Source organism: Salvia hispanica, chromosome 4 (assembly GCF_029641045.1).
Source record: "Salvia hispanica isolate PSC_SH4W2 chromosome 4, Shi_PSC_v1, whole genome shotgun sequence".
NCBI classification, from domain to species: domain Eukaryota; kingdom Viridiplantae; phylum Streptophyta; class Magnoliopsida; order Lamiales; family Lamiaceae; genus Salvia; species Salvia hispanica.
The window spans coordinates 39,300,864-39,357,406 of NC_142695.1; the positions used below are offsets into that span (position 1 = coordinate 39,300,864).

At 39.1% G+C, this 56,543-nt stretch overlaps 4 protein-coding genes and 1 non-coding gene across 5 annotated transcripts; 3 read left to right on the forward strand and 2 right to left on the reverse strand.

Annotated features, from left to right (window-relative positions):
• Positions 1–19: 19 nt before the first annotated feature.
• SNRK2.3 (sucrose nonfermenting 1(SNF1)-related protein kinase 2.3) lies at positions 20–5,249 on the reverse strand. Its single transcript, XM_048094222.2, has 8 exons — positions 4,873–5,249; positions 2,196–2,270; positions 2,012–2,113; positions 1,865–1,918; positions 1,685–1,777; positions 1,392–1,484; positions 980–1,183; positions 20–589 (listed from the first exon to the last, which is right to left on the reverse strand). The coding sequence occupies exons 1-8, from the start codon at positions 5,032–5,034 to the stop codon at positions 326–328; spliced, it is 1,047 nt and encodes a 348-aa protein (XP_047950179.1). The 5' UTR covers positions 5,035–5,249; the 3' UTR covers positions 20–325.
• Positions 5,250–5,360: 111 nt separating this feature from the next.
• TRNAW-CCA (transfer RNA tryptophan (anticodon CCA)) lies at positions 5,361–5,432 on the forward strand. Its single transcript has one exon. It is a non-coding gene; the product is annotated as a tRNA-Trp (tRNA).
• A 5,643-nt stretch (positions 5,433–11,075) lies between these two features.
• On the forward strand, positions 11,076–15,362 carry LOC125197117 (BEL1-like homeodomain protein 4). The gene is made up of 5 exons (XM_089057695.1): positions 11,076–11,204; positions 11,457–12,217; positions 12,515–12,884; positions 13,309–13,369; positions 14,870–15,362. The coding sequence occupies exons 2-5, from the start codon at positions 11,476–11,478 to the stop codon at positions 15,113–15,115; spliced, it is 1,419 nt and encodes a 472-aa protein (XP_088913821.1). The 5' UTR covers positions 11,076–11,204; positions 11,457–11,475; the 3' UTR covers positions 15,116–15,362.
• A 1,612-nt stretch (positions 15,363–16,974) lies between these two features.
• Positions 16,975–20,299, reverse strand: LOC125196247 (BTB/POZ domain-containing protein At3g50780-like). Its single transcript, XM_048094686.2, has 2 exons — positions 18,825–20,299; positions 16,975–18,158 (listed from the first exon to the last, which is right to left on the reverse strand). The coding sequence occupies exons 1-2, from the start codon at positions 19,458–19,460 to the stop codon at positions 17,199–17,201; spliced, it is 1,596 nt and encodes a 531-aa protein (XP_047950643.1). The 5' UTR covers positions 19,461–20,299; the 3' UTR covers positions 16,975–17,198.
• Positions 20,300–21,190: 891 nt separating this feature from the next.
• On the forward strand, positions 21,191–22,033 carry LOC125191791 (transmembrane family 220 helix protein). Its single transcript, XM_048089206.2, has 3 exons — positions 21,191–21,348; positions 21,436–21,705; positions 21,777–22,033. The coding sequence occupies exons 1-3, from the start codon at positions 21,228–21,230 to the stop codon at positions 21,854–21,856; spliced, it is 471 nt and encodes a 156-aa protein (XP_047945163.1). The 5' UTR covers positions 21,191–21,227; the 3' UTR covers positions 21,857–22,033.
• The last annotated feature ends 34,510 nt before the right edge of the window (positions 22,034–56,543 follow it).

Here is a 56,543-nt window from a genome sequence, read left to right on the forward strand (position 1 = left end):
AATAAAACGCAAACCCAAGTTGACACAAACCACACTCACTTCATATATTCAGTTCGGTCCCCACTTTTTCGCAAATCCTAATATACAATGATACAGGAACAACACAATGTACAAACACAACTACATATACAAAATAAGAAATAAGAATAATTAAACCGATCCAACAGTAATTATGTAACCGATATGATAGGAGAGCGACCTGATGCAACAAAGGAAGTACATGACCAGTGAATATCTTACCAACCACAAATAGCAAACCATTGCTTGCATTCACCCTATGAACTGAAGATCAGGATCTTTGAAATAGCGATCTTTGAAGTAGCAATCACATGGCGTAAATCACTTCCCCACTGCTGTCAATATCAAGATCAGGATCAGAATCCAGGTCATCCATGTCATCGTCATCCATCATGTCTAGGTTGTATGAACCAACTGGATGTATAGTGGCCTCGGAGATTATCTGCATTATGGTTTCCAAGCTCTGCATGGGCTGGTCCAGCTCTTGGAATTGGGTTGTTTCGTCCATCAGATCTGCTGGGAGGTTCTTGAGAAACCACGGATGGTTCCTGATTTCAAGCATACTGATGCGCTGACCAAGTAGAAATCACAAAATCCCATTTATAATCAATAGTAGTAACTAGAAAATGAACATAGAATATCTACAGCACAGAAAGTTTTGCAATCATCCACTGTTTTTTATTAACATAACCATGCAAGCAAAAAATATGGAATATGTATCAAGTTATTGCCAAGATTCTGTCAAGTCAGACAACAGAAGATCCATGCAAATGTACTGGGTATATAAATTGAGACCTCGTGCACATGAATTGGTCTATTTAGCTCTATCCATTTGTATGCAATAAAATTGGTCTAGTGGTATTTCTATGCTAGATCTCTACTTCCCAAAGATTCATTTTAATTTTCTCAACAAGGCCTTAGTGATGACCTATAAACATGTTTTGCATATCATATCACTCACTTGTGCAGGATCAGCCACAAAGATTCTCGAAATTAGATGGCGGCATTCCTCAGAAATCATGACAGTTTCAGGAATGGAGTATTGAACATTTATGACTCTCTGTATTGTCTTACGAAAATCCTTAGGGTTCTCAGGATCTTCAAATGGATAAGCACCAACCAGCATTACGTATAATGTAACTCCACACGACCAAACATCTGCAAGCTGTAGGAAAGCCATCTTTAATATTAACAGATAAAGAACATTACTTGTGTAAATGCTGAAACATGGGTAGGATCTTCCTGAAAGCTTTACGAAAGTTCATGCAAGTTAGAGAGGGAGAGAAGAGGAAGACAGGTTAACCACCTGCTAAAAATGTAGCAAATTCAATCATAGTACAACTCTCTATGAACAAGGCAATGCATTGTTTTACCTTCCCATCATATTCTTTTCTATGCAACACCTCCGGAGCAATATATGCAGGAGTTCCCACTGTAGATTTTGGTTGTGAATGCAGCAAAGAAGACTGCAAAAGCAGAGTTACAATTTGATCATGAGTAGAAGATGACATTAAATAAGCAGACACTGGCGCACATATAAAATGAGAATAAAATACCAAGAAGCTGATCAAAATAGCAAAAACTTATTTGAAAATCTCAGATACTGGGGAGTTTTGACATGAGTTATAAATAGATGCAGAAGAGAATAACTTAGCAATATAACTACCTTGGAATACCCAAAATCACATATCTTCAACCTAGGAGCTGGGCTTCCATCCAACAGTGTGTTTTCTAGCTTCAAGTCCCGATGACATATTTGCTTTATCAAGAAAAATAGGAGAGAGATATTAGATTCAAGTTCTACTAACGTCATTGAAAAATACTTCCGATTGTAACATTCTGATACCATTGAATGACAGTAGCTCACTCCAGATATAAGTTGTTGAAAAAAGAAACGAGCCTGCATGACAAAATTTCGGAAACAACACACTAAGCAGTGCACATGGAAAAGCCAGAGTCAAGGGAAAACAAACATTTAGAGCAAATAAAGGACCTCATCCTCGCTGAATCGTCCTGCATTAGATATGCGTTCAAATAACTCTCCTCCAGATGCGTACTCCATCACAATAGCGAGATGGGTGGGTGTTAAAATCACCTGAAGTGCAGCATTCAGAAGTGCTGCTCACAATAAATATCTCTAAATTCATGTAATTGCCAATAGAGTATCCATAACAAACCTCTCTAAATCTGACAATGTTTGGATGCCTCAAAGACCTGTGATTGATAATTTCTCTCTGAATATTTTCATCTATCTGCATTCCACACATTACTTTGTTGTGATTCATGACATTTTATTGGAACAAGTCTCTATTGCAATATAAGTATAACACTAGACAAGAAAAAGATGTAAAGACAAGCATCAATTTCGGAACTGAGATAATCCCATATCATGACATCAAAACCAGCTTAGTAGGCACCATAGTAATTGGTAGAACCTCAAGCAGAAAAATCTGAACACAGAAATCAGAGAATGATCTCTTCGGAACTTTTGTAGACATTATGGGATGCAAAGCAGATTAAACAAAACAGACATTATGGACTTTTTGAATTATCATGATAATCTTCAATATAAATTTTAGAAGATATTTGTTGGGAGAAATAATTAGAAATTTAAGAGTTGTATGACTGAAAAACAAATAGTTTCTAGCTTAACACCCCAATAGCCAGTTCTACATGCAGAAAGAGGATATCTTAAACAGGCATCATGTGCACTTAAGTAATAACTGACCGAGCAGCCTCTCGCGATGTATTTAATAGCAACTTGTTCATTTGACTGTTTGTATCTCATGAGCCGGGTCACTCCGAAATTCCCAGATCCAATATCCTTAATAAAATCATATTGATCGTTATTGTGCACAATTTGCACGCTACATGGAAATCTCTTTTGGGCAGAAAACTCCATTCAATAGCTAATTAACACAAGCGCGAACTCTACTAAAATGGGTATGAACTGCACTCGCTTTTACTTGAACTCTTTTGACCGGATCTGATGATAAACCAGCAGGTGAGGGGGGAAACGCAAAAAAGGTGGTGGTCAAATTGAGGAAGAAATAAAAGAGTGAGGCAGTAGAGGTCAGATGATTTTATGTACTATGTATGAAAGCATGTATGCGGTGGGGGGATGTGCGCGCACGAGAGATGCTTCCTATGCGCTCTTAAGTAGAAACTGAACCATAGAGCAATTAGTGATGATATAGGGCACTGAATTAAAAATCTTGATTCAGATGCATTGTATACTATCAGAATAAGGTTGTGGAGATGTAAGGGTTGACGAAAGTATAATGTCGTTTAGCAGTAGTTGGACAGTTAAATAAACAACGATTTTCTTTCCTACATAGCACCGCATTTCCTTTTTTTTTATGAATGTGAGAGTGAAATGTTAGGTTTCATTTGGTAATAAACGACAAACGCTTACCGCATAAAATTAATTGTGCGCTTAAGAGCCGTGATTGATGACATCAGTAAACATGCACCTTCACTCACAAACACTCATTAGAGGAATTTGGGGAGGTGGATGCGGGGAGAGATCATGCCTGTACTAAATTATATATCTTTGATTCAACTCCCTTCTTGCATGCGCGCTCCCCCCGAAGCGCACACTATAATAAGAGGTCGAAATTGATTGGTAGCGTACTCAATCAAACGGGTTATTTTCTCCCTGACTACGCATCCCATACTACCCCCCATAAACTGAAAATCCATAACCCCAATTGCCACGGGAATACCATTTAGTTGACCTATGCCTGTTTGAATAGCCTCAGTTAATCCTGTCTTTCTTTGATAAGAATCAATCCGATCTTTATAACGCGCCTCCTCCGAATGAAATCCAATGGGATCCACGGAGATCATGTCTTCATCCATAGGTTCCCAAGTCCCGGGATCAATCGAAACTTCGATTCTTTCTGAACTACTAATTTTCAAATTAGACTCTTTCAAATATATAGAATTCTATGCTTGGCACTTATTGCGATTTGTGATAGGCTGAATCAGTGAGTAGTTATTTCTCATACCTTTCCGAGCTAGAAGAAGGTTTTTTATTTTTCTACAATTCTTATATGATCTGTAAGCATGAATAGCTATATCTCAATGAAGTCAAACTTTAGAAATTTCTCCTACTTGAATCACAAGATGCAGCGAAGAAACGATTTGTTGTTTTTGCGTATTATAGGGAGGAGAAACCGCTTTCCTAAACATTTCAATCCAACAATAATTGGTGGAGTAATTCCTTACATTACTAAATTCTTGGTAAGTTCTTGCTAGACTTAGCAACAATGAGATTAACAATTGTAATGAGAGAAAGGGAATGCCTTTACAACTTTCAACATTATTACAAGCGCTATCACGTACGCAAAACAGCTCATGTCCTAATTCAGGTTTGAGTGATCCTGCCTGGCTAAAGTGGTTAATGACTTGCTATTATAGCCACTGCAATTGAATCTTAGATTCCATTCATAACTCTAGCATTTTGGACACTACAAATACAGATTGATTACATTCCAGCAGTTTCAGCTTGCTTATCCTTTGTTCAGTTAATAGCTCTGCAATAACAAATTGAGGCACACACTAGTGCAACCACCCTAATTAAATTGAAATTATGTTAAATAAACTCTAAATACAGATTAAAAACCCTAATTTTGGGTTAATAAAACCTAATTGGGAATGATGAAAGCTTTTGCCTAACAAATTAACCACCTTAATTGGCCTTTTTAAACCGAACTAAGGTCGCCAATCAAAATATAAGTTTGAAAACTGAAAAGAGGTTCCTATTACGATTCCCCAATCCGAATCCAACCAAAAATCAACCGAATTAATTAATCAAGTGAAAAACAAGGTTAGCAAAGGAAACAAACTGACCCTGTCGCCTCGCTCAATATACTTGACCGCAACAAGCTCTTTGGTCTGCTTATCCGTCATCAATCGGGCGATACCGAAATTACCGGAGCCGATATCTCGAACAAAGTCGTAGCGATCGCTGTCGTGCATGATCGGCATATCCATACCAGGAGGCAAGGCCATCGGTGCCCGATACGTTTCAGCTTGTATAACCTCGAAATCTCCGTCTCCGTTGACCGAGACACAGACTACTCGAAGTAGCGAACGGCGGTGGGTTTTTCGACGGGGAACACGAGATTGGCACAGTGGCTAACTGGGGAGCAGTAGAGCGATGGTTGTGATGACAGATACTGTGGATGCGATTATTATCTTCTCCTTGCGCTTGTGATTGTGAGGAAGACGAAACGCAATCGCAACGATGTCGTTTTAACTCTAGTTCTCCATACTCTCTTCTTCTCTACGATAAGTTATTACTATAATAATCAAAATGTAAGTGAAATGGACACCGGGGATCTGTGGCGCAATGGTAGCGCGTCTGACTCCAGATCAGAAGGTTGCGTGTTCGATTCACGTCGGGTTCAAATCTCCCGATTTAAACGGTCCCATATTTTTTGGTAGCGACTTTTATCCAAAATGTGTAATGTAATTCACGATTATATAATAGCCTTTTTACAAACTTTAGTAAGTTTTGTATCTGAACTAATAGCCTTTTTACAAAAGTTTGGTTACAATTTGGGAAAAGATCAAATCTGTGCAAAATATATGACCTAAATTTGGGAGTATAAGTTTGTGGTAAGTTTTAGCTAAAACTTGTGATATTAGAGATGAATAGTCTTTTTTAATATTTGACTTCATTTTTTGGAAGTTCTGTTCTTTTGCATTGTATGTATAATGTAAGCGGAGTAGTATATAGATATCTTAATTTTGGCTCTATTTCAAATACAATAAATATTAGGAGTTGAGGTTATGAATTATGATATTGGTGATAAATATTTGGACTTTTGTTCACGTAATCAATTAATTATCAATGACTCCAACCTCGATTGATAGTTCATTGTGATAAGGAAACCTGAAGCTTGATTGTGTTTAGTAAATTAATCTCAAAACCTGAATTGATTAATTAGAAGCTTCATTATATTTGGATTCTATTTACTTGAAGGGCTTGTTTGAATTTGTTAGATTGATGGGAAAAGCCTAGACAGTCTCCCTTATCTGTGCTATTCCTCATATGTTTGATCTGTATTTAGGGCATACTTAACCACCGCCTCATTTGCTTGTTTCAATGTGGTGCTTGAAAAAGTCAGCTAGTTGGACGAAGATGCACTGCCAATCTCAGAATCGTAGCACTTGGCAAATACCTTTAATTTGGATCCAAATTTGGGCATCTTAGTCGAATGCTAGTAAGGCTAGAGAAATGTTAGTATCACTTTGTTTCTTTAGTTTTTCAGAAATTGACATATACTGTAAGTACCTAGCTAAGGAGAAAAATCAGCTTTGAGCAGCAAGCGCAACCAAGCATGCAGCACTCAGTGGGATCTACTTACCATTTGACAGCCATCAAAAGCTACCTTTGGCTCTATAGTTCCACTCCACTAATAAGCCTGATTAATTAGACGAGGTCGGATGTTCTTTTTTTCCAAGGAAACAATATCTGAAAGTCTTTGTAATTGCTGAATTGGCACTTACAAAACTCTTGCATAGAGATCAGATTAGGTGAGGATTTCTAATACTAGTGAAGTTGTTTGGAGGAATTAGCACATAGCAGCAGTGGATTATACATTTATATCACACAAAACCTTGACTTTGATGACATAACTGAAATCATAATATACTCTTTTAATCAATGTCTCTACAAAATTCGGTGATTTTGGTTGGATCACTATTCCATTCAAGCCAATCTCTGATTAACATTTAAGCAGCTAACCACTCCACCATCAAATTAACAACACATTTTACCCATAAACCATGAAAAGTTGAAAACTTCTAAGTCGGTCAACTTCTTCGATATTTTTTATACAACCGACTCAAAATCAAGACAAACTATCATCACAGAGATAACAAAAAATACCATATTTTATTACACTGATTAATAAAGATGAAATAATACCGGAATTCTAAAGATGCAATTTTGTTTACCACTATTTTGTGAAGTGAGAATATGAAACAAACAAAATAAGATAAATCCCCAGATGTTTCAGTTTCAAGATTTTATGTAGTACATGTGTAATGCTGGATCCCTCCTCATCTATCAGTCCACTCTACCAACTACTATATGTAAACTATATGGGCGCAGATCCAGATGGGCCTTCTCAATTTAAATTCTAAAAAGTTTACCTGCTCACGGCTCAAATGGCCCAAATCGATTAAGAAAAAGCATTTTTGGAAATCATAAATGCATCACAATTATCAGTTATCACTATATATTTGGGAACTGATAAAATTTGGGAATGAAAAAATATAAATCGCTCAATCTTTAACACTTACACTCTCAGTTCTATAAAAATAGACGCCCTTTCAATTTTGATCCGTCCGATTATATTAGTTTCAGTTTTCTTTTCTTATAATTTTTTCTCTGTGAGTCTTATTATTTATTAATAATACTTTAACCATTTTTTATTTATATCTCTCCTACTTTACGAAATGTGAATTTAAACTTATTTTATCCATAAAATGTCAATTTTTATACGGAAGGAATGAGTGAAATGAGGCTTTGACATGTCTTATTCCTCTTCTTAGAAAATGGTATTCTGAAATACACGTGATTTTGAATTTGATAATATATTTTGGTGAGTTTGTATATAATTGTTAACTTTGACATACAAAGTTGTGTGGTCTTTTTTTAATAGTCTATGCAGAAATAACAATAACATGTGTAGAAAGAATGGAATAATCGACGTCAAGTGTGGGTTTGTCGATTTCGAAATAGTATTTGATAATTTAGATTTTTGGAGAAATGGTGTGTACCAATATTTATGTTAGGGTTATCCGTACTATTGTCTTTATGATGCAAAATCCCAAAAATTGAGGACCATTTAACAACCACAGACAAATTTATAAGTAAGGTCTAATCAATAAATATCCGAGATTGCTGCCGGAAGGCCCCCTACCTGGCTAACTCCCACTCAACCTAATTAATCAATCTCATATTTTATGTTATTTTATATATTAACCATTAAATAATCTCGAATTTGAATTTTTTTTATTGGATTCAAATATGAATTTATGCTCTTCTTGTGTAATTAAGTGAGAGTGGGAGAAGTTATTAGATTAATTAGGCTGAAAACAGGGTGTCACCACAAGTCGTGTACGTGTAGATAGCTGGACCACTGGTGGAGGACCAGTCGGCGATCGTTTCTCATTCGTGTCACTCTCCTAATCAATGGGGCCCCTTTCTTTTTGTTCCTTATTCATAGCCTTCTTAATATTTTATTACTAAGGCTTTTATATGGCTATTAATTTACATTTACACGATGTTTGGATACATGTAAAGTTCATACACTTCCGAGTTCCAAAATAAAACTTGGCTTGTTGGGCCGGGGCATTGATTTTCACACAATTTTTTTTAGCAAAATACATGTGAACCTCCTTGATATTTTTATTATGTCATATAACTAGTTTAAGGTTTAATGGATCCTTATATTTGAGCATTCATCTTTAAGATAGTTGAATTTGATACCTTTTTCGTCAATGAAATGACATATCCTACCTCAATTCCATGTCATATTTAAATTAATAAAAAAATATAAAATTTTTATTATTTTAAGTGCAGGCTCCTCTGATATGATTCACCACTCTCCTTGAGCCTTGAGATGTCAGGTCTTTAACTCCCTCTCTCTCTTTCTTTACAAATTATATATTAAAATAAAATCTGTGTCACACTAAATGTTCATGTTCATATTCTTTAAGCTACGGAGGGAATATATAATTGTAAAGTACAATCATAGACTTCCAAGTAAATAGAAAGTTGTAGTAAGAATGTATTGAAACATAGTACTGTATATAATTGTGAAGTACATAGACTTCAAGATGTATTTTGCCTAATTTCTTATAATTGTGATTACAATATAGTATTTTGTTTTACATTTTTTTGAATATACAACATTTTTAATAGGTGCCTCATTTTTCTGTGAAAGTCGGGTTTGGTGTAATTGAAAATAAAATGGAGTAACAATAAGAGTGATGTTGTTACTGCAGCGTTTTGAAGTGATGCTATATATATATTTACCAATTTTGGTAGTATTGTGTTATTTCGATTACCTAAAGGAGCTAAAAAGTACTGCATATTAGTAATAGATTCGTCATCATAATTATGCGTAATTGTTTAAAAAAGGTAAAGATGCGTAATTATGCGCAATTGTTTTAAAAAATAGGGAAAGACAGATTTGCCCTACTAATCAACCTTGTCACCGTATTACCGTGTCAGTTGTCACTGGCCCAATATATTTCATTATAATCAAATTGTTGATTTTGATATATGGAAAATAGTATAATGTGGAGATCGAGTATTTGAAAATACCTAATAGTAATAGAATTCATGCAATCAAATAAACTATGCACAACAACATACAACACACATACTGCACACTGTGCGCGCGCACAACACAACACAACTCAACTAGTGCACAACACACACACACACTCCCTGCACGCATGAAACCTACTCTAAGCTTTTCTTGAACTAGATTGATAATTAATTACAATCAACTGCGTGTTAAGTTAATTAGTGGATACAGAAATCTTAAATGTTAGAAAATAATTAATTTAAAGATAGTCAAGGATGTATTAAGGAGACAACTTTTCTTAAAGTGACAGCGTATCACCAACCTTGTGCTGCTATGTGGCATGTTATCCTGCAATATTTATTAGTAGGTGTTTTAGATAGATTTCTACGGATTGCATGATAGTAATAGGTAGATTGCAGTGTAGATTGTTGAGTATTGCATTATAGGCATAGAATATTTAATTTGCAGTATACATATAGACTGATTGCTTTTGTATACAATTATTTTGCGCTATAGACAATAATGCAATACTCAACAATTTACACTGCAGTCCATCTATTATTTTCATGCAATATGTAGAAATCCATCTAAAATGCGTACTAATAAACATTGCAGGATACGCCCTTAATATTGCATGATAACGTGTCATATGACAGCACGAGATTGGTGGAATGTTGTCACTTTAAAATTAGTGTCACCACAACACACCCCTAGTCAAGATTATTAATAATTTGACATTGGACTAGGAGTTCACTATTAATTTGTATAGTGATATATATTAATTTTTCATTAAATTATACTTAAATTTGAGGCTTAATTTAATAAATAGAGGGTCCATTGTATAAGTCCGAGCTCAAACATCTTGGTCCCTAATAAAGTCCAATAATTATCTACTAAACGAAAAGAGGAGAAAACTAATAAAGTGTGAATGCAAGGAAAATAAATGTCATCGCAAGAGGAGTATTTTAAGTAAGAATACAGGGAAAATAAATGAAAGTAAAAAAAATACAATTACGAAAGTAAAAAAAATACAATTTGTGAGGACCAAATATTCAACTAACTTTCTTTCACATATTTTCTCTAATATTTCTTAAAATTCGTATCGTCAAAAAATGAGGTTCCTATTATAGACAGAGGGAGTATATTGTTTCCAAAATATAAATCTTCTCTATCATATGAATCAAAATATATCGACCTTCTCTATCATATGAATCAAAATATATCAATCTTCTCTAGCATGGACATAGTTGATATATATAAATGAACACCATACGTGTGTAAATATATTTCATAAGAAGAAGTCTTCGTAAACTAATTTAATACCACTACGAACTTTATTTCTCAACTTTTCCAAAGTTCTTTTTCTTTCTTCTCCATTGTGACAAGCACAACACCACTCTCACTGGAAATAGCAAATACTCCCTCCGTCCACGAAAATTTATCCCAGTTTTCTATTTCCGTCCGTCACCCAAAATTTGTCCCATTTGACTTTTACCATTTTTCGTAGTGGACCCCATATTCCACTAACTCAGTCCTACTCACATCTTATTATAAAACTAATACTTTAAAAGTAGGACGCACAATCCACTAACTTTTTCAACTCACTTTCCGTTACATTTCTTAAAACCCGTGCCCGGTCAAACCGGGACGAATTTTCGTGGACGGAGGGAGTAGCAAATAGCAAGACAGGGGACAGCCTGAGAACTTTTATTTTTTTTGAAATAAAACAGCCTGAGAACTAATAGAGAGAGATGTTAAAAGAACAGTTTTTGTTTCTTTAGAGAAATCCCAGAGAAGTAGAAAACGATGTCTGAGGGGTATTCACCCTTTTGCAACCTGCAACCATAAGAGGTATGTACATGTATACTCCATTTGATAAAGCTGTATCTTTTTCTGTGTGTGACCACAATTTTTTTTTACTATGTTTTATTTTATTTTATTTTCTAAAAAAATAAAACATAAAGCACTAATATATGATGCTTTCTCTTTTACTCCTCACTTCCCTTTCCATTCTTCTCTTTCATCTCAATTTTCTCCCCTAGCTATCTTCAATTCCTCCATGATCGATCAATACATATATATATAATCCTTCAATTTTCACAGTGATGACGAAGATAGTGACATGGGAATAGCGCCAATTGTTGAAGAAGCAGACAATTCTTCTATGTCACAAGATTTTCATCAAAATATTTTCAGTTTCTCGAATGGATTGGAGGGATCGCAGATCCGAAGAGATAAACAAGGCGTAGGCGCGGCGGCTATGGAAGAAGATGGCCTTCCAAGCTACGAAGGCGGCGGTATCTTGTCGGAGATGTTCAATTTCTCCTCGGCGGAGTGGAATTCGAAGAGCCAGAGCGTAGTTAACGACGCCGGATCCTACAATCATCACGAGATTTCAAGCATTGATCCCGATCCAGCTGCAGCCATGCAGCTGTTCGCGATGAGATCGGAGGCTTCTCCATCCCTTCAAAACCCTTGTTCCTTGTTCCAGGCGGGAGGGGCTTTTGGTCATTTCACATGGTCTCCCAACCCTAACGGAGCTGCGGAAAGCCTCTCTCTCTCGCTGTCTTCTTCGGCGGAGGATATGCTGTTCGGGGCATCTGCTCCTCCGCCGCAGTATAGCCAGAGCCGCCAAATAGGTTTGGGGACACTGAGCAATTCCAAATACGCCAAGGCGGCGCAGGATTTGTTGGCAGAGTTGTGTAGTGTTGGTAGGGGCCAGGTGAAGAAAGACAGGAATAAGGACGCCAAAAAAACAAGTGAAGCTTCGTCTTCTTCTAGAGATCCACCTGCTCTATCAGCTTCGGAGAGGCTCGAGCATCAAAGAAGAAAGGTCAAACTATCAGCCATGCTTGATGAGGCAAGTCTTGTTAATCTATTGAAGCATCATCGGAAAATTGCCGGCCAATCAAACATCTTCCAATTATTTGAATTCCAATATTATATTCATTCCTACTCTATTACCTATACTAATAATTAAACCAGTGTAAATGTAATGGATTAATGTGTGATTTGGTGAGATGACACGAGTGGCTAACCACTCAGCGGGAAAAATGTTTCCATCTGATTACGATGTTTTAGCCAACTGTCAATTAAATAATCCTGCCGTCCTAATAGTATTCAAAATTTAATCATTAGGTGATGTGATTTTATTCAGGTAGACAAAAGGTACAACCACTACTGCGAGCGGATGCAGCTCGTGGTGAACTCATTCGACATGGTAATGGGGTTCGGCGCGGCGGCGCCGTACACCAGCCTTGCGCAGAAGGCCATGTCGCGGCACTTCCGGTGCCTGAGGGAGGCCGTGGCCGAGCAGCTGGCGCAAAGCTGCGAGCAGCTGGGGGAGAAAGACGGCACGAAATCGGGGCTCACCAAAGGCGAAACGCCGCGGCTCAAATACTTGGAGCAGAGCCTGCGGCAGCAGCAGCAGTACGCCGCCTTCGACCAAGACGCGTGGCGGCCGCAGCGAGGCTTGCCGCAACGCTCCGTCACCATTCTCAGGGCTTGGCTCTTCGACCATTTTCTGCACCCGTAAGTCTTACTCCCTTTCACGTAAAAAAAAAATGAAACGTTTTACTTTTTGTTTATCCCATTAAAAAAACATTTTCTAAAATAGAAATAATACTCTCTTTACTTTTTCATCTGTATTAACTCTCTTTTCATTAACTCACAAAATAATATTATATAAAATCCGAAAACACAAATGTTTCATATTTATTTTATTGGGACAGAGGGAGTGTTTTGTTAATAGTGTAAAGAAACACTATTCATTCAGTAAATATTTGAGGGTAAGAAAAAGAAGATAGCAGAGAGCGTGCAGCATCAGTTTACTTTATTTCTACAGACATTGCTGCTGCTGTTGTCGTAAACCTCATAGATTCGCACAACCATTCAATCAGATATTAATATCTTTATTTTTTTTTCGATTGAATTAAATTATTATGGTGTAATTTAGGTATCCAAGTGACGCAGATAAGCACCTGCTTGCGAGGCAGACAGGTCTATCAAGAAACCAGGTATTTTTTTTATTCTTGAAATGTGGATTTATAAATTAGTATAAGACTAGTTATGATTGCATTGCACATATAATAGTAGCATTATAGTATGAATTTTGTTTGTTGCTTGCGTGAGACGAAAATGGGTTTTCATGATTTGGGAAGGCTCTTAATTGTTTCTACTGATTCGGTGAAAGTGGGGAGAGTGAGGAAGAAAGGTGAGAGCTGAATTTGCATGTTGCGTCTTTGTTTGTTTGATTTGGAGAAAAAGACAGAGCATTTTTCGAAATCCTTTTTCATTGTTTCTTTGGATTCTTTTCCCACAAAGACATAAATTCTGAATCAGAGGGAAAATTATGATACCAGTGTCAACTGCACACGACGCAGACGTGATAGACTCTCTCTCTCTCTCATAAATTCAAATTAATTCTACTATTACTATAAGATAAGAATTGGAAAAGTAAATGAAATACTGCGTAGCTATTTTTGCACAGTAAATCATTAACTTTTGTGTCATTGCATGATTTAATAACTTAGTTACTGAGAAGCCTTTCTGCGCTTCAGAATTTGAGAGTCTCCTATATTAACTTAACTTAACTAGGTAAAGTAACGAAAAAGAGACAGTCACTTTAAAGACAAAAAAGTAGAAATAACTAACTTGGATGATCTGAAATATTTTGCTTTATACTACATCCGTCCATAATCAAGAGTATTAATTTTCTATCTCTAAAGAAATAGTCTCATTATCTGTTAGTCACTCTCTCCGTCCCACTCTAAAGAAAGAATAAAGTCGAGAGAGTGATAATCCTATTTTACAAATGTGTCATTTATAGTGAGACATTCCAAAAAAAAAATGTCCCACTTGGAGCGGGATGGATGGAGTATTAGGTTCATAACTAGGTTAGTGAGTATAATTTTCTAAGTTTTAATTTTCAGCAATAAATATTATACGTAATATGATTAGTAGTATATCATAGTAGTAGGAGTATAATTATTTTTACAAAAATAAAATTAATAAAGTAGTTGGACACTGAAAGTTGGTGCAGCAAGTGACAAGTATTGGAGCTGGGAAAATTGTAAGAGCACATCCCCATTCTAAACTTTGAAGCTGTTAATCATACTTTGATGTTTAATTTCGAATGTGATTTCAAGCAATGTAGAGTATATTAATTTATGTAACTTAGTCAAAGAGATAAAACGGGTAGCCCTAAATAAGTAGAAGTAGTAGTAATGAATACCACAACCCTAATCTTTGTGGAGATGGCCAAGTCTGATCACAATGGACAAATTATGAGACTCATCATCTGCTCACTCTCTCTATGAACAGTCTTACACAGTAGTACAATCAGTGTTCAATAAAATGAGCCAGGATATACATAGAGCTAGCTTAGCTAGATAATAGAGAGAGAGAGAGTAATGAATAATGATGGTCTGAAATCTGAGAAGGTCATTAAATAGAAGGGGCATTAAATTTGGGGAAGACAGAAATGTGAAATGGAGTGATATTTTGTTGTTTTGCAGGTAGCAAATTGGTTCATAAATGCAAGGGTCCGCCTGTGGAAACCCATGGTCGAAGAGATGTACCTGCAAGAAGCCAAAGATGGAGATGAAGATCAACAACCTCTCCCCACCACCACTTCTCCGCCTCCTTCGGATAATCAGCCGCAGTGCTTCCCAATCCCAGCGATTGAGTTTGGGACGACTTCGGGTGACGTGTCGCTTACGTTAGGGCTACGTCACTCCGGGGAAGACTTCTTTCCGGCTTAATCAAATCAATGCTATATACTCTTCTTTTAATGGAAGTAAACAAAACATGAAAACACATAGGAACTAGTGTTAGCGGTGCCAGGAGATTAATTAGTCTGAGTGCTATTGTTAATTGTATAGTTTGAGTTTATATTCTACTCCTACTCCCCTTTCATTTCCCATCATATGTACATCAGTACATGCAAATATGCAATGTATGTGTCTTCGCTTCCTAATTCCTATACTATAATACTACAATACTACAATACATCACTTTGCACTATCATTTTTAATCCTTTAATTTCACCTTATTTTTATGGTTAGGCTATATGAAAAAATTAATGTTTATACAACGTAGTTAATTAAATTTCAACTGCTTTTGCTGATTAGATTTTTAATTTTTTGTTGGGAGAATATAAAGTAATATCCTTTTATATATGATTGGGAGAATGAAACACCACATCTGATTTTGTACTTCGTTAATCTTATAAGTATCATCTCTTATGAATCCAGAAATAAAATAATGATCACACTTATATGGTATACTTCACAAGTGATGTACTCTTTTTGAGTAGTCACATTTAGAGGTTGAACGGCTTGACTTTTGCGCATCATCTCACAATGAGCTTTAACAGATCAAAATGATTTACTCCCTTCATCCTACAGTAGCAGAGACAATTCCTTTTGACATGAAGATTAAGAAAAATATGTGTAATATACTCCACCACTATGAAATATACTAAAATGACAATGACTCAACTATCATGGAACAGAGGGAGTATGAGTTATAATATACCCACTCTCTTTGTTCCATAGATATGTACACATCTTTTTGGGTTGTTCCACCAAAAGTGACACATATCCTAACTAAAAAAAATATCATTTCTCTTTATTTAGCTCACAAAATAACACTATATAAAATTTGGTAAAAAAAGCAAAATAATGCTGAAATTTAGTCAGACAGCGGAAGTATATTAAAAGCATGTTTCAAACGGATTGCATGTATATAACCTTATTTCCCAGTTTTAATAAGAAGAATTTTTTTATATTATTTTGTTCTATAATTTATATTGAATAAAATAAGTCAAATATTCTATAGGTATATTGTGATCGTGTCATAAACTTAAATCTCTCTATCCGAATTCATTTTACTTTTAATATTGCGGCGCATGCATGCAAAGCAGACCCATGAGTCGAGGGCAAGGCTCGAGTTGGCGGCCCCATCATAGCCTTCAAGTGTGGGCTTTTTGCGGGGCGCTGCCTAATCTCTAATGATTGATATTTGATAGTAGTATACTAGTACTCCCTCCGTCCCGGCTAAGATGACACATTGCTTAGCCGGCACGGGGTTTTAGGAGTTATTGGTTAAAGTGTTTAATTGGAGAGAGAAGGTGAGTGTAAGTATTAAAGTAGAGAGATAAAGAAAGATGAATATTTTAATAGGAGTGAGAAAAAGTGGTTGAGTGTATTAATTGGAGAGAGAAAGTTACCAAAAAAGGAAATGTGTCATCTTAGTTGGGACAAACTAAAAAGGAAAACGTGACATCTTAAACGGGACGGAGGGAGTATATTTCATCTTTTCTGATGGATCTACAACTACTCTCTTTCTATTTTAAGGAGATGTTATTATCTTCCAGTCAAAGTTTATCCATATTTTCTTAATTATTTCTTTTCTATATATTACGTGGTTTGCTATTTATAATTGTTTTGATTTTATATATATTGTTTTGTATTATTATTTTTTTTCATACAACTTGTGCATTAAATAAAATTCCTTGCTTTTTTAATTGTTTTGACTTTTGATGTTATTTTATCTTTATTATTTATCTATCACATAATTCATACCCTAAAGGACACTTAACATATTTTAGTAAAGCATATGAGGCAGACGCCAAGCCAAGCCAAGCCCAGCATAAATAGTTCATATTCCTTTGTATTGTTGCACAGATGTTACAACCACTGGATCTTGGGCTTCTTCACCTTCACACAAATGAAGCACACAATAATTACATTGATGGAAACTCAGCCATACAGCCAAGCTTGTTCTTAGACCTCACTCAATCTCACCATCAACACAGCAACTTATATGTAACTTCTCCTTCTCCTACAATGTCCGATTCTCCGTCTGCCCGAGAATCCCAGATTCTCCATATGGTCTTCTGAACGCCCGCCTCCACCACACCTCAAATGCCTGTTGAAGATTCGGGCAGCTATCGCCACCCTTGAGAAAACTTCTGAGCCACGAAAGCAAGATGCTCTGCTGATCCTCCAAAGGGAGCGTGAGGACTGTCCTGCCTATACCTTCCTCCACAGCTTTCCTGTCGAATGACCTGCACCCATGTTGCAACCAGCTGTAGTCGTTGATCAACGGCTGCAACCACGTTTTCAGCAGAAGATGGCGCGTATCCTTGGATGGGAGGACCTCCCCTCTCCCTATCCCGACAAAGAGCCTTGAGCTGATCATGCTAACGTAGTGGCGACATACCATTGGAAGACTAGTGTGAAGTGTGGCCAATTCTTGCTGATTCACCCACATTGTGGCAAACTCGTCTGCTGCCTGTCTGTCAGCTAAGATATCGAGCAGCCACAACATGTTGTCGGACTCCAGATAGATCGACCTCACTACTGGCTCCCGCTTGTCCACAGCCCTGTCAAGAAAACCAGGCTCTGCAGCTTGTTTGAATAGAGCCAGTAGGGAATCCAGGGAGCTTCTGCACGAGCTATAAAGAGTCTTGTTGCACAAGTCAGATGGTTCTGAGGAGGAGCTCGCAAGACTGTTGTTTTCCTTAAGGAGCTTCAGCACAACGGACTTCATTTCCCGCCTACCCTTTTCTTCTCTGCTTGTTAGCACCAACTCCAATATGTGAGAGAAGGTGTCGTTAGGTGGTGTTGGTGTTTCGGGAGACACACGTTTCAGTACTGGCTTCACCCCAATGCCCTCACCTTCAAGACGCGAGACTAACGAAACCACTTTCTCTTCCTCCTCTTGTCCCACCCAAGGGACAGCTTCCAAGTACTCCAAACAAAAATGGATGCACGTTGTGTAACCAAGCTGTTCGCTGACCTGTAAGCAAGTTAACAACAGAATTGTAACATCATTTTAAAGAATCTCAGTGTTGAGCAATAAGATAGTTAACATGGTACCATTTGTAGAGCCAACAAGGATTGACTTTTACGTATGACATGTTTAAACAGAAAGATGCTCGAAGAGCAAACTTACTTTCTGGTCGAAGTTGCACACTACTTCACATAGAACAACAAAATCAAGTAGTATCGTCACCTTCAACTTATAACCATATCACAGATGCATCACTATGGTTTGAGAATATTGAACAAGTAAACGGCATCTTAATGGAACTTCTAATCGATAAAAGTATGTTATGATCCCTGATATTTTAACAGCCCTGCAACTCATCAAGTAAAATTGCTATTTGTCTCTGACATATGGAACAACAAGACTATTGCATCTAGAGTTAGTAATATTGACAAATTATTCAGAATAGAACAGCAAACCAAGATAGGTTTGAGAAAATCTTGCACATTTATTTGCATAGAACAACAAACCAAGCAAAGATTACTTTAGTACACCATCCTACTATGAACACAGCTTCAGTTCCTGAGCAAGTTTCAATATTCATGAGTAGACTGCGGAAAAGGAATCAAACCTCACATAACTTGAGAATTAAAGTCTTATATCATCAAAAACACGAGGCATAGTTCTGCTAGTTACCTTGAGAATGCGTAGAACACGTGAAACACTCTGCTTGATTAAGCGTTGCTTGAGGTCTCTGCAGTACATGAGCCCAATAGTTTCGACATATATCTCAGCATCCTCACAGTTATCAATCTCAAGACAAGGGAAAACAAGCGGTTGTCCCGATATTCTGCTAGCGAAGAAACTGCTATGTTCCACTAGTACACTCCTGTGAACAATCAACTTCACTGCTACTCCCTGCCTCCCAAGCAAAATCACTTTGAGATCACTTGTTCCAGGCTCACCAAACTCGATTGCCACTTTCCTCGGGACATTTTCAGACCTCGAATGAGGCACCTTCTCATTTGCTAGTGAAGCATTTGCTGCAGGTGCATCAGAACCCTGAGTTTTTTGCACATCACTAACAACATTGGTCTTAGATGCCACACAACTCGCCTTCCTCTCATTCACCGAGGTTTGCTTCTTCTGAGACGAAGCTGTTTGGCTGGGAGGAGATGGTTTGGGCTTGTTTAAAGGATTTTGTGTCCTTACTGTCTTCTGAAACACAGTGGGTGAGGGGCAACACCAAAATCCTTCTGGGGTTACAGCAATTGGAACACTCTTGATTTTGGCTTGGCCCTGCTCTAACCTAGGAAGCCTAACTTCAGCCATACTAAACAAGATTTAACCACCAATTTCTCAGCAAAATCAATCTTAAACATCAAATTTAAAATGAAGGAGATGATTCACCATCAAGCTAACAGATCTCTTTTACTATTCCAGCAACAAATGAAGAGCCGTAAATTAAAAATCCAAACTTTATTGCTTCCCACAAGAAAATCTCCATTTCCAATAACAATAGCCAAGAAACAAGCAAAAGGGCCCACAGATTTCTAAATTTTTTTTAACCTGCACTCTTTAAACAACTACAAAAATTGTGATCTCTATCCCCTATTGTGAAGAATGAAACAAGCCACAAATTTCTCAAAAACTGTAGTTTACTTATAATGTAAAAACAGCTCACACAAAATAATCTGAGAAGGGAAAATCAACAAACCCTTCAAAATAAGGCTCCACGAGACCACAATGGAAGCATAAAGATTGAAACTTAGCAAAGAAAACCTGATAAATATAAGAGACGCCCAGTCTCTCTATCTCTCTCTCTAATTTATGAGCTTTCGCAAATGATTGAAGGGTGCTTCGATATCACACATCAAGGAAGCTCTTTAACAAAAGGTAGGAGTAGTAGTAGTAGTAAACAGAGTGGAATGATGATGGGAGCTAAATAAAGATTTCTTTAAGATTTAAAAATCTGGGACTAAAAACCTCACATGGGATATATCTAAATTAGCAGAGGACTGCTTGGACTTTAGATAACTTTGCAGTTGAAGACGCATGCTTTCTTGACTGAAATAATAGATTCTTTTTTGTGGGTCTGAAGTTTATATCATTCTGTCTCCTCAGTCTTTGCCATCTCTTTGTTTGTTTTCTCACGTACTCCCAAACTTTGTTTAAATCAAGAACAGGGTCTTACTATTTGTATTTTGAATGCTAGTTATAAAATCAACGTCATTTTGGGAAATGGTATTTTGTGGTTGAGATTTGGATTTTAGATAGATAACTTTATTTAATTTTTTTGCTTGACCTTAACCGGAAACCATTTGTGAGGCCAAAAACTAGAAAGAGCATTTTCAATTTTCAATGACCTGATTAGTTTACTAGACTTGACTTGATAAAAACTGATTTATCATCTTAGACAATCTAATTGCATCTTTACCATCCTCTATAGCTTTGAAAAGAATCTAAAATCATTCATCATATAATCATGTACTTCCTCCGTCCCCAAAAAGTATAAACAATAGATTTAGCATAATAAGAAAAAAAGTAAAAAAAAGAAAGAGGAGTGAAAATAATATTAGTAGAGAGTTGAGTTCACATTATTGTAATAATATAAGTTGTAAATAAAATGATGTGTAGAGACAATATGTCATTAAAATTTTTTAAAATTAGAAAGTTCATACTTTCAGCTGATTGAAAAAAGAAATATTTCATATTATTTGGTGATAGAGGGAGTAATTTGTAAGGCATTTGCAGCATCTGCCCCTTGGTGAAAGGAATCATCAATCATCAATCATCAATCATCCATTCAAGGCATTGTGGTTTCCGTAGTGTATTTGCAAGGAAATATGAAGATGCCTTTGCAAACAGGTAAAGCGGAGAAGAGAACTAAATATGACTTGAATCTAATAGATACCGACCTATAAAGTGGATTAATTAAAAGAATAGCTTTTATTATGAAAGTAGTAGAAACTAATTAAGCACCATCACCATAAACAAATTACGGGGGTCCACTACCATTTAACTAATGTTGTTGAATGGAGTATAATAATACCATAAACAATTAACTCCAAATAAAATGATCTACTTCCATAAGTCAAAATGAAGAAAATTCATTGTTGTTCTAGACTTGAAATGGGTGAAAATTCACTAAATAGAATTTGCTGTCTGTTAATGGCTTCCCTTTTCGGTCTATCCACTTGTTTCCAATTCAACGATCCAGGTAACATTTTTTATTTATTTATTACTGTAGTATAAAAGAATGGCCCTCCTTGTTTGTTTGTTTGACTCTTTATGCTTTTGATTTTAGATTGGTATTTGTGGATCCCATTATATGCATCTGCTTGTTATGTGAATCTGCTGAAATTCTGTAAACCCAATTCACCAAGAATCAGAAAAGTGGCCAAGTTTGGATTGTGTCTTGGCGTATTCTTGTTTATCAAAGTTTGGGCAGAAGATTTGATTCATGGAATATGTGGGATTTGGTGTATGGATATGAGAGAGAGAGTTGTGAGAGAAAGATTTGGGAGTGGGCTTGTTGTTAGCTCCATGTTTCTTGTGAAGAACAACTCAAGATATGGTATGCTAGTCTCTCAACTCTCAACTTTCAACTTTGTATCCTTCGTTGCTCAGAATGTTTTTATGTGGCAGGTATGCCCATTTTGGTTGGCTTTGCCTATGGCATCAGCTTCATCTTCTTTGCATTTCAACATCATCAAATGCGATATTGATCACTCTAGATATGTTGGGGAGATTGTAAAAGGATCATTCATCTATATATGTAGCTCTTTTATTTCACTTAGATTTACACATTTACCACTATACTATGGAGTAAGGATTGATTTTGTATTAAAACCAGAAACTTTCTTGAAATAGTTGGATTTAGAAAACAATTTGGGAGACCTACATCTTTTACTTCCAAGAAAGGGTAAGACTTGTTTGCCTTTCGTGTCTTTAAGACTGAAACATAATCACCCTCCAAAAACATTAAAGTTGGATAGCTCAAGTGGCAAGGGATGTGCGTGTGCCACATAGGGCTTTGGCACTCAAGTCCCAAGTACGAATCTTGTGAAGCGCCCCCGTCACTCACTCAAGGACCCGTGTCAACTAAACACAGTGCAAACTTTTCATTACTCCTCAGAAGCAACCAAACAACAAATAAGAGGGGAAAAACTTTTCATAAAATCTGAAAAATCTCATTTTCAAGCATTTCATGGAATTTTCTAACAATCAATAACCAAACATTTATGCCAATAGCAAATATATAGAAAAAGTAAATCATACTTTGAAAATTCATGTATCATAAACTTACTTGAATATTCATTTATGATCAACTTGATTTAAAAGTATTAGGGAAACCAAAATAATACTCTGCTCTTTGCGGAAGGGGATATAATATCGTTGCAGACTCAGGCCATCTCCAACCATTTACGCCAAACTCAAACCTATTTTTGAGTATACGTCACATCAAAAAGTAGTTTTACTCCAACTATTTACACCATTTTTAAGTTTACACCATTTTTGAGTATTTGTCTAACAAAATTTTAGAGTAAACACCATATTTGGTGTTATTCCATTGAAAAACTCAAAAATGGATTTGAGTTTGGTGTACGATTGGACAAATTATCTACACCAAAAATGAGTTTTGATGTATGATTGGAGATGGTCTCACAGAGTTGGTTTTGCAGCGTGTGCGGGTCACATATCGTATCATGTTGAATGATTTAAAGGAATAACTTTTAAATAAAAAATTACAACTCAAATCATGGTTATTAATCAAATTTGTATTTCTAATGTACTCTATATTTAAAACACATTCCCTCCATCCCCCTAAAAGTAGAAATTCGTTCCTTTTTGGTCCTCTTAAGATAGAATCTTTTTAGGAATTTTCTTTATCTATAATGAGGTGAGACTCATTTTTTACTAACATACTTATCTTTCTATCCCTCTCTTACTTTATCATTTTTTTTATTCCCCCTATCCCACAAAAATAAGGACATTTTTCATTTTGGGATGTTCCTTGAAAATATGCTCTTCTATTTTCGGTAACTTCCTTCTCTCCAATAAGGTGGGTCTCATTCTCCACTAAGAGCATCCGCAATGGGGGAGGATATCTCGCCCGATACATCCTCCGCCCTATCGCCCGCTACTGTAGGTAGGCGGATTATGCGCCCTCCTTCCTCCGCGCCCTATACATCCTCCGCGGACGATCAGCCGATTTTTGCATTTTCCTTTTTTAGTTTTTTTTTTCTTATATCATTATGGTCAATAAGTAAAATTTTGTTAAAAATCAAAACAAATCTCAGCCATTGGATCCTGAGATTGGATGGATGTGATAAGTTACATTATTAGCCCAAGATGCTACATTATCATTATTAGACTAAAATGATACATTATTGTACTAAAATAGTACATTATTAGCTAAGTTACATTATTTGACTAACAATCTACATTACTAGATGATACGTGACATTAATCTAATGGTTACATTACAAGATCCAATGGCTGAGATTTGCTTTAATTTTTGACAGAATTTCACTTATTAATCTGATCATGTCCATATATATATATATATGGCGGATCCAGGAATCACGTAGACAATACTCTTATCTACATTATTCTCTATCTTACTTTATCATTTCTCCACTTTGATTATTTATTATCATTTTTACAAAACAAGTGCAAAAAAGTTAACGGGACTCCTATTCGTAGACGGGGGGAGTATATACCACAATCAAATATATATACCACAATCTTATGCTATGTAAGATAGAGAACAACGTAGACAATACTCTTATCTACATTATTCTCTATCTTACTTTATCATTTCTCCACTTTGATTATTTATTACTCCCTCCGTCTCGCTTAAGATGACATGTTTTCCTTTTTAGTTTGTCCCAACTAAGATGACACATTTCCTTTTTTGGTAACTTTCTCTCTCCAATTAATACACTCAACCACTTTTTCTCACTCCTATTAAAATATTCATCTTTCTTTATCTCTCTACTTTAATACTTACACTCACCTTCTCTCTCTCCAATTAAATACTTTAACCAATAACTCCTAAAACCCCGTGCCGGCTAAGCAATGTGTCATCTTAGCCGGGACGGAGGGAGTATCATTTTTACAAAACAAGTGCAAAAAAGTTTACGGGACTCCTATTCGTAGACGGGGGGAGTATATACCACAATCAAATATATATACCACAATCTTATGCTATGTGAGATAGTTGGCTTCTTCGAGTATCCATTTTCTGAAAACGGCTCAAAATCATTTCATTGGGAATAGTTTCAAACACCTCTTTCTCGCTATATACCATTCAAACTGTCGTTTAACCAGTCATCTCCCATCTTATTTCGCAGCTCTGACTTCACAAATTTCATTGCAGAAAACACTCTGTCAACAGATGTTATCGCTACTGGTAAAAGTAAGACCATTTTTATCAATCGATCCCGAATATTCACATCAAAACTATCAATAGAGTCTCATAATCCGGGGTAGGCTTTAATTTTCTCTTTATCAATTTCAATCTCGTCCGGATTATTTTCAACTACCACATCATTTCTCAATTGTTGTGGTTCTTGCTCAACTTAGCACTAGAAGAAACGATAGAAACTCGAGATCTTTTGTTAAAAAATTTATCCATTAATCTAAAAATAAAGTAACACAAATTTAGAATTTATATTTAATCATTTTTCATATAATAAAAACTTTCTAATCCCGGATTGTCGGATGAAGTTACTGGATTCAGACTGTGTGCACAGTAAGGAATATCAAGCTTTCTGGGTCCAGCGAATCCACTAGATCACGGGATCTAGGAACTCACGGAACGTTGAAAAATCTCGGTCGTCGGACACACAAAATATCTCTTCAAAACCCTCAACCATGTATACTAAAATTAGCACAGGGAAGTAGGAATCGATCCCACGAGGATAGATGCGAAAATAAGCATTTAAAGGGCTTTGGGGTGGTATGGCTGCTGCCACGCAATTTGGGCTGAGGAAATTAAACTAGACTTGGTGTTGAAATTTTCTATGCTAACAACTAGATCTAGGCTGAAACAGGAAAAATGCATATAAACCGGAACAAGCGAGACAATTACTAGATCTAAGAAAAAAAAACTATTCCCTAAATTACCTAGACCTGGGAAAACAACTGACGGTGGGGACCATTTACTGAAAAGGTAAAATACGGATGAAAAGCTGGAAAACAACTAACTAAAGTACTAACTAACAGCGACATCATCTTCTCCAACAATTGGCATGAAACATCCAGTAAAAAAAACAGAGTGAGAACGTAATTCAAAACGAAGCAACAGAAATTAAAGTGACAAAATCGAAGAACAATTAAAACTAAGGCAGATCTACGACTACTAGACGAAGTAAAGTAAAAAGAAAGCAGAAAGTTCAAAATCCATGCACAACTTGGTTTCCCCTGTTCAGATCCACACTTCGGATGCTAAATCCACTCTGGATCCAAGCATCCGAAACAAACTCCTTCCAAAATTATATCCATAACTACAGATTTGCTGATTCACCACAGATCAACAACAACAACACAGATCCACAACCTATTTCCCAGATCAAGCACATAAACATCCAAACAGAGAATAACATTCAACCTCTGAAATAAAGCCTCAAAACACAGAATCAACGTAAATCAACACAAAATGAACACCATCGTGACGTAAACTAAATGCATAGATAAACGGTAAGTAGCAAACAACCAATCGACTTCGGAAACGTTGAAGTTCGACGGAATAAAAGTGCAAAAAACTGAATGTAAATGATTGTATATTTGCCCTTCGTGAGGACGGTGTTACCACTGACTTTCTCCCGAAGATGAACCTCTAACTACCCCAGAATCCCCATTTTCCCAAGTGTGTGTGAGTGTGTGAGCATGAGAGCTAAATCATGTATCTTTCGTGTGTTGCATGCTCCTCTATATATAGGCGTGGAAGTGGGTCCAGCAGGGGCTCTCTTGTGTGAATGGTCTTCTTTGCCCTCAGCTTTTGACTCCCTTCGTCCAGCCATTTTTCTCTTTAATTCTGCTCACTTTCCTTCGCTAGTCCACTGCCTTCAGCTCTTCCTGGACCTAGCGATTTCCTTCACACACCTGGCTTAAAAATTGTGTTAGACCCATTAAAAAGGTGATTTTTCACCACATAACCGATGCATGAAATTAGCCTTATCAAACTGTTCACACTTAAACCATACTTGTCCTCAAGTATAAAGACAAGAAAAAAGAATAAGGCGAATTTCAACGCACGGTTATCCCCTGACCGACTCTCTAGATTCTAACTTAACACAGACTCCTAGACCTAGACACAAAATAGCACACAAAATAACAAACACTTAAAGAAAACATAAACACATATGCATGAGCTAGCTTCAACTTTTAGGAAACCGTCCCCACAAGATTAAGGTCAATCCAACAGGCTGCACTTCTCCAAATTGGCCCCTTCCCTTCTTCTACCTAATCAATCTGTCAGTTCGTAAAGATAGCCTTTCACCTCCCCAATTATTGGATTCACTCGATCACTCATTCCTCACATGGATGTTAGGACTGAATCTCTCATAAGTTATTGCCTTACCACTGAAGCGTCGGGTTATGAGAGTTTTCTCCTTTCTATACTTCGTTCCCCCTTTTTTTGCTGGGTCAGGTTACTATTGCTTCCTGCCCTTAGACATATTTCCCCTGGACTTTGTCCAGCTTATACCTCCTTTTTTTTTCATTCATTTTTTTCTCTCTGGACTTTGTCCAGCTTATTCCTCCATTTTCTTCTTCTTTTTTTTTTTTTTTTTTTTTTTTTTTTTTTTTTTTTTCTTTGGACTTCGTCCAGCTTATAACTCCTTTACCTGAACTTTGTCCAGCTTATACCTTCAAAACCCAATTTCCCTATTTTTCTCCTTCACAACTAAGTCAGCTGAGACATCTTCTATCGTTCTTACTTCATCCAGATTGACCTCGACTTATTAAAGGAAAATGCTTCTAAGTTGAAATACATCCTATCTTCAATTACTCTCACTAAGGAGATCATGCCGTATTATATTCACCAGCTCATGCGACACAAACAAAACCTAGACTTAACGACTCTTAATATGCTAAACAAATACACGCATTGACTCCCCTCCCCCTCCCACTTCACTCAAGCTTGTCCCCAAGCTATCGTCGTGAAGGGGGGAAACAGGGTAGTCAATTCAACACACAACAAACAATATAGCCAAATAAAACTTCTCACACTTAGATCGAGCATCGGGCTAAGTGGGAGAAGACAACAGTAAAACAGAAAACACAAACTTCTCACACTTAGACCAAGCATTGGGCTAAGTGGGAGAAGGTAAACACATATAGCAATTATTAACAGAGACACAGATAATAACACAGGCATAAAGAACAAAAAATTACGCTAATACAGAAAATAAAAGTTACTTGGTCATGGGGGCAATTAACTTCTGGGTTTGGCCCCCTCGAGAGCCAGACTGGGGTGAGATTTCGGGTCGGGTCATCTTCACTTTCTTCTTCGCCGGCAGCTCCGACTCTTCTTCCTCCTTCTCTTGCTGATCGGACACTGGTTTCTTTAACGTCAGGGACTTTGATTTGGATAGGATTAACACTGGCTTGGACGCAGATGGGGTGAACACTTCCTTGAGCTGGTGTGGGGGTCGCTGGAGGGAAGAACTGGCTTGGCCGGGCTGCTTGACCTCACTACCGGATCCAGGAAGTGTTAGGTTTGGTATAATTATCACAATTTTTATTCTCAAAATTTTCGAAAATTTCGAACTCTCCTGCTGTGGAGGATTTCAAATTCTTCACCTTTTCCCAAAAGGAATTCTTCTGTCTTCTTTATTCGAGTCCTAGTATTTTGATAAGATCAGCCCACACTGATATCGAGATACAGTTTGAGAACCAGAGAGAAGATCCGTGGTCTAGTATTGAAGATCATCACGTGGAGAAGACGCGAGCAATCGACGATTCTTTGGAAAATCAAATCGGTAACTCTAAACCGTAGAAATCATGTTTAGGATTTATTTTCTTTGAGCATGAATTATTTGCGTTCTGGCATGCAATTATCTGTTTAATATGTGAATTGATTAATCGCATAATCGGTCAAATAGATCCGTATCTGATTTATTTGTTTTGTACAAGTCTTCCGCTGTGCAAGGCAGCAAGGGGCACCAAACCCCATCAATTGGTATCAGAGCCAATTTTTGGTTCTGATTATGTGGATTAATTTCATGTTATGTGAATTGCTTGAATGCATAATTAGAATGACAACAAGAGCACATTCGGTGAGGACGCGCAGTCGGCGCTCGCGCCGGGGCTGCACGTCCCCGAACGTCGCAAGGCTTGATGTCTAGGAGTGATTGCTTTATGTGATTTTATTTGTAATCATTACTTTGCATGATTACATGTTTCTGTTACGTGGTTTGGATTTTTTTTATCCAACACAATTGTGTATTGTTAACGTGAGTATTGATCATGTGAATTGATTATAAAAGTTAATTAATCATTGCGTTGACATCAAGATTTGATTAGCCTTAAATCAAATCGAATACATCTTCTTCACGAATTTTGTTCGTTGACTGCGCTGCTCGGAGATCGGCTCCGGATTTGAAGACACCGCAGCAGCGGCTGTGACGTTGCTGGGCGGTTTTGTTCGGCGCTGACTGGTACGCAGCGATGCAACGACAGCGACCCCGGCGGTGGGACATCGATGCAGCAGCGTCGGAAGTGTCCAGCAGCAGCGATGATGGGTCTGATTTGGAGAAGCAGCTACGCAGCAGCGCCGTCAGCTCGAGTGGGAGCCCGTCGGCAGATTCCCGGACTCGTGAGGCGACGACAGCGCTGCAGCGGAGCAGTGGGAGTCCGACGGAAGGGTTTTCCTATGCCTCGTTCTCGTGACTTCGCTTTCCAAAATTTGATTAGGGTTTCCAAATCCTTGGATTCAATTTTGGAAAGAATTCAAGATTAATTTTGAAATAAGATTTGAATATATCTTTTGTGGATTTTATATATTATATAAGATTTGATTTTGTCTTAAATCATGGATTAATTATAGATTTTATTCTTATTTTATGGATTTGTAGGGATTTAATTCCTAGATGAATCATAGCTAAATTTGGATAATGACAATCTAATTTTTATTTATATCCTATGGATTAATGTAGATTTATCCCTAGATAAATCCTAGTTGGATTTAGATAATGATAATATTATTTTATTCTTATCCTATGAGTTTATATGAATTTATTCGTAGATAAATTCTAGATGGATTTGGATAACGATAATATAATATTTTATTCTTTTCTTATAGATTTACATGGTTTGTTCCTAGATAAATCTTGGATAGATTTGAATAATTATAATATAATATTATCTAATTCTATGGATTTATATGGATTACTCCAAGATAAATCCTAGATGAATTAGGATAAAAATTTATATTAATTTATTTTATCCTATGGATTTGAATAGATTTAATTCTATTAAGACAAATCCTAGATGGATTAAAATAAGTATTAATCCAAGTTATCCTTATCTTTTGGATTTATGTCCTAGATAGATTAGGATGTTAATGAAATATAAGAAAATCCCTATTTAATTGGATTTAGATAAATTTATTTATCTAAGAAATCTTAAGTAATGTTTGATATATTCATGATGTCTATTCTAAATAGAATTGAGATTGATATAAATCTTGGTTGACAGGAATTTATTTTTATCTAATGGATTATGATGGAATTGTTTCTATCTAGTAATATCCTAGTACGATTTAAATAATGATAATCCTAGATCAACGTTATCTTGAATTGTAGGATTTGATTTTATCGAAATAAAATCTTGAATAATCCTAAATGGATTTAGATAGTTAACTCTATCTTGATAAATCCTATCAGTAATTGGACAATTATGATCCAATATAAAACTTAACTATTTAATTGATTCTCCCTTGACTAGATTAAATAATTGTCGATAATTATCATGTGTGTTAAAATGCCATGCATTAAATAGATTTATCTGTTTATTTGGTGTTTATCTATTTTAAGTGGATTATCTGCTTTATCTGCTTATGTGATAATTATGCAAAAACCATACAAAATATCTAAGTGATGATTACAACAAGTGCATTGTATATGGTCTCCATCGGTTGGACTGCCAAATTTTGTGAAGCTGATTTTCTAATATTATCGCCACCTGCAAAGTAGGGACAATAATCCTACGAAAACAGTAAGTTCATAAGGGCGGACTTCTCACATAATAAATAGAATGAACTAGAAAGTGGTTCCCAATATTATTGCCACCTGCAAAGTGGGGACAATAATCCTAAGGAACTGCGAGTTTCAGGGTTCAATCAGAATTTATGAGATAGCTTGGTTTTGTTATCAGCACATGAACATTGTTATGAGAGTGTGTTGTAGAAATAAAATTCTGTAATGCTAAATCTGATGGTCGTGCTTAGGCAGTATTAGGCGTGTTGACCTCCAAAGGAGGAAGATATTGACGCGTCGGTGTTGTGACCAGTAAAATTGTCTAAGTTTTAATGCGTATTAACCTCCAAAGGAGGATACAATTTATTAATTTTGCTGTTGTAAGATACATAATTGTTTTGTGGTTATTTGTGATTATGTATTGAGCATGAGTATGTGATAATAAGTTTCTTTGCCAAATCTTCATTATGTCATTTAATTTTTGTCTGCGATCCTTAAAGAAAGAAAACTCGAATGCCTAAATTATGTAGACCGGAAACGAAAATGGATAAGTTTCTCATCGCTGAAAACCTTGAGTTTATACTCAATGATTCATGTCCTCCATTTCTTCGACATAATTCCACGAAGAATGTTCGAGAATGCATTATGCATGTACTTGACAAGCTCTTTGAGGAATAAGGTCAAGCTATTTTCCTTTAAGTAGCTCGACAAGTCTTGGTTAATAACGATGAAAGATGGATATCAATAGAATCTGTCAAGATGATTCGATTGGAATATCCTAGAGTGACAGAATGTTTTGAGGATCTTTTGATCACTCAAATAGTTTCTGACACAAGTCATCGCCTAAAGTAACAAGAAATGACTATAAGAAGGTTTAACTTAAAAGTAGAAAATCTTCAGAATAATAGTCGTTGTGTTACTATTAGAGGAAAGTAACATGATAGATGACGAATTCATAAAGGCTGCATTTTTCTTAAGTCCTAGTTCTTTTGAACAAAAGACTAGATATGAAAATGGGAGAGCCTGGATTGTCATCGGAGTTTGTTTAAAGCGAGAAAAGATGTTTTGTGAGTTGGATTGACCTATTTTATAGAAGGACAATGACTTACATGACAATGCTACTTCTAAGTAAGAGATCTTGATCCAGTTAGGTTTTTGTTGCAGTGGGAGCTATTAATGCTCAACTATTGTATTATGGTTGATGCTTAAGGCATCATAGTATTAAAATTAGGGATGTCAATGTAGCCCGCAACCCGTGGGCCGGCCCGAATAGCCCGCCAAATTTTCAGGGTTAGGGCTGAAAATTTCTAGCCCGATAAAATTACAACCCGATTAGCCCGCACCCGATTAACCCGCAACCCATTAGGGCCAGACCCGAAAACCCGATGGGCTGGCCCGAAAACCCGATAAAATTTCTATCGTTCTATTTGTTTGACTATAATTCGACACTTCATTGGTTATTTTATAATATAGATTACTAAACAATAACTTTTATTTTTATATATTAAATATATAAATTATATGTTAAATTTTTATTAACATAATAATAGATATATAAATTAGAAACTTCAAATTCACTAAAAAATATATTTAAATTTCTAAAACATGCTTTAAAATTTCTTGATGTTTATGTTTTATTGTACATAAATCTCAAATATTAGTATTTGATCATGTTTATGTTTGAGTTTAAGCATATATATCAAATTTATCATAATTAAATATTTTACATTCTATAAATATAACTAATTTTCACTATTATTTATAGGATTGAACGCATGTTAATTTTATCGGTAGCAACCCGATTAGCCCGCTGGGCTAGCCCGAAACCCGAGCTTTTAGGGTTAGGGCTGAACTTTTGTAACCCGAAAAAATCACAGCCCGATTAGCCCGCACCCGATTGACCCGCAACCCGAATAGGGTTGGCCCGAAACCCGGTGGGCTGGCCCGATTGACATCCCTAATTAAAATAATATAAGTGCGAACATCAACTTCTTAATCATTGAATGATAAAGTATTTATGGCTCTTAGCCTTAAGGCCAAGAAAATACTTAGAAATTGTTCGAACTGATCTAGACTATCAAGATTTTAACATTTCGTTAAATAGCTTGAGAGTTGAGAAAGTCTATTTGATGCACTATGAGTTACAATCATTTGATTTTTCAAGAGATTCAGAATACTTATAGAAGTGCAATATAGAAATACTAGCGAGACTTAATGGTTTACACCATAAGAAGACGAGCAAAGGGTTATGATCAGTAGTGGGAGTCTAATCTCCATTAACGAATCCAAGCATTCATCTAATGAATGTGATAGTTATGTAAGAAGGAATCGAAGTCTTTCTAAGACAAGTTTGATTATGTGATGAGTTGTACTTATTAAAATCTTATCATTGATGGGATAAACATTAAAGAAACTACCAACATCAGTACCTTCTACAGAACACGAGTTGTGGACTATAGCGTCTCTAGTCTAGCACATCTCAAGGTGTAATGTTGTTCCAACACGTGTTGGAAAAGTGTCCAAGAAATTGGAGTTGAGTACTGAGGCATGTTTTAAGGTTTTTCCCAAATGATGTAAGGTTATAAGTTCTGTAATCTTCAAAGATATAATTCTTGTATGAAGATCTAGAGATGAACTACAAGCCTAACAGTGTGATAACTCTCAAAATAAAGAGAGAGATATCGGATTTTCCACATTACCAAGAAGTCATACCATTAGAAACTTTTGCACTAATAAAATCAACTTCAGTACCTAAGATTGTAAGAATCATATAGTAGTGGGAGCGTTCCACTGGAACACAATAAGTTTATGGGTCTAAGAGTGTCGTAAGACTCAGTCTTAGATCAACTTAAACATAATCCCTTTAACTACAATGTAGTATTGGTTCATTTGGATATTCATCCTTGAAGAGGTGATAGATTTCAAACTACAATCTAAGATAGACAACATGTTTTACAAGACTTGCAAAACTACCTATAGGCTGTGTCAGTCAGTGTGAGCTAGTATATTTGCAAGTGTAAATATGGATCTCAAAAGGCTAGACAATGACAATGGGTTATGCCCAAAGAGAATTATCTTCTCGCTATCGTTGTGCCAGGATTTATTTGATCCTATTGTCTATTAGAACTTACATAAATTAGAATGTATGTATTATGATTGTCAAGACAGCCTTCTATAAATAGAAGTCTTGAGGAAATTATCTACTAGAACATTCTAATGGATATGTAATTAAGGGCAAGAAACGCATGATTGGAAGCTTATAAAGACCTTCGTGGTCTTAGGCAAGCATCTAAATCAAAGTATATGTGTTTTATCAAAATTGTCAAATGTCTGGAATTTGACTTTTGCCCATTGCAGTGCTGTAAGCACCAGGAAGTTGAAAGTCCATTAAATGTGGTATTATTGGTACTCTACGATGATGAAATTTACAAAAGTTGCAAACAACTAAGATTGACATCTAGCGTAGGAAACTGGTTGTCTACCCAGTTTAAGATAAATGATTTAAGAGAAACTAATTACATTCTTAGCATCTAAGTCCTTTTAAGATGCTAGAAAGAAAGTTGAGATTCTTTTAGGAATCCTATATCTACACATTGCTTGGAACATTTAAGCATTAGAAATTCCATGAAAAGGTTTATACCTCTCAAGATGGAATTGTCTTGTCTCTAGTCAAGTGTCGTTTGGCGCTTAGTGAGATTAAGAATAATGAGACTAGTGTTGGAGATAGACGTCTCATATATGCTATAATGTGTACTAAGTTTGATATTAGTTGTGCTTATGCATTGCAAGTATATATCATATTAACTATGGCAAATGATTTTGATTGAGGTAATGAATATACCCTAGTGCTTGAGAAAGACTAGTAACTATATTATAGTTTACCAGTCATTCATGTAATGTCCTTGGGGTTACACTGTCTTAGTTTTATGACTAAACCGTAGAAATCATGTTTAGGATTTATTTTCTTTGAGCATGAATTATTTGCGTTTTGGCATGCAATATCTGTTTAACATGTGAATTGATTAATCGCATAATCGTTCAAATAGATCCGTATCTGATATATTTGTGTTGTACAAGTCTTCCGCTGTGCAAGGGGCACCAAACCCCATCAGGAAGAACCTTCTGCTGGGTCAGGGGGAGTGTTTTTTTCCAACCATTTTAACATTTTCATTATCAGCTCCACAGCCTCCGTCATCCGCTCATTCTGCTTGGAGGACTTCACCGCCAAGTCTGCAATGTTCCCTCGCAGTGCCTTCACCTCCTCTCTGTTCTCGCTTAATTCCTTCCGCATCCCACCAAGCTCTCTCACCATCTCCTTTCTCATCACTTGCATTTCCTTCCTCAACTCCTGTACATCCTTCCTCAACTCCTTGACCTCCTCACTGGGCACAGCCTCCACCGCCTCCGTCTCCGTTTTCACCTTGTCTCCTACCTCGTAGAAGAAAGTCTCTTTGCCGTGAGCTTGGAGCAACCCTTTGTTGAAAAAGTATTCAACGCTGAAAGTCTCCGGGGGCTCGCACATCACGACCAAAGGAGCGGTTTTGGCTATCTTCATGTTGATGTTCCGTTGGAGGTAGGCGCCAAGGAGATGGCAGGTATACATATGTCGAGCAGGGTTGCTTGTCATTTGATGACATGCTTGAGCAACCAGTAGCCTAGATGCACCTTCACGCCTTTCTCCATGCACCAAGTGAAGTAGAGGTCGGTAGTTGTAAGAGCTGAGTTCGCCATTCCCATTAGATTGTAGCTAATAAATGTGTGGGCGAATCGGAGGAAGCGGTCTTCAATGTGTGAGGCATGCCGACCATCCTCTCATTCCAGATGCCTTCGTCATCTTCAGCCTTGGTAAACAACCCCATCCTCAATGACCACTCTCTGATGCTCATTTCATGTTCTTCGTTGAAAAGCCTGAATGTGATGGAGTCCGCGTCGAGGTCAGAAGTGTTCTTTAGTCGGAACATTGAGAAAAACTCCTGGGCTAAATCTACGGGCACCTTATCCTGGCTGTGCTTCAATAACCACTTGAATTCCATCGTGTATATACACGCGCGGAAATCCTCATCGCATGCAATCATCCTAAGTTCTTTGGAGCTGTACTGCTTGCCAGACTTAGCCATCTTCCCCGCACTGCATCTCACTTTGTACGCCGTGGCCCGTTTCTTATCGTCGAAGCGCCTCATCGACTCCAGCAGTTCCCTAGTCAGCCACACCTCCGGGCACTCATGGCTAAACTCCTCGTCAGATTCTCCAAGTTCGGAATCGGACCCAGGAGTAGGCTTGGCTTGTTCCTCGGCGGAGGGAACTTCGGTCACTGGGGAAAGGGGCTCCTCAACCTCCTTGACGGAGGTAGCTTTCCTTGACCGCTTTGACTGGGCCGCAGCTGCCTTTCCTTTCCTCACCCTTTCCTTGGCCAGGCGACGATCCTCCGCCTCTTTAGCTTCTGTCCCTCGGGCAGGGAACTCCTCTTTCTCAGAATAGACCAAGTCATCTACTTCGTCTAACAGACTCCTCCTGGCCCTTCGCCGCTCTGCTCTCTCGTCTACCCGGGGTTCGTCTTCTTCCTGGTCGTCCACCAGGTCCACAATCAGATCTTGCCCTTCCTCGTCGGGCTCCGGTACTCCAGTAGTATCTAGGTCTGTCTCTTCCAAAAGCTTTTTCGGGGTTTTCCCCACATCATCCACCATTGGGGTCCCCCCCTCGATATAAACAGGGGTTTCCCCCCTAACATCACTCGGGGTCGCCCCCTCCTCCATTGGTTCAGGGGTCGCTCCCCTAAAATCCTTTGGGGTTTCATCCCCGGTCTCCATAGGGGTTTCCCCCTCAGCAATCCTTTCCAAAACAGGGGTTTCCCCCACAACAAACTCTACCATAACATGGGGTTTCCCCCTCAGCAACTTCTTCTCGAATAGGGGTTTCCCCCTTTTTCTCACCCTCAGAGTTAGGGTTTTCATCTCCTTGTCTCTCGAACTCCACCTCCTTTTCACCATCACTCCGCCCACCATCAGCCGCCAGTTCACCCGTCTCCTCCCTCTTGTCCGCCTCCAGTGTACTCGTGTTTGGAGCGGTTTCCGCCTTTTGAGGGCCAGAGTCCGGCACTCTGGTTATAGCTTGAGGCTCTTCGTCGTGGGGAACCGCGGGTTGTGTCGTCGAATCCGTGGGAATCGTCGGTGGTGGTGTGGCAGCCACGGATGTCATCAGGCTGGCTGAGAATAGAGCGTAAACCTCTTTCGCCTTGTCGACGCTTCCCAATTTTTGCGTCAGTTCTGCCAGTAGAACCGCGTCGTACACCTCCGGCTGCAAACTTCTGGTTGCCTGAGTTGGATGCATCACCGTAAATCTGAAATCAAAAGAAAACTAGGTAGAAATCAGGTTAGGGTTTGTATTTCTTGAGAGAGAAACAAAGTCGAGAGAAGGGAGAGAAAATGCAGTTCGTCGTTTGGGATTATTGGAGAGAGAAACTGCCGGTTGGCCTTTTTGGTGAAAAGATGGTGCGGTTAGGCGTGATGTAAGCAACCGTATACCTCCCATAAATATCGGCCAATTTGAAATTCGAATTATCTCCATCCCTCCTAAAATTCCTTCTCTAGACTCTCCTTCCCTAGCTGATTTCCCTGACCACGACTTTACACTTAAAAAGAAATTGAAGACGCCAGACTCCTAGGTCAAGGATAGAATACAAGACAACGGGTTTCCTACGGAGTCTGGTGCTTCGAAAATATTTTTGGAAGATTTAGTTTTTCTCTTTTTTTTTGGATTTTTACCTGAATTTTTATAACGTAATTAAATTATTTACACATTCCTTTTGAGTATTCCCGAGATCCTCTGGTTCAGTGTATATATTTAAAATGTAAACCAATTCACCTGACCTAGGAATTCATCGAGAATACTTCCTTGTCTGACTAGGTGATAATAGGGAGTGCGCGTAGTGGCACTTCCTCCACTACACACAACTCAGAATTATCCCTATAGACTTTCACTCTATGACCATTAACAAGAAAAGGGACAGAGTTAGAGGCACTTCCCTGGATCTCTACAGCTCCATTCGCGCGGAGGCCGACAATGGTATATGGACCGATCCACTTAGACTTCAACTTCCCTGGCATCAGCTTGAGCCGGGATTGGAAAAGGAGCACCTTCTGTCCCACATGGAGTTCCTTGACCCGGAGATTCTTGTCATGCCATAACCTTGTCCTTTCCTTATACCACATAGCAGATTCATAAGCCTCCAGCCTCAGTTCCTCCGCTCTTTTAACTGTAACTTTCTCTCCTCTTCACAAGCCGAAGGCTTCATATTCATCTCTTTTACTGCCCAGTACGCCTTGTGCTCTATACCCACGGGTAAGTGGCACATCTTGCCAAACACAAGCCTGTAAGGCAACATTCCAATAGGCGTCTAAAAAGCAGTTCTGTAAGCCCACAATGCGTCACCGAGCCTCTTGTTCCACTCCTTCCTTGACGGATTAACTGTCTTCTCCAATATCGCCTTGATCTCGCGATTAGAAATCTCCGCTTGGCCATTAGACTGAGGGTGGTACGGGGTCGACACTCTATGGTGAACACCATATTTCTTCATCAGGGCTTCGATGGTGCGATTACAGAAATGTGTTCCTTGATCTGAGACGATGGCTCTAGGAACTCCATATCTGTTGAAAATATTGGTCTTCAGAAATTTTGCCACCTCCTTTGATTCGCATGTTGTGGTGGCCCTAGCTTCTATCCACTTAGACACATAGTCTACTGCAACCAATATATAAGTGTTCCCACCGGGACCTGAGGCATCTCGTCCCTCCTTGAAATTCCCCCTGTCTGTTGGCATCTCTCGCAACACTGACAGAATTCAAAGGCATCTTTATTGAGTGTCGGCCAGTAAAAACCGCTGTCTAGAACCTTCCTTGCTGTCTTCCTTGGTCCAAAGTGACCTCCACATGCCAAAGTGTGGCAATGAATTAGCACATCTCTTTGTTCCCATTCGGGAATGCAGCGCCTAATCACTTGATCTGAACACATCTTCCACATGTAAGGATCGTCCCAAAAGTAATATTTGTCTTTGCTTTTAATTTTCATCTTCTGGGCCCGGGAAACTTCGTCTGAACTTGGCACCTCTCCCGTGACCAAGTAGTTGGCTAAGTCAGCAAACCACGGTTCTGCGTTAAGTGTGCGCTTCCCTTTATCGGATTCTCCTAGACCGGTTAAAGCCAAAACTGCTTCCCAGCTAATTGGTCTAGGGAATTTCTCCAGAAAATACAAATGCTCTTCAGGGAAAGCATCGGGTATGGCCTCTTCTGTTTCCCCTTGATATATTCTGCTCAAGTGATCGGCTACTCTATTCTCCGTTCCTCTTTTGTCTCTCACTTCCCATTCAAACTCATGCAAGAATAACACCCAACGGATCAACCTCGGCTTAGACTTTTTCTTAGCCCTCGACCCAAGAAGGTAGGGTCGGAATTTTTCAAACGAGTATACGACAGCCAACATTTCCTTCTCCGTGGTGTCATAATTCTTCTGAGCCTGATTCAGAGTCTTAGAAGCATAGAAGATCACATAACTTTTCCCGTCTATCTTCTGCCCTAGGACAGCTCCCACAGCGAAATCACTCGCGTCGCACATTATCTCAAAAGGGTAATTCCAGTCTAGCGCCCTGATTATTGGTGCTGACACGAGTCTGTCCTTAAGCAATTGAAATACCTTCTTGCATCCTTTGTCAAAGACAAATTCCACATCGTTGTGCAACAGATGAGTGAGCGGTTGCGCGATTTTCACGAAATCCTTGATAAACCTCCTATAAAATCCCGCGTGACCCAGGAAGCCTCTAACTTCTTTTTGGTTCGTGGGGTAAGGTAACTTTGATATCACATCTACCTTTGCCTTGTCCACTTGTATTCCTCTTTCAGAAACCACGTGCCCCCGGACAATACCTTCGGTCACCATGAAGTGACATTTTTCGAAATTCAAAACTAGGTGCTTCTCCTGGCATCTTTTTAATACTAGGTCAAGGCTGGCCAAACAAGTGTCGAATGAATTCCCGTATACGGTAAAATCATCCATGAATATCTCAATGCATACTTCAAGCAAATTCGAAAAAATACTCATCATACACCGCTGGAACATTCCTGGTGCGTTACACAACCCAAACGGCATTCTTCGGAAGCTAAAATACTGTTTGCCAGCCAACCTTTCTAACATCTGATCAATGAATGGTAGGGGAAAGTGATCCTTCTTCGTGGCCTCATTCAGCTTCCTATAGTCGATGCACATCCTCCACCCCGTCACCAGCCTAGTGGGCATCAACTCGTTCTTTTCATTCTTCACAACCTGTATTCCAGACTTTTTGGGCACCATATGGACAGGACTGACCCACTCACTGTCCGGAATGGAGTAGATGATCCCTGGAGAGAGCAATTTCAATACCTCCTTTAGAACTTCCTCTCGCATGTTCGGATTCAGTTTCCGTTGTGCGTCTCGGTGAGCCTTCACACCCTCTTCTAAACGGATGTGGTGAATACAGAGATCAGGGTTGATTCCTACTAAATCAGAGAGGGTCCACCCTATTGCTTTTTTGTTCCGCCTGATCACTCCCAATAATTCTTTCTCCTGCTCCTCGGTCAAGTTACTGTTGACTATTACTGGGAATGTCTCGTTTTCTTCCAAGTAAGCATATTTGAGGCCTAGTGGGAGTGTCTTCAGTTCCTTCTTTGTGTCATTCGTCTCCTGGGGCAAGGTATTCTTTTCTGCAATATCAGGTAATGTCTCCTTCCCAGACCCAGGAGCATTTTCCAGACTGGCCACATGGGTTGATCCCCTTGATCTAGCTGACTTGGAATTTTTGCAAAACTCCATGATGGCTTTTGTTAGTTCCTCATCTGTCAATTCCATTGTGTTCATTGCTGCACACCACCCTACAAATTCTCGGTCGATTAAATGGCTCAACTCCGAGTTGTCAATTTGTTCATGTATCAATTCCGTCTCAAGATATTCTTGGACCATGGGGTTAATAACATCTATAGCATACAAATTCTCAACATCTAATGGCCTTTTCATTCCCTCATCTATGCTAAACGTATATTTTTCCCCATTATAGTCCAAGCAAATCTTTCCATCAAAGACATCAATAATGGTCTTAGCAGTGCGCAAGAATGGTCTCCCTAAAAGCACGCCACTAGACTCAGCAGACTCATTATCATTCATTTTGATAACATAGAAATCAGCAGGATAATGAAAATCATGCACCTTAACTATGACATTTTCTAACACACCTTCAGGACAAATGCAAGTTCTATCTGCTAACTGGATTACCACCTTGGTAGCGACCATCCTAACCCCTGTCAGTTTCTTATAGATCGAAAACGGTAAAACATTTATAGACGCCCCTAGATCACACATGGCATGCTCGACTCTGATGTCCCCTAGAGAAATGGGTAATGTAAACATACCTGGGTCTGTGCATTTTGAAGGCATCCTTCTCTTTTGTATCACAGCAGACACGTTCTCCCCGATCACAATCTTCCCGTCTGGCTTGGTCTTCCCTGCTATGAATTCCTTGATGAACTTGCTAAAGGCAGGCATCTTTAGGGCTTGCAAGAAGGGCAGGTTGATTTCCAGCTTGCTAAAAATTTCCATGAGGTCCTCTGTATCATCCTTTTTTTTCTTGGCTTCCCCTTGGTATGGAAACGACTTTGCTCGCTTCACCGCATTTGTGGAACTCCCAGCTGGGGTTTCGCCAGCTTCCCTACTTCCTTCTTTACTTACTGACTCAGGCTCTGGATCTAGGAAAAATGGATCAGCTGCTCGAGGTAAAGATCCCTCTAAATCTCCCTTCTGGAGGTCATCCTGAGCATGAACTTCTCTGGGTCTAGGGCTATCCCATTGAAACACTTGACTTTCCTTCACTCTACTTGCCTGTGCGGGTACTTCTTCGTCGATATCCAGCGTCGGTCCTTCATAGCCCCGTCCGGATCTCAAGGTGATTTGACTAATGTTTGCTCGGTCGGGTGGCTTGACCGTGGCAGGAAGTTTTCCTTCATTTCCCCGCATCTCATTCAAAGAAACCGCAATCTAAGACAGCTGTTTTGCCATCATATCCATGGCTGCCTTATGTTCCAACTGGGCGTCTTGTAGCTTATGTACCACGTCATTGTTGGAATGCAGGTTATTCTGCATGAACTGCTGTGAATTCACTAGGTCATGGACCATGTCGTCCAAATTCCTTTGTGGCCTGGAGTTGAATTGATTTGAATTTGTTCCTTGACCTTGGTTCTGTCCTTGGTTTTGCCGATAGTTCCCTTGATTTCCTTGGTGCTTATTGTACTGGTTGCTAGACCCTTGATTTCCTTAATGATTTGGTTGGGAATTCTGATAGTTTCCTTGGTTATTCCTCTGGTGAGGTGGCACATAGGAGCTCCCTGGATTGTTCTGATTTTTGCTTCCCCAATTAGTATGGTCCTGATTCCTATATGCCAATTGCAGTTGCCCCTCTTGATTCCTCCCTGACCAGTTGGACTGCCTCTCTGGAGGGTGTGCATAATTTGTGATCAGCAGTGGGGGCGGCTGACTTTGATCATTGTCAGTCCATCTAAAATTGGGTGAGTCCTCCATGGGGCCTCCTTTTGCCTTCCTTGGTTCCAACTTCCATCCGGATTCCAGCTCCCCATCGAATTCGCCTGGGCTTGGCACTCCCCTTCACAAGGTTGACCGTAATAAGGTTGAAGTTGCCTTTCCTCTGGACCAGGGGGTTTCTCATTTTCCGATGGAGCATGAGGGTTGTACTTCTCAATTGCATTTAACAGTGCTTTCTCCAATTTATCTATCTTGTCCTCCACTTTCTTGTCATCTTGTCCTGTTACTGCATTGGTCGATCCCCTTCTCAAAATGCTCCGCGGGTTATCATAGGCCTTTTTCGCCTCGATCAATCTTCCCAAAGTTTCTCTGGCTTCACTTGCTTTATTCTTGGTAAAATTTCCCTCGCTCGAGGAATTCATCAAATCTTTTGATTCAGGGTTTGCACCTTCGTAAAACAAATAGTAAGTCTCTGCCTCGATCATCCTGTGGTTCAGACAAGCATCCAACAGTCCTTTAAAACGGGACCAATAAGAGCTCAGAGACTCATCATATTCTTTCTTGCACTCCTGGATCTCTTTCTTCAAAGCGTTCGTCTTGTTGGACGGGAAAAAATAATTCAAGAGCTCCAGCTTGAAATCCTTCCATGTGTTGATCGAGTCTGGTGGGAGCCTCAGCAGCCAAGTATTAGCCTCCCCCTTAAGGGCAAACGGGACTGCACGCAAACGGTAGTCCTCCTCAGTCGCTTCGTTGGGTCGCTTTTGGATGCTGCATTACTAAACTCGTTTAGAAATTCGTAAGGACATTCATTCCTTCGTCCAGAGAATGTGGGCAAAACCCCGAGCACATTTGTCTTGATATCGATAGACTGTTGGAACATATATACTAAAAAGCATTTTTCGAGTTTATTTTGAATTTGATAAATTGCTTGTATATTGTAAACACTCTTCATTCAATGAGAATAATAAATGTTTTCTTCATACTGTGTATTTTACTTTAATGGGTATTGACCGTATTTAATTATATATTAAATTGTATGATTAAAGCGCCGGAAAGTAAAATCAGTTTAAGTCTTCTACATTGAAGGTTGGGTCGTGGAACAGGTCATCACAGTAGGTGGCCCAACCGGTACCTTGTAGAAGTAAAACTTTTTCACAACCTAGATAGGCTTTGGCTACCTATCATGAAAGATTGCAGTGTCCATCTGAAAGTCGTCTTTACCTTGAGAATGACTAGTGACACTGGTGTGGTAGCATTGAATGGATCTAAAGTATAGACACGTCTTTGTTGCTATCTACTGTAAGACGATGTGTTGGAGATTTAATACTTCCTAATCTTTGTAATAATATAGGACACATGTTATTTAATCATACGCTACTTTGACTTATCAATAGGTGCGGGTTTTTCGCAACCCAATATTCCTGATATCTTGGGTAGTAGTAATTAATAACTAGTATGGTGTCAGTTTTATTATTAAATTGAATCGTGTGCCTGTGTGGTTTGACTATATCCCCAAGAGGTGTTCGAGAGAAGTTCTATTATTCGGAAACCCGGCCGGTTTGGATTTAATCCAAGAATAAATAGAAAAGGAAAAGTATATTTTGATATACATCTCGTACTAGACAAACTCTTGGAAATAAAAAGATATTAATTAATTTAAAGTCTATAGCAGACTACAAATTAATTAATGGATATAGAAAGTCTTAGACACAGGAAATAATATATTAAAGAGGTTAACCCGGATTGCTTGTAATCACGGATTGGATGGGCGGTCAGTATTTCTTCGATAGTGGCACAAGAAATATTCCATTGGCCTTATATTGAATTATGGGTTATAATTTAATTAGTGAAGAAGGTCCAATTGGGGAGGCCCAATCCAAGCCCCATAAATCCCTAACCTAGCCCATCATAAACTCTATAAATAAGGATGTAAGGAGAGGAGACAATATACATTACACAAAACCTAAACCTAGCCTCCAAGCTTGCAATTTTCGAGCTCCTCACTAATAGGAGATTTCGAAATTTGCATAGTGTGTGCAATTGGTTTTTCTTGCCTTCTCCTTCAAGTTCCTTATAATTTCTAAGAGATTCCTCCCACAAGGAATTTAGATCTATAGAGTTAAGGGTCATAGGCTAGAAGATATTTGGTCTTGCATTCACAATCAAGCTTCAAGATCTACACGTGGAGAAGTAGCAAGCCACTTCGATTCTTTGGAGAATCATTGTTGTAAGTATTCAACATCATAATTTAATTTAAATTATGTGATTAATTGCGCAATAATATGTCTCTACATGTTCTAGCATGAAATTGAATCGACCCACATAATCACCTAAATAGATTCTTTTGTGGATTTATTTAATCTTGCAATTTCCGCTGCGATTATCCCCAACAATTGGTATCAGAGCCATGTTTTTAGGCTCTGATTATGTGGGTTTAATCTTATTTTTTCAAAATTACATGGATCACTGAAGAATATTTTAGATCTATAAGTGAATACTCTAGATCGGCTAAAGAACATTCTAGATCTATGAATTTTATTCAAGATTGATGAAGAATGTCTTGATCTACAATAGAGTACTCCAAGATCTATAGAATATATTCTAGATCTATTTTATATAGTTGTTAAAAGGAATATTCTAGATCTATACGAATATTCTTAAGAATATTGTAGATCTATGATAGTTTATTCTTGATCTATGTTTATTGTGTTCTACTCGTGTAGATCTACATGTTTGAAAAATGTGATGGATGATTGTTTTCATGCTTGCAATATTGCGTGATTGTTGAATCTTGTTGTTCTTCGTTTTATTGTAAACCCACGGGGGTTGACCGTGGTAGATTAGGATTTGTTTTTCCATTGTACTTTTCTTTTGTAAGCAATGTAATAGTTAGAATACAAAGAAATGTAATGCGATGGAGAAAAACAAGACGAAGAACGAATCCGGCGAGATGAGAACTAGGCGGCGGCCGAAACCCTAGCGGGCTCGGCCACACGCAGATCTAGGCGGCAACAGAGGCGGCTGGGTTGGCGGCGGCAGCGGCAGAACAACGGCATGGCAGCCTTGGCGGCGGCTGAAACCCTAGCGGGCTCAGCTGCGCACAGATCAAGACGGCAGGGCGGCTGGCCGTGAGGGTCGCCGGTGCACGGCGTCGGCAATGGCTGGGCAGGAGCGGACGTCGGCGGGCAGCAGCTAGGCGGGCGACGGCTGTGCAGGCAGCTTCGGCGGCGGCTGGAACCCCTAGGGTTTTCAGCCGCGCGCAGATCGAGGCAGCGGCACGGTGGCTAGCGGCGGCAGCGGCGACTGCAGTTCCCGGAGCTTGGTGGCGACGAGGCAGACCCGATGATGAAGACGGCGGCGGTGCGGAACCCTAGAAGACGGCGGCGGCTAGTTGTTTTTATTTTAGGGCAAAACCCTAATTAGGGTTTTAGATGGCCCGATTAATAGGCAAGGCCAAATGTGTGGTCTTGACCTAATTTTTATACCCTAGATATTTGATTTATTCAAATGGGGTATATATATTTTATTTAATCCTTTTTATCCGGAGTACCATGGTTCATGGAAAGGATAAATTGTGATTTATTTTAATTATTTGGTTTTAGACACTTAGTGGTTTAAAATCAAATGATTTATTTGATTATATGTGATTTGGCAAAGTGTGCAAAATTATTTGCCTATGTGATTTACATCTTATGTGAGTTAAATAAATTATTTGCTTGCATGATAATCAAATAAAAACTATTTTATTAAAATAACTAAGCGATAATTACGAACAGTCATGTTGTATATGGTCTCCATAAATGGTATTCAAATGTGAAGTAAATTAGATAACATTTCGACCTTTCTTTAGAGGAGTTATGTTATTAGTAATATTTAAGCTTTCATAAGATTTGAATAACTAAAATGGTTCTTTTAAATGAAAGGCATATTCCTGAAGAAATATTGTATCCAGTGGGAGCGATATTATCATGAAGTGAGCATTGTTTAAAAGATGTTAACCATGGTCTTAGAATCTCATTGAGTGGCGTGCGACCTTTCTTTAGAGGAGTATTCAAAGCAAGATATGATTCTTGAGGACTAGAATTATGGTACTAGCTTAGGCAATATTAGGCAGCCATGCCATTCTTATGGTCTCTGGGCTATCTGTCGGTATTGTGACCAAGAAAAACTTTTTAAAATCTAAATAATCCATGACATCTTTTGGTGCTTGTTTATTTAGCGTTTTAATAGCATATGTGATTCTTGAATGTTTTATGGTTTTTTACATTCCTTTATCATGTATGGTTGTGTGATGGATACCTTTTATTTTTCTCAGTCAATATCAATTATGTCGCTCAATCCATTATCTGTGATCTTGAAAGAAAACAAACTCGAGGGGCCGAATTATGTAGACTGGAAACGAAATTTGGACATTGTTCTCATCGCTGATGATTATAAGTTTGTGCTTGAAACCGTTTGCCCCCGAAAAACCTGCTGATAAAGGCAAATGAGATGGCGAAGTGCTATATGTTGGCTTCTATGTCAAATGTACTTCAACATCAGCATCATTCCTATGAATCCGCTTATGAGATCATGGAGAACCTTAGATCTCTTTTTGGGACTCAGAGTCGATCTGCTAGATCTCTAGCGATTAGGAGTCTCATGAATAAGACGATGAAGGAGGGCACGCCAGTTAGGGACCATGTCCTTGAAATGATGCGCCATCTCAATCAAATTGAGGTCTTGGGAGGATCAATAGATCCAGAATCTCAAGTAGACATAATACTCCAAAGTCTTCCGGCAAGTTTTCAACAGTTCAAAGTCAACTATGAGATGACTAAGCAAGACCTTAACTTGGCCGAGCTTCTAACTGAGCTTCAAAACGCTGAAGGCATTTATGCCCAAGCTAAGCAAGCTATGTTGGTTAACCGCGCCTCCAGTTCCAAAGTCACTAGACCTAGGAAGGATGGCAAGGCGGAGCAGGCAGCCAAAGGACTGAAGGCAAGGAAGGGCAAGAAGAAGGTCAAAGCAAGAAAAACTGGAAAGTGTTTCAAGTGTGGTGAAAAGGGACATTGGAAGCCTGATTGCCCCAACAAGGGTAAAGGTCCAAATGGTCAAGGTAAACACCAAGCTCATATTCTTGAAACTTACTTAGCAACTGTTTCTACCCATGAATGGGTAGTAGATACGGGAGCAACTGATCATGTATGTTTCGATCCCGCTTTATTGCAGGTATCAAGGAAACTAAGTGAAGGGGAGATCACTGTCCATTTGGGGGATGCTACTAGAGTGGGAGCGATTGCAGTAGGAGATGTTTATATTCGCTTTTCTAGTAGTAGAGTTTTGGTATTAAACAATGTTTTATTGATACCTTTGTTTAGAAGGAACTTAATTTCTGTTTCTAAACTGGTTTTTGACGGATATTCTATTTCTTTCAATGATGCTTGCATTATAAGGAGAGATGATTATTTTATCTGTCAAGGTATCATGGATAATAACTTGTATACTATACGCTCTACGCATCAAGTTGTTGAGTCGAATAACATATTTGTTTCTCGCAAGAGAAAGACTTCACCACATGATGTGAATGATATGTACTTATTGTAGGGGTTGGCAGCGGAAGCGCATTCATAAATCAATTACATAATAATCAGATCTATTTAGCGGATTATTTAGACAAAATCTATTCGCGTAATTATCTCACGTATCATGCTCATAACTCAAATAATCACATGCTTTAAATTAAATGAAATCTAAAACACGCTGTTCTAGGGTTTAGCCATTATACCTTGATGATTCTTCAAAGAATCGAAGATAGCTAGCGCCTTCTCCTCGTGAAGATCTTTAGTACAAAACCACGGATCTTCTGACTGGTTCCCGGACTATGAACTGATATCAGGGTGGGCTGATCTCACCAGCGCACTAGGACTTAAATAGAGAAGACAGAAATCCTTTCCCCGGTAGGAGAAGAATTCGACCACTACAAGAAGTAGGAGGGGCCGAAAATTTTAGATAAAATTAAGTGATCATTCTGTCTCCTTTATTCTCCTATTTATAATAAGTCACATATTGGGCCCAGACAGGGATCTATGGAAGGCTTTGGATATGGGCTCCTCCAATTAGCTTTTTACTAATTAAATTAAACCCAATTTAATATAAGCTTAAAATTGGAATATTACGAGCAGCCACTACAGAAGTAATACTGCACTCCCCATCCAAATCCGAAATTATAAGTACTTCGGGTTTCCAATAAATTATATTTATTTCCCGTGCTTAAGATAGAAACATCCATTAATTAATTATTGTCTGCTATGGACTTAATTAATTAATATCTTATTTATTCCAAGAGAGGACTCAGCAAGAAAATCTTATTTATTATTCATAGAGTAATTAAACTCCAACTAGCTAGGTTCCGAATAATAAAACCTTATTTCAAGCTTCTCTTGAGGACGTTATCAAACGAGACTCACCTCGCGCACGATTCAACATAATAGCAATCCTAGCACCGCTAGATACTAATCACCACTACCCAATATACCAGGCTTATTGGGTTACGAAAAACCCGCACCATTTGGTAAGTCAAAGTAGTGCATAATCAATACCGTATGCTCAATGCTAACGTACATTGATTGAGAAATAATTTACGAGACCCTGTCTTTCAGTAGATAGCATAAAGACTGTCTCGCTGTTAGATCCATTCAGTGCTATACCACACCAACGTCATCTTATTTCAGTAAGGCTTAGAAATAACCGGACTGACATTGCAACCTTTCACGATAGGTAGTCTAAGCCTATCTAGGTTGTGAAATAATTCTTTTTCTTTGTTTAGAACTGACCGTGTTACCTTAAAGTGGACGACGCCCACAACCGGTCTACTAAAACAAAGACTTAGACTTTGTTAAATTACTTATACATTTAAATATGCAATAAACATCCATTAAATGTAAAATATAACAACATTATGACATAAATAATCTGTTTATTCATTTGGAAAATGAAATGAGAGTTTTAACAGTATTCAATCACTCGAAAGGTGATTTCTAGTATACAAACTCTAACACTTATGGCATCTAAAGCTTGGGCATGCCAATCCGAGAAGGATCCAAAAGTTGGCGAGCCTAGGCTCAATTGAGGGACTAAGATTAGACCCTTTTCCAACTTGCGAATCCTGCTTGGAAGGCAAGATGACCAAAAGATCCTTTAAGATCAAAGGAAATAGAGCCAAGAAAGTACTAGATCTCATTCACTCGGATGTGTGTGGTCCATTCCAAATTCAAACTAGGGGAGGCTATGTATATTTCATCACCTTTACTAATGATCATTCAAGACTAGCCCAAGTCTATTTGATGCTACGCAAATCGGAATCTTTTGAGAAATTCAAACTATTCAAGGCATTTGCAGACACGCGTCATAGTAAGACTATAAAAGCCTTACGATCTGATCGAGGAGGCGAGTACCTTAGTGATGAATTTTTGGGCTACTTAACGGAAGCTGGGATTGAATCCCAATTGACTGCACCTGGCACTCCTCAACAAAATGGAGTTGCGGAAAGGAGAAATCGAACATTTCTTGAAATGGTTCGATCAATGATGTGTTATGCTCAGTTGCCAAAGTTCCTTTGGGAATTTTCTCTAGAAACAGCGTGTTATACCCACAATAACTTACCTACAAAGTCAGAGCCTAAGACACCTCATGAGTTATGGACTGGGCGTAAGCCCAACCTAGAACATCTCAAGATATGGGGTTGTCCGGCGCATGTGCTAGTTAAAGATCCAAGTAAATTGGACTCTCGCACGGAGGTATGTTTGTTTGTGGGATATGCCAAAGGAACGAAAGGCTATGAATTCTATAGTCCTCAAGACAACAAAGTATTTGTAAGCACAAATGCAAAGTTCTTGGAAGAGGAATATATAAAGAATCAGAAACCCCGAAATGTAATCACTCTTGATGAGATGAGAGATGATGACGTTCCAATTACATAAGAGAAAACACCACAAGAAAATATTGCACCACGTATTACAACTTCTATGAGAGATGATAAGGCTAATTTCATGCATCGGTTATATGTGAAAAACGTTATAATTTGCTGGGTCTAACACGTTTCCTAAGCCAGGTGTGTGAAGAAAAATCGCTAGATCGAGGAAATGCTGAAGGAGATGGTCTAGCGAAGGAAAGGAATGAAGTGAGCAGGGTTTAAAAGAAAAGAAGGCGTGACAGAGAAGTCAATAGCTGAGGGCATCAAAGTCTTATCTATACCTCGCTGGGCCCCACTCCAACGCCTAAACATAGAAGAGCATGCAACGCACATCATATCACTTTTTCACTCTCTTCTTAGCTCACACACATTACACACACTTGGGAATGGGAGATCTGGGGTAGTCGGGTACGAAGGGTTACTTTTCTTTAGAAGTTTCGCAGTTGCAACACCGTCCGAGTGTGGACGAAGATACAATTTCTCTTAATTTCAGTTGTTTTACTCTTTTTGCTGTCGACCTTCACTTTTGGGAGTCGACTTGGCTGTTGATGATACTCGTTACCTTTTCGCTTTGGTTGATTTGCATTTAGTTGTTGAATTTCAAGTTGATTTACGTAGATCTCGCTGCTGGAAGTTTATTTTTACAAGTATTATGTCGATCTCTGTTTTATTTTGATATTGTGGTGTTTGATATGGGAATTTGGTGATAGATCTGTGGTTTATTGACTGTTTGGAGGTTGTTGTTCGAATCTGAAATGATGAAGTGTTACTGTTGGATGGAGTTCGTGTTGGACGCTTGGATCCGTAGTGGATTTAGCGTCTGAGGTTGGATTCGAAGTGAGAAAAGAAAGTTGTTAGATGGATTTGAGTTTTCTTCTTGTTTTCTGTTTTGCTTCGTCTAGCGTCTGCAGATCTGTTCAGTTCTTCGTTGATTATGCATTGATTTGACTTAGAATTAGTTTGCTCTGTTTTGATTTCGTTCATGTTGATTTTCTTATGAGTTTTTACGCAATTTGGTTGTAGAAGATGATGTCGCTGTTAGTTAGTACGAGAGTTAGTTATTCTGCCAGCTTTTCGTTCTTACTCTGCTTTTTCAGTCATGGTCCCCACAGTCAGTTTGTTTCCTAGGTCTAGGTAAGTAGACTAGTTCTCTTAGATCTAGTGTTTGAGTAGTTATTTTCTCGCAACGTTCTCTGTTATTTCGCCTAGGTCTAGCTGTTAGCTTAGGAGTTTTAAAGATTCCCAAGTCAAGTTTAATTTGTTTTCCTCAACCCAAAAAAAATGCGTGGTAGCAGCCAACACCAAAAACACACCCAAATCCTTGAACATGAGTATTACGCATCCTTCTCTGTGGAATCGATCCCTACTTCCCTATACTAGGTTTAGTAAAGTGGTTGAGGGTTTTTGAAAGAAGTGCTCTGTGTGTCTGACGACCGGGATTTCCTGCGACCAACGAGTTCCTAGACCGCGTGATCTAGTGGATTTGCTGGACCTAGGGAACCTGTTATTTCCTTTTGAACACACTACGAACATAAACCGTAACCTTTCAAATGGCGCCGTTGCCGGGGATGGAGAGCGTTTGTTTTTATTTCGTTTAAGGATTTGGAGTAAATATTTTAATTTCTGTTATTTTCTTCTCCTTGACAGTTTATGAAAGCAGGCTTCCAATCTGGAAGTTGGGCAAGCTCATCTGGATCAGGGAGTGGCCAATACAAGTGGCGAGTCAAGGAATCTACATCTACCATCACCACCAGATCAGGATTGAGGACGGAGGATCCATTCCCGTTCGAGTCAGAAAGTGAAAAGGAGTGGAACTCGTCGACAGAGGAGAACCCAGGGTCGTCAACAGAACCAGAGCATTCCGAGACCGAGGAGGAGGACCCAAATATGGCTCATCTGCTAGATCCCGATCCGGAAAGAGGGTCGCTCACCACACATCTTGACGGTGAACCCGCTCATGCTATAGTCTCGAACCCACGACGGAGGTCAATCGATATCAAGACGAATGTACTTGGAGTTCTACCTACTTTCTCTGGGCGTAGGAACGAATGCCCCTATGAATTTTTGAACGAGTTCAGTAAACTATGCAGCATTCAAAAGCGACCCAACGAGGCAACAGAGGAGGAGTACCGTCTTCGAGAACACTTGGCTGCTAAGGCTTCCACCGGACTCGATCAACACGTGGAAGGATTTTAAACTAGAATTTCTGGATTACTTTTTTCCATCCAACAAGACGAATGCCTTGAAGAAGGAGATTCAGGAGTGCAAACAAGAATACGATGAGTCTCTGAGTTCTTATTGGTCCCGTTTCAAGGGGCTGTTGGATGCTTGTCCGAACCACAGGATGATAGAAGCAGAGACTTACTATCTGTTCTACGAAGGTGCAAACCCTGAATCAAAGGACTTGATGAACTCCTCGAGCGGGGGAAATTTTACCAAAAATAAGGCAAGTGAAGCTCGGGAAACCTTGGGAAGGCTGATCGAGGCGAAGAAGGCTTATGATAACCCGCGAAGCATACTGAGGAGAGGATCAGCTAATGCGGTAATGAAACAAGAAGACAAGAAGGTGGAAGATAGGATCCATAAACTGGAAAAGGCCTTGCTAATTGCAATTGGGAAGTACAATCCGCATGCTCCAGTGGAAATTGAGAAACCCCCTGGTCAGGAGGAAAGGCAACTTCAACCGTACTACAGTCAGCCCTGCGAAGGGGAGTGTCAAGCTCAGGCAAATTCGATGGGAAGTTGGAATCCCAATGGGAGTTGGAATCAAGGAAGACAGAGGGACGCTCCATGGAGTACTCACCCAAACTTCAGATGGACTGACCATGATCAAGGCCAACCACCTCCACTTCAGCTCACGAATTATGCACACCCTCCGGAGAGGCAGTCCAACTGGTCAGGGAAAGGTCAAGAAGGGCAATTGCAGCTGGGGTACAGGAATCAGGACCAGACTAATTGGGGAAATAGGAATCAGAACAACCCATGAAGCTCCTATGTGCCACCTCATCAGAGAAACAACCAAGGAAACTACCAGAATTCCCAACCAAATCATCAAGGGAGTCAAGGGTCCGGTAGCCAGTACAATAACCATCAGGGAAATCAAGGGTCGAACAACCAATACAACAATCATCAAGGCAACTATCGTCAGAACCAAAGTCAAGGACCAAATTCTGGTCAATTCAATTCCAGACCACAGAGGAGTTTGGATGACATGGTCCATGATCTAGTAAATTCACAACAGTTCATGCAGGGTAACCTGCACTACAATAATGACATGGTGCACAAATTACAAGATGCTCAGTCTGAACATAAAGCCGCCATGGACATGATGGCGAAGCAACTTTCTCATATCGCAGTTTCCTTGAATGAGATGCGAGGGAATGAAGGAAAACTTCCTGCCACCGTCAAACCGCCGGACCGAGCAAACATTAGTCAAATCACCTTGAGGTCTGGGCGGGGTTATGAAGGGCCGACGTTGGAAATTGACGAGGAAGTACCTATGCAGAATAACGAGGGAAACAGAGTCAGCTGCATCAAGAGGAAGGAGCTAGACCCAGGGAAATCCTTATTCAGGAAGACCTCCAGAAGGGAGATTTAGGGGGATCCCTACCTCGACCAAGGGACCCGTTCTTCCTAGACCCCGAACCTGAGGAAGTGAGTAAGGAAGGAAACAAGGGAGCTGATGAAACCCAGGCTGGGACTTCCACAAATGCAGTAAAGCGAGCAAAACCATTTCCATATCGCGGGGAGGCGAAGAAGAAAAAGGATGATACAGAGGATCTCATGGAGATTTTTAGCAAGTTGGAAATCAACCTGCCCTTCTTGCAAGCTTAAAAATGCCTGCCTTCAGTAAGTTTATCAAGGAGTTTATTGCAGGGAAGACCAAGCCAGATGGGAAGATTGTGATCGGGGAGACTGTGTCTGCTGTGATACAAAAAAGAAGGATGCCCTCAAAATGCACCGACCCAGGTATGTTCACATTACCCATCTCTCTAGGGGATATCAAGGTTGAGCATGCTATGTGTGATCTAGGGGCGTCAATAAATGTTTTACCACTTTCGATCTATAAGAAGTTGACTGGGGTAAGAATGGTTGCTACCAAGGTAGTGATCCAGTTAGCAGATAGAACTTGCATTTGCCCTGAAGGAGTGTTGGAAAATGTTATAGTCAAGGTGCATGATTTTCTATATCCTGCTGATTTTTATGTGATCAAGATGAATGATAATGAGTCTGCTGAGTCCAGTGGGGTACTTTTAGGGAGACCATTTTTGCGTACTGCTAAGACCATTATCGATGTCTTTGATGGAACAATTTGCTTGGATTATAATGGGGAAAAGTATACCTTTAGCATAGATGAGGGGATGAAAAGGCCTTTAGATGTTGAGAATATCTATGATATTGATGTTATTAACCCTTTAGTCCAAGAATATCTTGAGACGGAATTGACACAGGAACAAATCGACAACTCGGAGTTGAGCCATTCGATTGACAGAGAAGTAGTAGGATGGTGTGCAGCAATGAACACAACAGAATTAACAGATGAAGAACTCACAGAGGCCATTATGGAATTCTGCAGAAGCCCCGAGTCAGCTAGATCTAAGGGATCGACTTATGTGGTTAGTCTGGAAAAATCTCCTGGGTCTGGGAAGGAGACCTTACCAGAAATTACAGATAAAAATCCCTTGCCCCAGGAGACGAATGGAACAAAAAAGGAACTGAAGACACTTCCACCGGGCCTCAAGTACGCTTACTTGGAGGAGGATGAGACATTTCCAGTAATAGTCAACAGCAACTTGACCAAGGAGCAAGAGAAGAAGTTATTGGAAGTCATCAAAAGAAACAAGAAAGCAATAGGATGGACTCTCTCGGATTTGGTGGGAATAAGTCCGGATCTTTGTATGCACCACATTCGTTTAGAAGAAAGTGCGAAGGCTCATCGAGATGCACAACGGAAACTGAACCCGAACATGCGAGAGGAGGTCCTAAAGGAGGTGTTGAAATTGCTTGCTCTAGGGATCATCTACTCCATTCCTGACAGCGAGTGGGTCAGTCCTGTTCATATGGTACCATTAAAATCAGGAATACAGGTTGTCAAGAATGAGAAGAATGAGTTGGTACCCACCAGATTAGTGACGGGATGGAGGATGTGCATCGACTACAGGAAGTTGAACGAAGCCACAAAGAAGGATCATTTTCCCCTACCTTTCATTGATCAGATGCTGGAGAGACTGGCAGGCAAACAGTACTTTTGGTTCCTTGATGGATACAGCGGCTACTTCCAAATCTACGTTAATCCAGAGGACCAAGGGAAAACCACATTCACGTGCCCCTTTGGTACATATGCATACCGGAGAATGCCGTTTGGATTGTGTAATGCACCGGGAACTTTCCAACGGTGTATGATGAGCATTTTCTCGGATCTGTTGGAAGTATGCATTGAGATATTCATGGACGAATTCACGGTATATGGGAACTCATTTGATACTTGATAGCCAGCCTTGATCTGGTGTTACAGAGTTGCTAAGAAAAGCATTTAGTGTTGAATTTCGAGAAATGCCACTTCATGGTGACTGAAGGCATTGTCCTGGGTCACGTGGTTTCTGAGAGGGGTATTCAAGTGGACAAAGCAAAGGTGGATGTGATATCAAAATTACCATACCCTACGAACCAAAAAGAGGTGAGAGGCTTCCTAGGCCATGCAGGGTTCTATAGGAGGTTTATCAAGGATTTTGCAAAAATCGCGCAACCACTCACTCGGTTGCTACATAATGATGTGGAATTCGTCTTTGACGAAGGATGAGAAAGGGCGTTCCAGTTGCTTAAGGACAGGTTAGTAACAGCACCAATTATCAGAGCACCAGACTGGAGCTATCCTTTCGAGATAATGTATGATGCGAGCGATTTCGCTGTGGGAGCTGTCCTAGGATAGAAAATTGATGGAAAAAGTTATGTGATCTTCTATGCTTCCAAGACGCTGAATCAGGCTCAGAAAAATTATGACACCACGGAGAAGGAAATGTTGGCTGTCGTATACGCGTTTGAAAAATTCCGACCCTATCTCCTTGGGTCAAGGGTTGTAGTTTTCACGGACCACGCGGCGATTAAGTACTTGCTGGCTAAGAAAGAGTCTAAGCCGAGATTAATCCGTTGGGTGTTACTCTTGCAGGAGTTTGATTGGAAAGTAAGAGACAAGAAAGGAACGGAAAATAGAGTGGCTGATCACTTGAGCAGAATACATCAGGGGAAAACAGAAGAGGCCATACCCGATGCCTTCCCCGAGGAGCATTTGTACTTTCTGGAGAAATTTCCTAGACCACCTACTGGGAAGCAGTTTTGGCTTTGACCGGTCTAGCGGAATCGGATAAGGGGAAGCGCACACTGAATGCAGAACCATGGTTTGCCGATTTAGCCAACTACTTGGTCACGGGAGAGATGCCAAGTTCAGACGAGATTTCCCGGGCCCAGAGGATGAAGATTAGAAGTGAAGCTAAATATTACTTTTGGGACGATCCTTACGTATGGAAAATGTGCTCAGATCAAGTGATTAGACGCTGCATTCCCGAATGGGAACAAAGAGATGTGTTAATTCATTGCCACACGTTAGCATGTGGAGGCCACTTTGGACCAAGGAAGACAGCGAGGAAGGTCTTGGACATCGGTTTTTATTGGCCGATGCTAAATAGGGATGCTTTTGATTTC

Bases quoted from the DNA above. Each gene is read 5' to 3' on its own strand.
- LOC125191791 (XM_048089206.2), top strand. From the start codon at position 21,228: ATGAAGAAAATTCATTGTTGTTCTAGACTTGAAATGGGTGAAAATTCA. The intron at 21,349-21,435 runs GTAACATTTTTT...TTTTGATTTTAG, and splicing joins TTTCCAATTCAACGATCCAG to ATTGGTATTTGTGGATCCCA. The intron at 21,706-21,776 runs GTATGCTAGTCT...TTTATGTGGCAG, and splicing joins GAAGAACAACTCAAGATATG to GTATGCCCATTTTGGTTGGC.
- LOC125196247 (XM_048094686.2), bottom strand. From the start codon at position 19,460: ATGGCTGAAGTTAGGCTTCCTAGGTTAGAGCAGGGCCAAGCCAAAATC. The intron at 18,159-18,824 runs GTAACTAGCAGA...ACTTGCTTACAG, and splicing joins GTGTTCTACGCATTCTCAAG to GTCAGCGAACAGCTTGGTTA.
- SNRK2.3 (XM_048094222.2), bottom strand. From the start codon at position 5,034: ATGGCCTTGCCTCCTGGTATGGATATGCCGATCATGCACGACAGCGAT. The intron at 1,778-1,864 runs GTATCAGAATGT...TTCTTGATAAAG, and splicing joins TGAGCTACTGTCATTCAATG to CAAATATGTCATCGGGACTT. The intron at 1,184-1,391 runs GTAAAACAATGC...GCTTTCCTACAG, and splicing joins GAAAAGAATATGATGGGAAG to CTTGCAGATGTTTGGTCGTG.
- LOC125197117 (XM_089057695.1), top strand. From the start codon at position 11,476: ATGGGAATAGCGCCAATTGTTGAAGAAGCAGACAATTCTTCTATGTCA. The intron at 12,218-12,514 runs GTCTTGTTAATC...TTATTCAGGTAG, and splicing joins AGCCATGCTTGATGAGGCAA to ACAAAAGGTACAACCACTAC. The intron at 13,370-14,869 runs GTATTTTTTTTA...GTTGTTTTGCAG, and splicing joins CAGGTCTATCAAGAAACCAG to GTAGCAAATTGGTTCATAAA.